The sequence below is a fragment of the Lissotriton helveticus genome, chromosome 2_1 (genome assembly GCF_964261635.1).
Source record: "Lissotriton helveticus chromosome 2_1, aLisHel1.1, whole genome shotgun sequence".
Taxonomy (NCBI): Eukaryota; Metazoa; Chordata; class Amphibia; order Caudata; family Salamandridae; genus Lissotriton; species Lissotriton helveticus.
In genome coordinates this window covers 719,818,753-719,890,841 of record NC_136059.1, presented here as the reverse complement: position 1 = coordinate 719,890,841, position 72,089 = coordinate 719,818,753, and positions in this window count along the sequence as shown.

Genomic DNA, 72,089 nt, shown 5'->3' with positions numbered 1-72,089 from the left:
ACGCCGGTAGAGTCAAGCTGCAAGTGTGATCCTCAGGCTACGCTGCGGCAGCTTTACGATATATCCAGACAGTCGTAGAAAGCCTACTGTGGGACTGTGCGCATCCACTGTGCTTATGCGCGCTCGTGGGTGAGCAGTGCTCCCGACCAGGCCGAGTTCCCACGCAAATCTCTGCCATTACGCAAGGTCCACTGCGCTACTTTCGCACTGCCCACTACAGTTACTTCTGTGCACCACAGCCTATACTGTCCTGTACCCTGTGGCGATGACTAAGTACATGGCTAATTCGACGATGTGGGAGCAGCCTGCGGCCTTAACATATTATGCATTGCAACAGGCCATAGGCCGATGTGTCCCCCTACTGCGCCCACCAATAACGAGGCCAAGTGGGCGCCGCACCTTTCATCCGGTAACTGTTATGTGTTATGTTATGTTATAAAATGTTATATAGCGCGCAGCTGCCCCAGCAAAGGGGCGTCCCGGCGCTGAACTCCAGAACAAAAAAAAAACATGAGCGAAGTAGTGAATAGGCATCTCCAAAGAAATTGTACGGGAATAAATGAGTTTTTATAGCTTTCCTAAAAACTGACAAACTTTGAATTTCTCTAATGTAAGTGGGTAGAGCGTTCCAAGCTTTAGCTGCAAGAACGCGAAAAGAACGTCCTCCCGCTCTACTACGGTTGAACTGAGGCACTTCAACCGAATTTTTGCCCGCAGAACGTAATGTTCGCGAAGGAGCATACAGGTTCAGAAGCGGGCAGAGCATCCTGGGAGCAGTCAGTCTTAAGATTTTAAATGAAATACAGAGAGTCTTAAACTGTATTCGTTGGGCTATAGGTAGCCAGTGGAGCCTTCGGATGGTCGCAGAAATTGAGCTAAATTTAGGCAGACCTACTAGAGCTCTAGCAGCCACATTTTGAATGGGTTGCATTGGGACCATTTCTGCCTGATTTGCGCCCAACAACAATGAGCATGCGTAATCAAGTCTAGACATCACTGTGGCCTGGACTATCATCTGTCTGGTGTCAGAGTCAAATAATTTTAAGACAAGTTTCAGGCTGCGCAGCATGCCGAAACAAGTAGCAGCAACTTTCTTTGTATGGGTGGAAAAGCTAAGGGTCGAGTCTAGCCAGACTCCGAGATTTTTCAATTTTATCTTTGGTTCCGGAGCTTTTCCCAAAGTAGATGGCCACCAGTGATCTCCCCATAAATAGGTGTTCCTGCCAACCAGTAGTACCTCAGTCTTAGCCGCGTTAAGCTGTAAACAGTTAGCTGTCAACCAGTCAGCCACTACAGACAGCCCGACTCTGAATCTGACATGATCCCCGGTTGCACCCTCCAATAGGGCAACCACCAGCTGCGTGTCGTCCGCGTATGAGACGATGTTAAGGTCCCACATCCCGGCGACCGCAGCGAGTGGCTGCACATAGAGGTTGAACAGGGTGGGGCTCAAGGTGGAGCCCTGAGGAACACCCTGCTCGATAGAATGTGCCCTAGAAAGAAAAGGAGGGGTAGAAACGCGAAAGGATCTTCCTGACAGGAAAGATCTAAACCATGCAAGTGCCAGGTCAGTGACCCCTGCTTCTTCGAGCCGATGGAGCAGGATCTGATGTGAAACGGTGTCAAAGGTGGCACTCAGGTCCAGCAGGACCAGTGCTGCCGTTTGACCCTGATCAAGAGTAAAGCGAAGATGCTCAGTCATAGCCAGCAACGCTGTCTCCGTACTATGACCGGCGCGGACCCCATGCTGAGTATTATCCAGAGTGTTATTGGTATGCAATAATGTGGAAAGTATTGAGTTCGCATGGGACTCTGCAATCTTCGCTGCCCATGGAAGCAAGGAAATAGGTCTAAAATTTTCCGGCTTCAGGGGGTCCAAAGTAGGTTTTTTTAATATGGGAGAGACCCATGCTTGCTTCCATTTAGCTGGAACAGTAGCCGATGAAAACGAGGCATTGTTAAGACTATGCAATGGAGCCAGGCAGCAAAGTGCGGAGTCTCTAAACTGCACCGGCTTAAGGGGATCCGCCGGTTATCCGGATTTAATTTTCCTAGTTAGAGTATCAAACTCCTTCCAAGAAATTTCTAGAATAACCGTCAGAAGGGAGGCAGGACTAGGTTTCACCAAGGGGGAGGGGTTCGGCTCCTTCACAGAGATGAACCCTTGGTAGATGCACCGAATTTTCTCAACAAAGAAGAAAGCCAGTTCCTCACAATGGGTAGCAGAAGTAGGTAAGTTTTTAGGGCTTTTTTTGGTATTGAGCTCCTTAAGAATCCTAAAGATAACTTTAGCAGGATTGGAGCTGGCTTTAATTTCAGAGGCATAGTAGCCTGCCCGGGCCCTGCAAATAGCTCTATGATAGACTTTAAGTTCCTTTAAATAGCAGGCTTTCTTCTCCGAGGAGTAATCTTTCCTCCATTCACGCTCCAATCTCTTGCAGGTCTTCTTTAGGGTCGCCAAGGTGTCGTTATAACAGGGATTAGCATCTTGGGTACGTCCTTGGACCCACATAGTAGGTATAAGCTGATCCAGCGCCCGTGTGATCCAGGCACAGAAGGAGTCATATCCTACCTCAACTTCATCAAGCGACCTAACGGTATAGTTCCCAAAAGAGCATGGAAGTCCTCTAAGCGGAGCTTACGCCAGGGCCTCTTAAGTATGGCTCTTTGGGTGTTACAAGGATTAGACAACGGGATAAAAAATATCATACCCACTAGAAAGTGGTCCGACCAGGCTATAGGTGTAGGAATAGCAGTGCTAGACGTCTCAATGTTGGTAAAATTGGGTCCAGTACATCGCCACCGATGTGAGTGGGGCTCATTACAGTCTGAAGAAGCTGAAAAGCAGCCAGATCAGCCGGCAGGGTACGAATAGTAGGGTTGTGCTCCAATTCAAAATGGAGGTTAAGATCACCCAAGATGCTAAAATTCGCTGTCCCCACAGCGAACGCCTCTACAGATTCCAAAAGGGAAGTCCCAAAACCACCCACAGCACCCGGGGGCCTATAAATCAACAGCCCCGAGAAGGTAAAGTGAGTATTAATAGAAATACTAAAAAGCGCACATTCCCCTCCGTCCATTCTGACTTTCTCAAAGCGGCAGCCATAGGCTGCTCTCGTGATCACAGCGATACCGCCTCCTCTGGTAGATCTGTTTACCAAAGATATCGAATAGTCAGGAGGTAGGGCTAGATCGGAACGGAAAGTTGATCTTCCCTCATCCATGTTTCCGTTAAGAACAGGGTGTCTGGGGATTCGTCAGCTATAAGATCTAAAACTTCTGCATGATGTTTCATTAAAGATCGTACATTCAGTTGTTGCACCTTTACCTGTTGTTGCACCTGAGGATTGCAAAAGGCTCTAATAGTGGTCGAGATGGGAAGAGAGAATTGACCACACTGATAGGTACACGGGTCACTCAAAGGATGCAAAAAAGTACAGCCGTCTCGCTGTTTTTGGGGACGTAGCTCATATAAGTCCTCTCGCAAATAAAAACCCCTGTCCGGCGGGGTTTGGCCAGCGTCTCTGGCGAGAGGCGATGTCCGGGCGCGGACGGGCGCAGACGGGCACGCCTTTGATGTGCCGCTGTTGCGCCCGTTGTGCGGACGGGAACTAGATGACATTTTATAGGGCGGGAGGAGGGAGGGAGGCAGCCAACAACTATACCGCAGCCCTCGCAGTCCCCACCAAGATGGCGGCTCTTCCTATCTCCTGCCGCGTCAGCGCCTAGCGGTTGCGATATGCCAACACCAGGTGACTCAACACCTCGAGCGAGATGCAGGTAGGAGAAACACACTCTACAATTTAAAAAACCAAGCAGATAATAATGGTAAAATTCTGTCTGGCGAGCTAGTCCCCCGGTTTCCGCCTCAGGGGAGAGTGCAATTAAAAAGATAACCGAAAGGTATTTTAAAAAGTTTATTTAGAGACCTAATCCCCCGGCTTCCGCCTCAGGGGAAAATCGAATTCTGGCCCCCCCTGATGCCATGGGTATGCCGCAAGTGATGGGGGCAAGGAGTCAAAGCCCTTGTTTATATTACTGCTGTCGCAGCAGCAAAATGGCGGCTATCGTCTCTAAAGGCAAAAGGCAGGATGCATATCACTTATAGTGTGGACTGTGCCTGAGGAGAGACCTGCACTCAGGGTATAGCCCGACAAAGAGGTCCCGCCGCACGTATCGCGGCCGAAACGGCTCTCACCGGCATTCAGTCCTGGGCTCGTGAAGTTCCGGGTCAACGTGCTCCTCCTCAGCCAGACGTCCGCAAAAGTCTTTTGTGGTGGGCCCCTCTCGTCCCGTGGGTCCGCACTGCCTACTCCGCTGTGGTCAACAGCAGATCCAACACTCTCCGCCTCCAACGCGGGTCGTGTCTCCGAGGCCGGACTGACTTGCCTCCCCCCTGCCACTTCTGCAAGTCCACGACCGGGGCTGCCCAAAATCGAGGTCCCGGCTTGGTCTGGTAGTACAGGCCACAGGCCCCGGGAAGCTCCGGATCTCATACCTCGGTAAGACAGTGTCCAGGCACTTCCCAGGGGTCGTCAAGCACACGGCAGCATCCCGGTAGGTGTACACTCTCTTGTGGGGTCTGAAGATCGCGTCTTGTGTGCGGATTAATTACGGATTTATTGCCCGGCCGGCGGAGCCGCTTTACAATGCGGCCATTCCGCTTTGCAGCCAAGCCACGCCCCACGAGTTTAGTGTTAATAGTAAAATGCAATTCTGAAATATATGGAATGCATGCTTGATGTTTTTGCAGACAAATACGTGCATGTAGTCTTGCAGTGACATTACACCCAGTATGATTTCCTACATTACGCAAACACTACTGCACTACTGTAAACCCTTAATCTACCTCCAGCATGACCACCTACAGTACCTAATCACCAATGTACTACCCTAAACCTTAAATCTACCCCAGCAGAACCTCCTATACTACCCAAACACCATTTTATTTCCTAGAACACTATCCTACCACAACCCCCTACACTACACAAACACCACTGCACTACCTTAAATCCTAAAACGATATCCCTACCATGACCCTGTACACTACATTAACACCAACGCACTACCCTACAACACTACCCCAGTATGATCTTCTACACTACCCATTTACCGATGCACTACCCTAAACTCTAAAACAGTATAACAGCACGACCCACTACAGTATCCAAACACCACTACACTACCCTAAACCCTAAATCTACCCCCAGTACAACCACGTACACTACCGAATCACCAGTGTAGTACCTGAAACTCTAAAAGACTACCCTAGCACGAACCCCTACACTAATGAAACAGTGTTACACTGATTGATTGATTGATTGTGGGTTTCTAAAGCGCTAGAATCGACTCCCGAAGGAGAATCTCTGTGCTGTAGACCGCTGGGGAACCCGTCCTGGCTTTCCCTGTGAGATGGTCCCTACTGGGTATCTCCAAGGTGAAACCAGGCATCCCCGGCGTATGTGGGGGGCCGTTGTGGAGATGAGGCAAGCTAATGGCCAGAGTTGCCGAGTGTGATCCCTAGTTAGAGTAGGCACAGAGGCGAGAATTATCGAGTCCGTTGACCCTGGTCCAAGACCCTGCCGCGTCGGGAATTGAACCCTGGTCCCGGGCCGTCCTCTGCTCCCGGGTCTGCCACCTCTAACCAGTGAGCCACACCACTCCACTACCCTAAACCTTAAGTTTACGTCAGCACAACATCCTACACTACTAAAATACCACTGCACTACCCTATAACAGTACCTCAGCATGACTCCCTACACTATAGAAACAACAGTGTACTGCTGTAAATTCTAAATCGGTACTGTTGCAAAATCATAGTGATTGTTTATGTACCATGTAGTAATCTATTTACTAAAGTAAAAGTGATCCAATTATGAATTCACTCAGTGTCTTTCCTTATAGTATTATAATCATTTAGTAAATATGCATGTAGTCATACAGTGCTTCAAGTTCTAGTGTTATGGAGTGCTTCAAGCTGCTATGCATTGTGTATGTAGTGCTCTTATCACCGCCACAGTTGTGCTTCAGGCCTACAGTTTTTAGTAAAAATTTGTATGGAATGTGTTTGTAAGAAATAAATATTTATGTTTATTTTTTACAGATACTGTTTATCATCATTAAAATAAAGTTATGCCACAGAAAGAAAGAAGACGAAAAAGTCAGAAAAGGGATATTTATTTGAAAAAAACTCAACCACAAGTATTGGAAGACCAACATAATGTGAGTAAAAAGACAACAATTTCTGGTAAGACTACAAAACACTTAATAAAAAACATTACTAAATTCGGAGAAAAAAAATGGAAATATGCAAAGCAGTGAAAATGATCCAAGCACAAAAAAAGTGCAAAGAATAAGAAAGGCAAAATAGGCAATGTAAAAACAAAGGATACAACTTATAGTAAAAGAAGAGAAAATCAATATAAAGAAATTTGCCCAAAAATATTTTTTGCAAGAGTTGGCCATAATTTAATGAAACACACAAAGAAATATAGAAAGAGAACACAGTTTTATAAAAAGAAGAAGCATATCGAATCCATTGTTGAAAAGGCTTGTGTAGTAAAGAGAAAACTCTTCATTTTAGTATTGAAGAGAATTTGATCACTAGATAAAAAGAATCCATTTAATGAAGGCCAAAAGTAAGAGAAAAAGAGTAATTAATAAAACAAATTTTTGTGATTTTTTTTAGGGCAATGGAAACATAGTTCAAGTTCTGAGGCTTTTTTTTATGAAGAGAGTTATTTACAGAGCAATAATTTGTTGCATGTGGTTGACGCCTCTGGTCGAGCTTATGAGGTTAGAGATGGGTGTGCAATTGAGAAAGAGAAAGTGGTTCCCAGAAATTCTGAAGAAATGATAGCTGATGAAGTTCTAAGCAGACGTCCTAAAGCCCCAGTGTACACTTGGGATTGTAGTAGTATTTGTAGTGTACGACAAGAATCTATTGATAAATTACGCAGTTTCTTACAAGCATATTGTAAAAAAGGTGTTAAACAAAAGATTAAGCTGTTGCAAGGACTAGACCCTTGCAGAGTGAGAAAACATACTGGTTTGCAAGTCTGGCTTGTCTTTCTAGGAAAGTATGTCAAAGTGGTTTTCACCATTTCAGGATGTTGGCAGTATATCATACTCAAATGCGGAAGTTAGTGAGAAGATTGTATTATGCAAAAAGCCCAGCACTAAAGTTAAATGAGTTGAACAGTACTTTTTTGCGAGGATCAGTATCAGATGTGAAAAAGGTTTGTGATGATATTGAGTTTTGTTACTTTGGTCCTGACAAAGAGAGTGCAGAAACTGAGACATTAATAGAAGAAAATGTTGAAGAGAATGTGGAACATACTATTACGAAAAAGTTTGATGAGCAAAGTACAAAGTTTAAGGTGATTTCAGGTGAAAGGCCACATTTTTCTTGTTTTTGTTGTCGCCAAACTCACTACAAAAATCAGACTAGGAGTGTTGATCTGTATTTAAAAAGTGAAAAAGAAAATAATGATACGTGGAAGGAATTTGCAACGTATTTGTTGGTAGTGAATTGTTTTGATTTGGGTTCTGATCAGCGTATTTGTAAATATTGTTATAACAAATTAGATGAGAATCGAATGCCTGCTAGAGCTGTGCATAATAATTTAAAGTTAGTTGCTATTCCTCCAGAACTGACATATCTCAATACCTATGAGTCTATGCTCATTCAATGTGTGCACCCGTTTCAGGCTATTGTTCGTATGGAGCCTAAAACAGGTAAATTGCTTCCTCAGATTTATAAAGAGGATTAAAAGGAAGAGTGGTGTATGTACCATTAGATTTAAAGAAAAATATTGAAACTATTGGTGTAGACAGTGTAGAAAGTGAACCACTAGTTATTCTTGTTCATGGTGTGCCAACTAAGAATAAGACAATCTGGCAGGAGTTAGTGGATGTTAGGAAAGTGCAAAAGGCAACATTGTATTTGATAAAAAAAATACATACTATAAGAATGTTTATATAGGAGAAGAAGAAATAGTTTTAGCAGATGATACTGAAAAGTCAAGTGGACAAATTGAAAAAGTGGATATGTTAAGATGTGAAGAAATCTATGAACATTACAGTGAGCATCCACTTCATTCAAAAGAAGTGATGGGAAACACTATTGATTTGTTCCAAATGAAAAAAGCTAAAGGAAGACCCATGAGTGTATGGGAAGAGAGCTTGGAAGCTCTTTGTTTTCCACAGTTGTTCCCAACTGGAAAAAGAGGACGATATGAAGAACGTCCTGTGCAGATTCCTGCATCTGAATATCGGACAACAAGAATATATGCAGAAGATCCAAGATTTCGACAATGTATCCCTTATATATTTCATCTTTTGTTTGAAAGTGACTTGTCTGGACTTTCATACGCAGTCAACCACATTCTAAAATCTGGAATACATCTGCAAAATGTATCTGCAAAAGATTTTATGGATAAAGTGCACCAGAGAGATGATCATCTAGAATCTCAGCTCATTAATTTGATGGCATGTCAGCGTGGGACTAATGAATATTGGTACCGTCATCATGGAGAACTGAAATGTATGCTACAGAACTTAGGAACTCCAACATGGTTCCTTACCCTGAGCTGTTGTGAGTACGCTTGGAATGATTTACTAGAACTTCTTCGAAAGGCAAATTTGAATATAAAAAACATTGAATACAAGACACCTGGAGAATTGTGCTCTTTGGATCCTGTTAATGTATGCAGGTATTTCAATTATAGATGTGAGGCTATGATTTCTTTTATCTGCAATAAAAAGAATCCTCCTCTTTGAGAAGCTCTGGATTTCTTTTGGAGAAAGGAGTATCAAGCAAGAGATGCTCCTCATATACATATGCTGTTATGGATTAGGGACGCTCCCAAATTTGGAACAGATGCGGATGATACTGTTTCGAGTTTTATTGAACAATATGCAACATGTGCTGTACCCAAAAGCAAAGAAGAAAACAACTTAAGACCACAAGTCTTACGATTCCAAAGCCACAGATGTGGAAAATACTGATGACCAAAGTATAAATCTAAGGACAAGTTCTACACCAAATGTCGTTTTTGATTTCCATGTCCTGTAATATCGAAATGAAGAGTGAACAGTTTTATGTCATGTTTGCGACATACTATCACAAGAAAGTCTCCAAAAAATACCTACAACTTAAGAAGAAATGAAGAGTCAAAATACATAAATGACTACAACCCAGTCATTTTGTCCATGTGGAATGCTATCATGGATATTCAATATGTTGCGGCCAATTCCATTGCTGTTTCTCGATATGTAACATCTTTTATTACAAAATCAGAAAAGACAGAATTGAAAGAAATGTGGGAAGAGATTTCTCACAAGAAGACTCTAAGTAAGAAATTATACAGTTTCAGTTTAAAGATGTTATCGCATCGAGAAATCAGAGCATATGAATGCTCAGATCGGTTATCATCTGCAAGTCTATACTGCAAATCTAGAAGAATCCTTTATGTGAGTCTAGGTCTTGCAGTAATGCGAAATCGAGTACTGAAATCTGTACAAGAAATTGAATATTTAGCAGAAAAAGATCCAGAAAGTACAGATATTTTGAAACCGAATTGGTTGGACACATATTACCCAAACAGAAGTCATCATCTTGAGAACATGTGTCTCTATGAAGTGTTGCAAAATTTCATTTTTAAACGGAATACTACAGAGAACATCAATGATGGAAAATATGGAGTCGTTGGTTCCGAAGGATGTTTGGTGAAACAAACGAAAGGACATTTGATTAATCACAGGAAGCTGAGTTGTGACACTGCTGATAATAGGGAATTTTACTACTTAGCTCTTTTACAACTATTCAAACCATGGCGTTCAGAACTGCAATTACTTGGGGATTCCAGAGCTACGAAGATTTCTCTAATGCTTGTAAAGATAGCATACAATGCAGTGCTTTTGCAAATTATGTGAAAATGTTGAACGATGAAATTGATCTCGAAGCTACAATTGCAGCTGAGATTGCTAGAGACAGTTCTCAAGACAGTCAAAATTCTGCTGCGCTGAGTCAAGATCCATTAGGACAACCAATTGTTGAAAACGAAGCAGCAATTGACATGAATGTGGTGGAAACAACAATGTATTAAGCTCAAGAAGGTGTAACAAACTTGGAATTTTGGAAGAAAAACTAAATGTTGAGCAAAAAGAAATATATGAGCAAGTGAGACAACAGATTGACCATGGATTACTTCATGAAAAGAAAGAGTGCTCATGTACGTCATTTCAACCTATCCAAATGTACCTGAGTGGACAAGCTGGAACAGGAAAACATTTTTTTATTAAAGTAATTACAATTTATCTACAGAAAACAACTGATTCACATTTGTCTTGTGTTGTCACTGCTCCAACTCGGTTGGCAGCACACAACATTAAAGGAATTACTTTACATTGTTTACTAATGCTACCAGTAGAGCATGAAAACAAATTGGAATACCATAAGCAATCTGGAGAAGCTTGTTGTGAAGTTTCAAGAGTCTTGAAGAAAACAAAACTTCTTATTATTGATGAGGTAAGCATGGTATCAAACTTTATGCTTACCTTTGTGCATTTAAGAATGCAGCAAATTCTTAAAACAGAGTATGACGTGTTATTTGGAGGAAAACACGTCATAGTTTTTGGAGATCTACTGCAACTGACTCCTGTAAAAGGACAACCAGTTTTTCACTTGCACATGAAGACACCAGAAAGACTCTGGGTAGTGTTGGAAACATGAATATTTGGTCATATTTTGAATACGAAGAACTGATTACAAATATGCGACAGGCAAATGATGTTGATTATGGAACTATTCTCCGAGATATAAGAATTGGACTACTGACAGAACATGGCAAACAAGCTTTCCAGACTTGATTACTTTGTAATTTGTTTCCAAATGAAAATATAGTTCCTGAGAAAATATACATGGAAATTGCAGAAAAGAAATCTGTAATCTGCTTAATGCCAACACTGCATGAGTGTTCTATATTCAATGAACATCTTTTGAAACTGGAAAAATGAAGAAATAATAAAAATGGTAGCCAACGGTAAAATAGAACATGAAGGAATCCCTATTATTTGGACCGAAAAATTGAAGACAAAATTGGATTCTTTAGAAAAATCAATATCTAAAACTACTGGTTTAGAAAAGAATCTATATGCATGTAGAAACTTTAAATTTTAAGGCGTAATTTGGATGTAGAAAAAGGTTTAATTTTTGGAGCAATGGGCAAATTTGTGGATTGTGTTAATTATCCGAATAAAGATGGTATTGAATTCTTAAAGATTAAATCTGATCAGATTGAAGAAGTGAAACAAGTTGGTCGTTGCTCTGTTGGTTTTTTGCTTATTATAGATATATATGTCCGTAGAAAACAGTTTCCAGTTTCTCTGGCATATGCAGTGACTATTCATAAATGTCAAGGTTTAAGTGTTGACAGTGCTTTGGTGAACATTGGAAATTCTGTGTTTAAAGAAGGTATTGCAAATGTTGCTTTGTCGCGAGTAAGAACATTATCTGGTTTGTTTTTGATTGATTTTGATGATACTAAGATTACTGCAGATGCCAACTGTGTCAAAGAGTACAATAGGTTAAGAAGAACATATGCTCCTAATTTAGGTCAATATCCTGTATTTGAAAAGAATGTGGTTGCTAGAAAAAGAAGGTATGAGAATATCTGTACTGAAGGTGTAGAGAATGGAAAAAACAAGATAATGTTGTGATTGCAAGCAAAAAGAAAAAGGACACTGTTGAAGAGATTGTTGGTTATCAGTTTGAAAATAGTTCTGGTGTCAACTGCTGTGCTAATGTAGTGGTAAACGTTGTTGTTATTTCTTGAAGGTTTGCAACAGCAAATTATGGAGAATTGGGATAAAAGATTGTATTTCTTGTTACATTCTCTTTCTGAAAAATTGAGACCAGATAAGTAAAATATAAAGTGTTTCTGATGTTCAAAATCTTTTGGATGTATATTCTGGTTCTACACAATTTACACAAAATATCCAACAAGATGCTCAGGAGTTTCTAATGTATATGTTATGTTATGTTATTTAATTTTTTTATATATATATATGCTTACAGAATTGGATAATGAAGGTGTAGATATAGAGAATATATTTGGCCTTTGTTATAAATGGGAACATCAATGTGAAAATTGTATGTATACATGTAGCACTAATGTAGACACTGAAAGATTTTTATATTTGACATTACCGGACTGTAAATCAGTGTCTTTCAGTAAATTAGTTAAATCTGCAAACCAAATCATGGAGTGTAGGCAATGCAAATCAGAAATGTTATCAACATTATTTATTCTAAGATATAGAAAATATATAATTTTAATGATGCAACGTTGTACAGCAGATGGAAGAAAATTGGACACCTTAATAAAACATTTTGTTGCTACACAACTATCAATATCTGGAAGGACTTTTGTAGCAGTAGCAATAATTTTCCACAATGGTTCTTCAATAACATCAGGACATTACACTGCATATCTCAAAAGTGAGAAAGGCTGCAGTCTTTGTAATGATGCTGAGTTGGTTTTCAAACAACGTTTGCCTTTCGAATTGCCAAATTCCTATCTAATATTTTTAAAGCCAAAGTTTTAGGAAGATAATACAGCCTCTGAGGAATTTATTGTTATCATTTCATAGGATTATCATTGGACAATTTACATAAAAATTACTGCAAAAATACAATGTGGCCTCAAGGAAATTTATTTCTTTGAATTATGAACTTTTTATTGCACATTGGCTCAGTGTATAATTTTAACTGGCATTATTTATAGTGTTTATAAATTTAAGTTATAACATTTTCTTAGCAGTGATCATTTTATATACGTGTGATTTGTATTATCTAGTATTTTACTTTGCTTTTTTTTAAACAATCTAATTGGGGGGTTTTTGCCCGCTGTTATGTGATGAGTACAATTGAAATCACTGTTTCCTGTGAAATTCAATATATTCTGAGAACAGCAATAAAGGCAAAGAAATTACTTTGTAAAATGTTAAAATTGTGCTGTTAAAAATTTATTATTATATGTTATAACTATTTTTTCTTGTTTTTTAGAGATCTTAATTTTAAAATATCAAATTGATCACCATTTAGATTATAAAAACCAAGTGAATAAAATGTGCACTGTTTTTTACGTGTATTACTGTTGATGTAAGTTTTAGTAAGTCTTAAAATGCACAATGGACTGTGTTTCCACACAGTTGAAGAAAAGGAACATGGATGGACTAGATTTCTGTCAGAAAAATGTAATGCAAAGAGGTATAAAATATGGGACAGCTTCCGAACACCTGTCTGCAAGATATATGGTATAGTACAGAATAGACTAATATGGTTGTTTTGCAGGTCTTAATAATTTCAGAATAAAAAAAAATGAAACTCTTTAACTTAAACCACATCAGTCAGTGTTTTTGCATATGTCATATTAGATGGTATCTCTTTCCTTCAGTAATATATAATAATGCCCTATCAGTTTCCTAAAACGTGAGTAGTTGTAAATGTATGTTATTTTTTGTTATTAGTACACAAATTTACTCCTATAATTACAATTGGCCTAGCCATTAACTCTCTTTCTTATTTATAAGGTGAGAAAAAGGCATTCTGTAAACTTTTTCTTTTCCATTTAAATATAATCTCATCATACACAGTAGTTTGTGAAAATGTGTTCTATAGATTTTGCTGTGCGTGTTTGCACAGAACACTCATAGAACACGATACATCTTCAGATTTATCAGAAATCATAAATCTGGACATGTTTGTGAATTCTACATCATTCTCCTATTGGTGTAGCAAAGCACAACGAGGAAAATTGTTTTCACTTCTCATTTTTTCACTTTCAATATATGCTGCAATGCACAGCATATATTGAAGGAGAAAAAGGCCTTTTCTGATTGTTTTTTGTGCAGGAAGGTGTCCCTTCCTGCGCAAAAACCATCTCCACATGACATGGCCATCCTTGGGTGCCTGTCTCACCACATGGCTGCAGTTTGTGCAGCTCTGCAGAGGGAAGCACATAGTTGCAGCATATTTATGTACATATGTTACATCCCTGTGCTTTGGAAGTACCACAGCAGGCTGTAGTTAACCAGTTTACAGTGTCATGCTACAGCACTTCCTTATAATTCTGCACTTAGGCATTCACCACACATCAGAAATCTACTTTTATAGTCAACTATGCAGTACACATACACTTATCTCAAATTTCACACACTTGCATACTAGTTTAGATCTTTCTTTAACCAGAGTAGTTAGTTCTGAAAAGTACTTCTTTTTTGCTTTTTGTTGTTTTTTTTTTTTTAAACAGGGGAAAACATGAGAACTGGGAAAAGAGAACTAAAAACTGGGAGGAGAGGTGAAAAGAAATCTAACAATGGTGATTGTCAACAGCTCGACACACCAGATCAACCGACTGCTCGTCATATGCTATCTGCCGTCCACATTTTATACAGCTCATTCTAAGTTTCCCAAATTGGGGATGAATATTAGGGTGTGTGGTAAAGGTTGATGGTAGTGCTCCATTCGTACTCGGGCCTTCTGATGCAGCAGGAGGAGCCTTTCTCAATCTCTTTAACTCCTCCCTTGCCAAGTTGACCGGATGCTTAGATTGCAAGTGCTTCCGCATACTTGCAGTTCCGCATGAGTACTTTTTGTTAGGGTCTCCCCTTGAAAGCACTACATTGCAAATTTGGCAAGTAACTTTCGTTGCATTCACCTTTTTTAAGCCTGGTGGAAAGGTGAAACATTTCCATACAATGCTGGTATATTTTTCCTTTGGTGGAGGTTCAGGAACAAATTCTTGCTCTGATGAGTTCTCTGAATCAGAGGATAATGGTGGATTAGCAGCCATAGTGTATTTAAATGAATCTCTTGTCCAAAAAAGAAAGCGCAGCAGATCTTCTCAGGAGGTCATTCCCTGAGAAAAGTTCTAACAAGAGTGATTGAAATGGGTGGGGTCATATAATAGTTTCAATAGGAAGTGTAGTGAACCAATCAAATCTCTGTTTTTAAAGTTACATGGGGTGCGCGTAGGATGTGCGCAGAATGCACACTCAGTACGCAGCCTACTTGCATCGTATTCGCGTCCAGCGCGACTTCACGAAATTGCATTAAAAAGTTATGTACTTTTTGAGAAAGTTAAAGAATATTATTTTTATAATAACCTCAGATAATCTCTTGTCTTAACATTTATATTAAATATATATAAATAAGTTTTCCAACATTAAAGAAATCATGGGAGTCGCACACCCACTGTGTCCGATATGCATATGACGTCATGCGCTACCGCGCGTCCGTCACGTCACATTATGCGTACATCTCGCGTATGCGCCAGGCGTCGTGCACAGGTTGCCTAGCAACCGCGTTGGAAAAGTCGTACCTGTCGCACACCCTACGCAGATCCTAGACAGCGGCCCTAAAATGGCAAACACGTTTTGCGCAGTAAACAAGCAGGGTGTTCGTAGGGTGGGCAACTCAAAAAAAAAAGAAAAAAAGAAATAAAAATAACTAAAGTGTATTATGAACAATATATAATAATAAAAAATGTATGTACAAAAACTTTAATTTAAAAAAATGTGTAATGTAATTCAAAAAATAACATCTAAAAATAAAAAGATTAGAAAAATGTAGTTAGAAAATATGAAAAAAACATTGTCACTGGCCATGTCATGAATGATGTAATATGGGACATTATCAGCAGTGGATTTCAGGCGCGCGAGTTATAGTTAGTGCAAGTAACTATAACGGGGGAATTTCAATAGTTTTATACAAGTGATATCTCCAGCTAACTATAACACCCCTGAAAAATATGTTTTTTCAGTGAATATATATATATATATATATATATATATATATATATAATTATATATATATATATATATATATATATATATATATGGAAGCTCGCGTGTCAAAGAACACATGCCACACTCGCGGGGCTGCTTAAACAAGGCTTTATTCCACACACAAAAAGCTTGGATAGCTTGATATATCGGGATAGTTCATTCCAATCCTGTTTCGTCAAAAGTACCCTGACGCGTTTCGAAGGCGGCTGCCTTCTTCCTCAGAGGGTGACGATATCATTAACAGGTGAGCGGCAGGACGGGCCTTGCTTAATAATGATGATGGCACGCCCCTGGATGGGGCAGTGCCTCCTGGTCCTTGTAGTCCTACTTGTATATATATATAGGTGACCAACTGGCATGGGTACAAATTCAGGTCGGTAAGTGTAAAGAATCAGGACAGAGGGTCAAACTTCAGGGCAAAAATTGAAGACAGAAGGTCAAAATTCAGGACAAAACTTCGGGACAAATGGTACGTTTTACAGTCACATCAGAGGAAGTTGTGCTATAGTATAAAAGTAGGTAAATAGACAAACACTTAAGTGCAAGTCAAAATAAATTTCATATTAGGTTGAGACAATTGTGCACTTCAAGTTTTTTTCGGTATGCATGCAGCTTTGAGCAACTGTGTAGGTCTTTTTGTGGTAGTTCATATTGTGAGAAGTTGGCCTGGTATATGATGCTCACTAGTTCTAGTGATCACCTTGTACCATGCCAAGCAACCCTTATGATGATTGGTTGTAAGTCAACCTTGATAGACCAGCTATCCTAGTAGCGTGGACAAAGCAGTCTTAGGCTAAACTCTGTAAAGGCATGTGAAGCAAGCTGTTTTACCATACACAATCCCCTTGAATACCAAATGAAAGGACACCACACAGATATATATTAAAAATATATATATATTTATTTACTACAATATCCCCTATACTCTTTATGAGCACAGAAGCAAATGCGTTAAAACAAAACACAGTTTAAATACACAAAAGTTGCACAATATGGATGAGCCCTAGGGGCCACCTAAACCATATACTAAAATAGTGGTATAAGAACCACCAATCTGAAAGGAAGTAGGCCTAGGGCCTGGGGAATCGCTGGAGCTGTTCGGGACTAACAGTGAAGAAGTCGGGAAAGGCCCGCGGGACTCGGGTGCAGCGCTTAAAGCACACGCATGCACCAATGCAATGTCAATGGTGCGTAAAAGTTACAAAGTTAGTGTTTTAGGAACCTTCCGACTGACCTAGAAGGACAAAACTTTAGTGCTAGGCACTAGAGGTGTGTATCAGTGTAAGAACACCGGCGTTGCTGAGTTACCTCACCCACAGGAAGCGGGTGCACAGGTGCCAAGTCGTGTCGGGTTTCGTCACGTAGGTCGATGGTGCCTGGAGATGAAGATGCTGCAGGCGGGTCGTTGAGGAGAGTTCCGGTGGATCCAAGGATGGATCTGAAGATGTGAAGACCTGAAAGCAGAGGGGACAATGTTCAAAGTCACTAGCCAGTGACTACCGTGGAACCAGGATGGAACCAGGCGATGTCGGGTGCAAACAGGTGAAGAGGTGTAGCTTGTCTCCGCAGCCACGTAGACACAAAGAGGTCAAGGACGTCCAGGAGTCGATCACGAGCTGTCCAACAAAGGCTCTAGCTGATGGCGGTGTTGGCAACTTGATTGGAGCAAACAGGCCTTGGCTAATGCAAGCCACGCAGGAAGTAGAAAAAGCTTGTTATTGGGACCAGCAAGGTCAGAGCAGGTGCTCCTTCTCAGGGGAGCAAGGGCCAGTCTGGAGCAATCAGGCCAGCAGTGTAAATTGTAGGTTTTGTTGCCAAGATGGCCGCTAGCCACGTGGCAAGTGGCCTGGATGGCGCATCGAGTGGCAAAGTGCAAAAGGGCCCCACGCAGATTGTGGAGATGCTGGGGGGCTAATCTTCGGTGCAGATGCTGCTCGGTGGTGGGGCTTCTCAAACCCCAAAGCACAGCATCAAGGGTGCCTCGGGTGCTGCGCAGTCAGCTTCTCGGAGGTCTTTGGAGATGGCCGGTCTTGCGTCTCTCGGTGCCTCCACGGGTCTCTTCTTTGCAGGGACTGTGGATCGGGCTCTGAGATGTCTGGGAGTCTGGGTCTCGTCGGGCTCTGGGCTCGGGCTCCGGCAGGAGGCGGCGGCAAAGCAGACGTTGAGTTGCTGGTTGGTGCCTGTATTCTGTGCAGCAGAATGTCGAAGTCCAGCCTTCTTCTTAGTTTCAAGTCGAGTTCAGGATGATCTGAAGTCTTGGGACACAGCTCCTACTCTTATTCTAAATCTAGGGGCCGGATTACCTTCTAGGTCCCTCCTCTGGGTGGGACCAGGGAAGGGGGGGTGGTTACACCCCCTTTCCTTTGTCCAGCTTCGCGCCAAGACTGGGGCTGGAGAGCCCCAGCACCGGTTTGAACTGGTATATGCACAGGGACACCTTGTGTGCCCCAGGCATGTCTGATTCTATTCAGCCCTGTCCTACCCAATACACAAAACCCTGGCTGGGGTGGTGCTAGCACCTCCGAAGGCAGGAAACCCATTGTCCAAGCCTCCCTTGCTGGAAGGACTCCCAGCAGCAGGAGGTCATACTTGTGTCTGTGGTGGCAGCATCCATTTTGTGATGCTGAGGCTCATGTTTAACTTTACCCGGGTTTCAGGTTATATACATGTCGTGTCCCTCTAGAAGGATGGAATGCTACCCCCGTCGCCAGAACTGGCCAGGGGGTAGTATTCCAATTCGTATGACACCTTACTCGACATGTTTTGATAAAGCCAAACCAAAGATAGCATTTAACCGCGAGGTTCATAATGCACTTAAGAGTATATGGTATGGTAGTATCATGGAACAGCTAAAGGACGTGGTTCCGAAAGCTGCAGACAGGCTCAGCTCATGCCAGAGCACCATCTCACATATTTCCAAGCGCACTGCCTCCAGGATTGATGAGGCCTTCTCATAGGAGTGGCTGATAGGAACATATGTGTCTATTTTAGGTTAGATATAGACATACTATACCTAAGTAAGGGGTGATTACACCGACTTACCCCAGCTGAGTCATCAGCCAGTTGTGTCAAATATGGAGGCCAGGCCAGGGGTGGCACAATACGTGCTGCAGCCCCTGGTAGGCCTTGGAAACACCTATGCCCTGGGTACCTAGGGTACACTGTTACAGGGGCCAATAAGGTGAACCAGTTCCAATTGTTTATGTACCTAGGGTACATGGAGTCGATTTTAAGGAGAGAGCAATTAGCCTGGGGCCCTGAATAGCAGGATCCCAGGCCAACTAAGTCAAAAACCAGCTAAACACTAGGCAAAAAGTTTGGGGGTAACCATAGTCTGATATCCACCTTCCTACATATATGATACAAATCTATTTATATGGATACTGCACAGGGTTGTCCAGTCTAATATTTTGTTTACAACTCATGGTCCTGAGTAGGCATGTTTGGTGAGAGAAGTGGTCAGGAAGATCTGCTGGGATAGACTTTACCAGTATCTCATACCTGAGTGCCATTGGGAAATGTAAAGAGGTACGCATCGTTGAACTAAAGGGAGGATTGCTGTGAGGAACCCACAATAGGGAACGCATTATGGGTGTTTTAGCAAGTCAAACTTAAATTATGGAATCTGTCTTTGCTTATGAGGGCTTCGTAGAGAGTTGCACAAGCTGCACAAGCTGACGGAAGTTACAAAAGTGCTTTTCCCTGCAGAATTCTTTAAGAATGCGCTTCTAACACAACATTACATAGTTTACTTTTGATGCCTTGCCTATTGCTACAAACATAATATACATCTCAAGCACAGCTCATGGCACTATGAGGCTCTCTTTAAAACCTTACACCTAAAACAAAACATGCAAACATTTACAATTACTAGTGTATCATTCAAGTAGTAGTTGAGTGTCACTCTAAATGTTATACTCATGATGTATAGATCCCACACATAAGCACATAGCAAATGCAGAATAGTAACACCTTGGCAAGGGAGTAGCCAGACAATGTACCACCCTTTCATCCAATACACCCTTTCACTCATCCATCCTCTCTTCTAACCATCCATCCATTCACTCATCCATCCCCTCTCCTACCCATCCATCCATTCACTCATCCACCCAACCATTTAACCTTTCACCCACTCCATCCTGTCACTCATCCATCCACTCTTCCACCTATCCAAATGAAATGAAATGAAATGAAAATAAAATGAGGGCATTTGTAAAGCGCACAGCTACCTCACCCGAGGTGTCTCGGCGCTGTCCTTATACCGCTTAGGAACCCTTCCTGGCTTTATCCCTGTGAAATGTCCACTCCTGGGCATCCCCAAGGTGAAGCCAGGCATCCCAGCGCTGTTGGGGCCTTTGTGGAGAGTAAGCAAGCTATTGCCCAGAGTTGCAGAGTGGGACCCATGATTAGAATAGGCACCGAGGTGAGAATGATCAGGTCCGAGGAAATTGAGCCCAGGACCCGCCGAGGCGGGTATTGAACCCTGGTCCCGGACCAGACCTCTGAAATGAAATGAAATGAAAATGTGTTTTATAGAGCGCGAATAGTTGCCCAGAGGCGTCCAAGCTCTGCATCAGGGTCTGCCGCTCTAACCATTGAGCCACACTTCTCCATTCATTCACTCATCCTCCCAACCATTTACCCTTTCACCCATCCAGCCATCCACCCAGTCACTCATCCATCCATCCAGTCACTTATCCATCTATCCCATTCACCCTTTCACTCATCTATCCATCCATCCTTCCTTCCAGCTCGCCACCCTCCCTTTTCCTCATGTATGCATTTGTTTACTGATCCATCTTTACATTCTTCTTTTCACTCATCCATGCACCCATTCGCCCATCCATTCTGTCAATCGTTCATCCATGCTTTCACTCATCCATCCATGCATCCTCCCATTTTCTCTCTCCATTCCCCTTTCACTTTTCCACCCACTCATCCTTCCATTCATCCTTCCTTCATCAACTCACCAATCCAGTTGCAGACAAAAGAGGCCCATTAAGAACCTCACCCTCACTGTAGTTCCTAAAACAAGGGGTGGGATGAGGTGGAGGTGCGGAAGGGTTCACTATGCCCCTAAACATAGGCAATCTGAAAACTTGGAAGTCATGCATGATGCACAGTGTAAGGATGTGACGTGACTGTGACATGGTGTTGTTCCCAGGGCTTTAAGTGGGATGAAAAAACTGGTGGTCTCTCCAAGGGGTGTGTCTGATGTAATTAAGGGCATGACTTAAAACACTTCAGCTAAAAATATATGCTGAGCATAATGTGATGCCCGACTGTTATTTGCAGTTTCTATCTTTGCATCCAGTAACATTAGAAATACAACAAGCCACAACTATTGGCTTTGTCAATGGATGGATGTTGCATAAACTAAAATAAAAAGCAGCAACTATGGCTTTGTTTTATGTAATAATAATAATAATTCAAAACTAAAACCTCCTCTTTTTAACTTTGTACATTTGTTTTGTACATTTCTTCCATCTAACCCTAACAGAATGCCCTGCCCTAGCCCGGGCAGCAGGAGGCCCACTACATGCTGTAACACCCCAAACTGGCCCATTGTCATTCTGTATGTGACTGACAATCAGCCTGCATATAGACTGACAATGGGCGTGGTGGGGCTGCTCTTGTGCTAAGAGGATGAGTGTGAGGTGGCCCCATCAGGGGAACACAGTTGCTCCCTGCAAGGCCCAAAATAACGGATGGTCCCTCAAATTTATGGATGGGTGGTCACCCTAATATATATATATATATATATATATATATATATATATATATATATATATATATATACATACATATATATATATTACCTACTGGCGGTCGCCAGTAGGTATATATAGTTAGGATTTTTTCTCTATGGGTTTTTTGAAAATTCTATGTCTAATAACTTTGGCGTTTGTGGACGGAATTGGCTGAAATTTTCAGGAAAATGGCACATTTTGTTTCTGAGCAGCCCCTGAAAATTTTGGGGGGTTCGTCAAGGGGGGGCCGAGAAAAAAGGGGGGTCCCAAAACGCGTTTTTCCCATGTTAATTTCCATAGGGCGGTTGGCCTCACTTTTAGCCCGAACGGCTGAATGGATTTGCACGAAACTTGGCAAAATTGTAGGGACTGGTAGCCCGATGTGCCTTTTGTAGGTCTCAATATATGTGCTCCAGTGGATTTTGAGAAATTAACGTTTAAAAAAAGATATATATCTGTAACAGCGGACCGGTTAGCGCTCTGGTTCGCGGACTTTTCGCGCAACGGAGCTTTGTGAAGCGAAGCTGATTGGTTCTCCGGCGTCTGTCAACATTCCAAACAGTCCGTAGCGGCCGCCATCTTGTCTCTCGGTAGGATCGAGAGACAAGAGGAGGCCAAAGCGAAGGGGCAAATGACCATAAGGGGGCATAGTACATTGTCGCTCACCCCCTAGGTTTGATGTGGAGGTTTTAAAAGGGCCCCGCGGGGCAAAAAAAAATAAAAATAATAATAATCGAACAGCTGAATGGATTTGCACGAAACTTGGCAAAATTGTAGGGACTGGTAGCCCGATGTGCCTTTGCTAGATCTCAATATATGTGCTCCAGTGGATTTTGAGAAATTAACGTTCAAAAAAAGGTATATATCTGTAACAGCGCACCGCTTCGCGTACTTTTCGCGTTACGGAGCTTTGCGAAGCGAAGCTGATTGGCTCTCCGGTGTCTGTAAACATTCCAAACAGTCCGTAGCGGCCGCCATCTTGTCTCTCGGTAGGATCGAACAGCTGAATGGATTTGCACGAAACTTGGAAAAATTGTAGGGACTGGTAGCCCGATGTGCCTTTGCTAGGTCTCAATATATGTGCTTCGGTGCATTTTGAGAAATTAACGTTCAGAAACAAGATATATATCTGTAACAGCGCTCCGCTTCACGGAGATAAAATTATATGTGTATTACCTAGCTGTTGCTTTTGTTGATTATTTTTTATTTTTTTTTATTTTTTAAGGATTGTTTATTGTGTTTCATAATTTATTAAACTTTCTAACGCGGCGCGTCATATGACGCATTACGCGACAACGCAGGTCCAGAATATAGTCAAAATGTCTCCACCAACCAGCGGACGGCACACAACCCCTTTCAGCAGGCTAAATAGTTCTGTTAAATGACAACAGAAGGGACAGGCAACAAGAACCATCAGTCAAAGAGGGGAGGGCAAGTTCTTCTCTACCGGGTCACGTTGGAGCGCTACCGGAACTGATCGAATTGGTAGTCTACAGTGTTTCTGGATGTTTCAGACTGAAGCTGGCGTTAGCATGAGAGCACCACCATTTCGTAGCTCCGTCGTGGCCATTCCACGAGCAATCATGCTAGGCGCTCCCCACCAGAAGCCTGCGGGAGTCGGGGGCCCCCAAGACTTTTGTAGAATCTTCAAGGATGAGGGGACGCTTTCGAGAATGGAGCCCAAGCTCTAGCAGACAAGCGTCCGAGTTCCAAGGTGTCGCAGGCCCATTTAGTGGACCACGCCCAAATCTGAAGAGATGGCCGCCATTTTGAGAGTCCTGTGGCAGCCGCCTATCGCTGCACCGCAAGAGCGGGAGCAACTCAAGTACATGGTGAGCGAGACGCTGTAGTCGAAAGAGCGGGCGGTAAACAGCTGAATAGCGGAAGAGGCACAGTGTAGCAAAAGCGGGCTGAATGGCAAATGAAACGGAAAAGGGGTGCCCCACTACAGCGTGTCTTTAGGTGAAACGGATTGTGGGACAAGGTGAAGAATGGAAGAGTCACCAAAAGGAAAAAAGTTCCGCTTGACCCCGGGAGCCGGCCACCTATGTCGGGGGCGATCTCAGGCCACACCAGGGCAACACGACTTGGGGAGGGGGCCGGAGCCAAGCGCCCCCTCCGAGTCCGCGACATGACACAGTCCCTCGGGGGCCTCCGTCAAGCGGTTCAGGGTGGCACCGCATCACAACAGCCCCCACTTACTTTAAGAATAGTGAAGATGAAGCAATTGCAAATAGGCTTCAGACAATGTTACAAGCACTCCTCAAAACTTTGAACTTTCAGAGTGCATGAGTTGGGACAGCGAGGGGTGATTTGGTTTCTCGGATTTGGTTTCTCGGACTGTTTTTCTGGTCTCTCACCACTGGCATACTTTAACGTTTTCTTGTTTCTAGGACATTAATAGGTTTTATCATTACGTTATGTTATCGTTTCTTTGTTTGTTGTTTAATAAAAGTTCATGTTCATCAGTGGCCTACTGATTTTCGTTTTCCTATTTTTTTCTTTCCAGGTTGTTTCATGGTAAAGTTTCTGTTAACAGGATACAGTGATCACTTCGTTATTATTGCATATGTCCTTTTCACTAGGGGTGCTCTCTGGTCGGGCCAGATGACGTATCTCTAGTAAATGGTCCGGGTGAAAAAGGTGCATCAATCAGTGGGGAGTAGATAGGCATGACAGATTACAACGGGGGAGAAAGGTCCGCATTACGTACCCTTTCACTACTTGCAAAGATTTTCCTACGTTTATTTGCAAACAGGGAATACCTCCAAAAAGAACTAATTCCCAAACAGTCAATGTTCGGACAATCAATCAATCAATGAGGAATGAAATAGGTACGACGTGTTAAAGGCTTGCGTTACCTACCCTTCACTATCTGCAAAGGGAGAGAGAATATTCCTATTCTTCCTCGTTTGCAGGTAGAGAAGATCCTTAAGAGAATTAACTTCGAACAATTCAATGCTCGATTGAAAAAATCAACAAGGGGTACTGTGAACACAAATGAACGCCGCTTATGTACATACGCATTGCTATTTTCAACAGGTTGTTCCTAATGTTTCTATTTTAGCGAGGTCAAAAAGAGATCCCATTAGTGGCCTACTGATTTTGCTCGATTCCTTTTGTTTTTTTACACGATTTTTCGCTATCTGCAAAGACTAAACAGAGTATTGCGACTCTGTGCTTGTTTGTAAATAGAGAATGAACCAAAGAGAACAATCAATCAAATGGAGAGAGAAGCAGGCACGACGTATTACAAAGGGGGCAAAGGGCTGCGTTAACTACCCTTCACTATCTGCAAAGAGAGAGTACTCCTAATAGAAATGAGGGGTGGGGGGCAGCATTCAAAGCAGATCAGTGTGCATAAACACAAAAATGTTTTTACTTACCACGTACTTGACATTCGACAGCTTATGATATTTGCTATTAAAAAACCATTGAAATTCACTGAAAAAACCATAGGTTATAGACCATATATAGTTAGGAATTAGCATTTACAAAACCTTGAAAATTCACTGAAAAAACCATAGGTTATAGACCATATATAGTTAGGAATTAGCATTTAAAAAACCTTATTTTACTCACACAAAACCATTGAAATTCCATATATAGTTAGTTGCACTAACTATATATCGCGCACCCGCAATCCACTGCTGATCATGTCACATATTACATCATTCATGACATGGTCAGTGACATCACTGATGACATCACTGATGACATCTCAAATGACATCACTGATGACATCTCATTTGACATCATTCTTGTGCTAATACGATAAACCTCTTCAGACTCTAATATAACCTTAGATACACTCAGTGTAAACAGACACTCACACACTGCCACTTATCCATGGAGTTACTCACACACCCAGTCAGTCATGCAAAGAAACAATCTCACCTCCATTTCTTCAACTATACAGTTAAACACACCTTACTTATTGAAACATATACTAACACATATTTACTCTCTTATACAATCCCTGATACAAGTTCACAATGATCGATACAACCACTCACTCATTCAGTGGCTCTCATGCACAGTTATTTATATATGCCAACTCTCACATGTACTGTGTTTTACATATGTACTTACTATGACATGTAGCATTGAGATATCCATTCACTCATCAATACACTCATGCACACAGTCAACTGCCCATGTAGCTGTTTCCACATGCACTCTTGAACTCATACACCTAGTGAATAAACTGCTCACACATCTATGCATAGAGTCACACACCTTCCAGCCACCCCCACACAAACTCAATCTCCCATAGAAATACTTGGGCAACCAATTAATAACACATATAGCCTCTCGTATAGCTAATGATCAACACATGCAGCAGTTTACAGAACAACAGACATAATGATGCACAAATTAAGACAGTTTAGTCACTAACCCATGCATTCAGTGAGACACATTTAATCACTCACTCATACAGTCAGTCATGCACCTACTAAATCCTTCATCCAGACACTTATACATCCACTCAAGACATATTTTAACTTTACAGAAAAGTACAGTCACTGGATGTTGTCATCAGTGATGTCATCAGTGATGTCATTTGAGATGTCATCAGTGATGTCATCAGTGATGTCACTGACCATGTCATGAATGATGTAATATGTGACATGATCAGCAGTGGATTGCGGGTGCGCGATATATAGTTAGTGCAACTAACTATATATGGAATTTCAATGGTTTTGTGTGAGTAAAATAAGGTTTTTTAAATGCTAATTCCTAACTATATATGGTCTATAACCTATGGTTTTTTCAGTGAATTTTCAAGGTTTTGTAAATGCTAATTCCTAACTATATATGGTCTATAACCTATGGTTTTTTCAGTGAATATATATATATATATATATATATATATATATTCACTGAAAAAACCATAGGTTATAGACCATATATAGTTAGGAATTTGCATTTACAAAACCTTGAAAATTCACTGAAAAAACCATAGGTTAGAGACCATATATAGTTAGCTGGACATTTATTTATTTATTTATTTATTTATTTTTGACACTTATAAAGCGCTACTTATACCCTTAGGCGTCAAGGCAATGAAATTCCATATATAGATAGTTGCACTAACTATATATCGCGCACCCGCAATCCACTGCTGATGATGTCACATATTACATCATTCATGACATGGTCAGTGACATCACTGATGACATCACTGATGACATCTCAAATGACTTCACTGATGACATCACTGATGACATCTCAAATGACATCACTGATGACATCACTGATGACATCATCTAGTGTCTGTGTGTTTTTGTAAAGTTTAAATATGTTTTACATATTGAAGAATGAGTGGATGTATGGAAGACTGAGTGTGTGTGTGTGGCTGGCTGGGAGGTGTGTGACTTTGTGCATATCAATGTGTACTTGTATCAGTGATTGTATAAGAGAGTAAGTATGTGTTAGTATATGTGTGAAAAAGTATGGTGTTCTGTGTTTAACTGTATAGATGAGGAAATCGAAGTGTGATTGATTCTTCACAGGACTGACTAGGTGTATGAGTGCATATGATAGTGTTGTAATAATGAGTGACTGTATGTATGAGTGATTGTATGGGTGAATGAATGAATGTGTGTGTAGACGTAGGAATCAGTGAGTGCGTATGTAGTAACTGGTATTGGTGTGTCATGATGTCATCAGTGATGTCATTTGAGATGTCATCAGTGATGTCATTTGAGATGTCATCAGTGATGTCATCAGTGATGTCACTGAAGTACGGTGTTCTGTGTTTAACTGTATAGATGAGGAAATGGAAGTGTGATTGATTCTTTACAGGACTGACTAGGTGTGTGAGTAACTCCATGGATGAGTGGCAGTGTGTGAGTGTCTGCATAGGTGTATGAGTGCATATGATAGTGTTGTAATAATGAGTGACTGTATGTATGAGTGATTGTATGGGTGAATGAGTGAATGTGTGTGTAGACGTAGGAATCAGTGAGTGCGTATGTAGTAACTGGTATTGGTGTGTCATGATGTCATCAGTGATGTCATTTGAGATGTCATCAGTGATGTCATCAGTGATGTCATTTGAGATGTCATCAGTGATGTCATCAGTGATGTCACTGACCATGTCATGAATGATGTAATATGTGGCATCATCAGCAGTGGATTGCGGGTGCACGATATATAGTTAGTGCAACTAACTATATATGGAATTTCATTGGTTTTATGTCAATAAAATGTCCAGCTAACTATATATGGTCTCTAACCTATGGTTTTTTCAGTGAATTTTCAAGGTTTTGTAAATGCAAATTCCTAACTATATATGGTCTATAACCTACGGTTTTTTCAGTGAATATATATATATATATCCTAAACCTCCTTCCAAAAAAGAGCGGAGGCCACACGAGGGGAAAGCTTTATGGAAGCACTTTATTTGTTGTTTGGCGAATGCATTTCGGCATAATCTCTGCCTTCTTCAGCGCCCAAGCGTTCAGGGATATTAGCAGCCAGGTAATGGTGAGTTCTGCCTCCTGCTCGTTGAAATAATTTAACCACTCTGCCCCCTGATGATTGCCTGCTCATCTGTGTAGTATCACGGGAATGGAGGTGAACTACACAGCCCAGAATCCTGTGTTGCGGCTCCAGGTAGGTGATGCAAGGAGGTGAAATGAAAACCAAATGGTAGTGCGGGGATGCAGGAGACAATGCGTGCAATTGAAATATTCCTGCTTGTAAGTCCAAACAAAGTCCCTCCTCAGGCCCCCTCACCGCTTCAGCCCTGGAAACCAGGAATTCTTGTAGTGGGGGCTATCGTGGCAGTGCACAGTGCCCAGCATGAGGTTAATAACCTCACAACCGCCATATCTCCTCCCGGTATGCAAGGCGGGCTACAGACCATTCAACACCTTGGAAAAAGAAAAAGCTGCCACGACTGTAGCAGAGCTAGTTAGGTCCGTGCCCAAAGTGAAGCGTGGGCCTCCATAACGCGCCTCTGGCTGACGCGATAAAATGTCCATAACCTCCTTCCAAAAAAAGAGCAGAGGCCACACGAGGGGAAAACCTTATGGAAGCACTTTATTTGTTGTTTGGCGAATGCATTCCGGCATAATCTCTGCCTTCTTCAGCGCCCAAGCGTCCAGGGATATTATCAGCCAAGTAATCGTGAGTTCTGCCTCCTGCTCGTTGAAATAACGTAACCGCTCCGCCCCCTGATGATTGCCTGCTCACCTGTGTAGTATCACGGGAATGGAGGTGAACTACACAGCCCAGAATCCTGTGTTGTGGCTCCAGGTAGGTGATGCAAGGGGGTGAAATGAAAACCAAATGGTAGTGCGGGGATGCAGGAGACAATGCGTGCAATTGAAATATTCCTGCTTGTAAGTCCAAACAAAGTCCCTCCTCAGGCCCCCTCACCGCTTCAGCCCCGGAAACCAGGAATTCTTGTGGCGGGGGCTATTGTGGCAGTGCACAGTGCCCAGCATGAGGTTAATAACCTCACAACCGCCATATCTCCTCCCGGTATTCAAGGCGGGCTACAGACCATCCAACACCTTGGGAAAAGAAAAAGCTGCCACGGCTGTATTAGAGCCAGTTAGGTCCATGCCCAAAGCAAAGCGGGGGCCGACATAACGCGTCTCTGGCTGACGCGATAAAATATCCAAAACCTCCTTCCAAAAAAAGAGCAGAGGCCACACAAGGGGAAAACCTTATGGAAGCACTTTATTTGTTGTTTGGGGAATGCATTTGGGCATAATCTCTGCCTTCTTCAGCGCCCAAGCGTCCAGGGATATTATCAGCCAAGTAATGGTGAGTTCTGCCTCCTGCTCGTTGAAATAACTTAACCGCTCTGCCCCCTGGTGATTGCCTGCTCACCTGTGTAGTATCACGGGAATGGAGGTGAACTGCACAGCACAGAATCCTGTGTTGCGGCTCCAGGTAGGTGATGCATAAGGGTGAAATGAAAACCAAATGGTAGTGCAGGGATGCAGGAGACAATGCGTGCAATTGAAATATTCCTGCTTGTAAGTCCAAACAAAGTCCCTCCTCAGGCCCCCTCACCGCTTCAGCCTCAGAAACCAGGAATACTTGTGGCGGGGGCTATCGTGGCAGCGCACAGCACCCAGCATGAGGTTAATAACCTCACAATCGCCATATCTCCTCCCGGTATGCAAGGCGGGCTACAGACCATCCAACACCTTGGAAAAAGAAAAAGCTGACACGGCTGTAGTAGAGCCAGTTAGGTCCGTGCCCAAAGCGAAGTGGGGCCCTCCATAACGCGTCTCTGGCTGACGTGATAAAATGTCCAAAACCTCCTTCCAAAAAAAGAGCAGAGGCCACACAAGGGGAAAACCTTATGGAAGCACTTTATTTGTTGTTTGGCGAATGCATTTCGGCATAATCTCTGCCTTCTTCAGTGCCCAAGCGTCCAGGGATATTAGCAGCCAGGTTATGGTGAGTTCTGCCTCCTGCTCGTTGTAATAACTTAACCGCTCCACCCCCTGATGATTTCCTGCTCACCTGTATAGTATAACGGGAATGGAGGTGAACTACACAGCCCAGAATCCTGTGTTGCGGCTCCAGGTAGGTGATGCAAGGGGGTAAAATGAAAACCAAATGGTAGTGCGGGGATGCAGGAGACAATGCGTGCAATTGAAATATTTCTGCTTGTTAGTCCAAACAAAGTCCCTCCTCAGGCCCCCTCACCGCTTCAGCCCCGGAAAGCAGGAACTCTTGTTGAGGGGGCTATCATGGCAGTGCACAGTGCCCAGCATGAGGTTAATAACCTCACAACCACCTTATCTCCTCCCGGTATGCAAGGCGGGCTACAGACCATCCAACACCTTGGAAAAAGAAAAGGCTGCCACGGCTGTAGCAGAGCCATTTAGGTCCGTGCCCAAAGCAAAGCGGGGGCCTCCATAACGCGTCTCTGACTAACGTGATAAAATGTCCAAATCCTCTTTCCAAAAAAAGAGCAGAGGCCACACGAGGGGAAAACCTTATGGAAGCACTTTATTTGTTGTTTGGCGAATGCATTTCGGCATAATCTCTGCCTTCTTCAGCGCCCAAGCGTCCAGGGATATTAGCAGCCAGGTAATGGTGAACTCTGCCTCCTGCTCATTGAAATAACTTAACCGCTCCGCCCCCTGAGGATTGCCTGCTCACCTGTGTAGTATCATGGGAATGGAGGTGAACTGCACAGCCCAGAATCCTGTGTTGCGGCTCCAGGTAGGTGATGCAAGGGGGTAAAATGAAAAACACATGGTAGTGCGGGGATGCAGGAGACAATGCGTGCAATTGAAATATTTCTGCTTGTAAGTCCAAACAAAGTCCCTCCTCAGGCTCCCTCACCGCTTCAGCCCCGGAAACTAGGAATTCTTGTGGCGGGGGCTATTGTGGCAGTGCACAGTGCCCAGCTTGAGGTTAATAACCTCACAACCGCCATATCTCCTCCCGGTATGCAAGGCGGGCTACAGACCATCCAACACCTTGGAAAAAGAAAAAGCTGCCACGGCTGTAGCAGAGCCAGTTAGGTCCGTGCCTAAAGCAAAGCGGGGGCCTCCATAACGCGTCTCTGGCTGACACGATAAAATGTCCAAAACCTCCGTCCAAAAAAAGAACAGAGGCCACACGAGGGGAAAACCTTATGGAAGCACTTTATTTGTTGTTTGGTGAATGCATTTCGGCATAATCTCTGCCTTCTTCAGCGCCCTGGACACTGAAAAAGTAGTATGTAGTTTTTGTTATTAAGTTTTAATAAAAGAATAACTGTAAACAAAACTTAATGATAACTGTATAATAAACAACTAGAAAAATAACTTAAAAAAACAATAGTATAAACGAATTGTGAAGTTGACTCCAAAAGATGTACGATTGGTAATCTGCAAAACAAAAAAGAAAATTAGAGTTTAGAATTATGTAGATGTGACTAAATGAGCTGAAGCATTACAAGTCAAGGTAACACTACGATTTTACGTGTGCAGTGTGCCTGGTACATTTCAGTTGCGTTATAGTGCCGCATTCAAGTGGTGTCAATATGGAAGTGCCTACTGCGTTAGTGACACACAAGTGGCAGAACGGGATTGTAAATATGCCAATTTATTTCTAATGCATTGCAATGAAAGCATCGTATATCTAGGCCTCTGTGCTTACCGTTGTATAAAGACTGTGGCCAATGACTGCGGCCAGTGGAATTCACAACTTCAGTTCAGGTGTTGTTCTACAAGTCAAAGGAGACAGCAGTGTCTATAAGTGTAAAAGAGAAAGAGAAATGATGTCACAGAGAGTGAGAGAGAGAAAGAGAGAGAAAACAACATTAAAACTGTCTCGCAGAGTGTGGAGTTGAGATTTTTTCTTATAAAGGCAGACGTAGATTTAGAAGCTGCTTGTGTCACTTTTCCCATGTTAAAAGTGATAGAAAAGTGGCGTAATAAGCTTGTAGATCTGTTTGTCAGACTGTTGTAACCTATCTGTTGTCACTGCTCGGAGGTAATTATAAATTTTACACAGTGAAGCTGCTGCACACTACCGACTGTCTCCTTTCACAAATAGGTAACACTACCGTTTTACGTGTACATTGTGCCTAGTACATTTCAGTTCCGGTATAGTGCCGCATTCAAGTGGTGTCTATATGGAAGTGCCTATTGCGTTAGTGACACAAAAGTGGCAGAACGGGATTGTAAATAGGCCGACTTATTTCTAATGCATTGTAATGAAGGCATTGTATATTTAGGCCTCTGTGCTTACCGTTGTTTAAACACTGCGGCCGAAAACACAGCGGCCAGTGGAATTCACAAATTGAAGTTAACTTTTCTTCTACAATTCAAAGCAGACAGCGTTTTCTATAAGTTTAAAAGAGAAAGAGAAATGATGTCACAGAGAGTGCGAGAGAGAGAGAAAACAACATTAAAACTGTCTCGCAGAGTCTGGAGTTGAAATTTTTTATTGAAAAGTCAGACTTAGATTTCAAAGCTACTTGTGTCACTTTTCCCATATTAAAAGTGATAGAAAAGCGACGTAATAAGCTTGTAGATCTGTTTGTCAGACTGTTGTAACCTATCTGCTGTCACTGCTTGGAGGTAAATATAAATTTTACACAGTGAAGCTGCTGCACACTACCGAATGTCTCCTTTCACAAATGAAGGTAACACTACAGTTTTACGTGTGCAGTGTGCCTAGTACATTTCAGTTCCGTTATAGTGCCGCGTTCAAGTGGTGTCTATATGGAAGTGCCTATTGCGTTAGTGACACAAAAGTGGCAGAACGGGATTGTAAATATGCCGACTTATTTCTAATGCATTGTGATGAAGGCATTGTATATTTAGGCCTCTGTGCTTACCGTTATATAAACACTGCGGCCAGTGGAATTAACAACTTGAAGACAACTTTGCTTATACACGTCAAAGCAGACAGCATTTTCAATAAGTTTAAAAGAGAAAGAGAAATTATGTCACAGAGAGTGATTGAAAAATGGTGGTCATCGTGTGGAAGAAGCCTTCACTGTAATCAAGAGAGTTAATCATTTCAATTTAGATAAGGTTGTATAGAGCAAAGTGGAGATAGCAAAGTCCAAAACTTTAAAAAAGAAAGAGAAACGATATGAGAGAGTAAGAAAGAGAAAGGGAAAAAAGGACATTAAAACATGGGAGAGACACACACAACAGGTGGGGTACATGAAGCCAAAGGCGCAATCACAGTCAAAAATATCGGGGGTGGGGGGGCTAGAAAAAATTTGGGGTGGAGGCTTAAGTTCAAGCAAGAGTGGAGCTGCAGGGGCTGTAAGCGGGGGGGATATCAAAGCCTCATTAACAAGCAAAATGTGTTTGAAAGACCTGTGACGTACTCGGGTGAGAATGTGTGTGGGCCCAGGAAGCTATGTCATCCTAGCTGAAGCCCCGTTAGCCCAATGTATTTTTTGTGCTTGCTGTGTACTACAGATTCTCTCCTTTGACAGATAACTTGTCGTTGTTTCAGAAACAAGCTTCTTTGCTCACCTTGTGCTATTGCCGTCATCTGTGTTACATAATCCATCGTGAAGCTGGACATCTAAAAGATATTAAAGGAAAGATGTTATGATTGGTAATTGTTACAATATTAATTTGTAGTTAGATAATATCGCGCTTTTATAGACGTTTGCAGGCTGGCTACCGGGCATTTTGACATTCTGCAGAGTTGGGGGCTGATTTCGTTGCTAGGGACCTGCGTGTGCAAAACGAAAGTCGTTTTGCATTGTTGATTTCGAAGCACACGCAGGTCTCCATCTACGAAATTAGCCCCCACCGCAGTGACATCAGCTCCCAGCTCAGCAGAATGTCAAAATGCCCGGTAGCCAGTCCGGCTCTGAGACGTTGATTGTCACATTTCTACGAACTGTTTGTATTGTGAATATATTCCAGCCATTTTAGCGATTAGAAAAACGTTATTGCTATTGGGGAAAAAAAATTAAACATGTACATTTATAGATTATGTAGGAGTACATTCGTCTAAAATACTAAGTCACATTTTTGTAAGTTGTCAGCTAGAACCCTTTGACTCCTTCCGATGCATACTCAAGACTCACTGCTCACCTTTTCGTGGAAAAGAGACCTTCTTCATGATGTATTCCTGATCTCCAACAAAGAAGTCTCATATATGGGTAACGACATACTCGTGCTCCCATCATTATAATCGTAGGTTCTTCTCGCTCAGTGCTTCGGGCATCACTAACTCAGTGACCAAAGAGGCCACGCATGTGGTAGTGGGTCCCTTGTTCGGTGGTTTGGGAACAACTCTAAAATGGCGTACAACACGTGCGCTCTGTGTTTTTTATACATAGGGTGACGTGTGTAGTGACGAATACGCTGAATGGGTGTGGTGTGGGTGTATACCAGCCATGAGGGAGTGTGTGTGTCGATCTGACAACTAGACCTGCAACTAAGAAATCACTACAATGGAAATTTGGGCCTTGTACTGTTGTTGTGTTTTACTGATAGCGTAGGAGTGGCTTTCTTTTTTCTATGTGATGTTACGATACAGTCACTATGTATGTAGCCTATTTTGTAACGCATTTTATTGTATAATACGTTTTAAAAACTAGTTGTGGTAGGGTGCTTTTAAAATAAACTGCGAAGTGTGCTTACGAGTTTGTTTAGTGTAGAAGTATTTTTTTTCTATTTTCTATTCTATTATAATTGTGCTGACTTTTCTCCTTTAGCGTGCAGTACTATATTATTTTATAAAATGTATAACTGTTGAAATCATCTTTGAAAGTAGAATGTAAGCATGTAAGCTGCTGTTTGTGACGAAAAGCAATGCCGGCTCCCGCAGGAAGTGGGGAGCTGGCTGGGACCGTGAAAGCCTTGGGGCTCATCCCATGGTCCACAACATTACATTTGAGCCCCGGGGGATGGGGTTCTTCGGGGATTATGAAAAATTAGTGATAAAGGCTATTTTTTTTATGTTAGATTTATCGTACGCGTACCAAGCACGTATGGACGACGTAGCATGCGAAGATTGGAAGTCGTCCCATAAGCGTACTGAAGGAAGAAAAAGAAGGATATTTTTAAGATATTTATGAAGTGTATGTGTTTAGATGTTGGATGGCTCTAAAAAGAGCCCTTGTGTTTATTGGTAGATTTTAGTACCTACAAGTAAGTACCAATGCAGAGTCTAAAGTTCAAGAGGAAGACTCTGTTTCCCTCATCTGTAAAATGTACACCGTCTATCCTATAGATGTCATGGATATTGAAACATAGATTGTTGTGGTAACCCCATTCTATAGTCTCGGAGAAAGGCAGAAACAGATTTATTCACATGTTTCCTAGTTTTTTCAATCTGTGGACCGATTCCATTTCTGCCTTTGGCATATATTAGAATATACAAAGGCAGTTTTGGGGAACAGTGTCATCAATTGTGCAAAGGTGTCCTTCATAAGCATTTCCAGACCTACCCCTGTCAAAGTGCCTAGGTCATTGCCACCACAGTGCACAATTATGAGGTCAGGGTGTTGGAGATGCAAAAAGGATTTCACCAATGGTATCAATTGGTGCCACTTTAATCCTCTCTGTCCAATCCATTTAATGTCTACATTTGGTAAACGTAGGTCTTTGTGAATTCTTTTCCATTCTGCGTACCTTAGACTCCAGAAAATATAGCTGTGTCCCACAATCCACACTATAACCATCTTGAAGAGAGGTCTGGATGCACTCTGAAGGTCTCTGTAAATGAAATGGCAGTTTGAAAAGTAAGATTTTTCCTAAAATGGTGTACACATGCAGTTTTAAAAAAAGAAAAGGAATGCTTAGTTGTTCGAGAACATTCTACACTAAACTAGGATGAATGTTTCTGTGTTTTAAAAGTCTGATTTTTATTGGTTAAGAAAAACTGATTGGAAAATACATTACATAAGATAAGCTGGTATATTCTCAAGTCAAGCACACTTGCTGTTTTAATTTTCAACAATGTATGATGAACTTTTCACCTGTGTGCTGAGTTAGGTGTTCCCTGAAGTGTTTCTATGGTAACTGGCAGATTGTGGAATGGGGGAAGGGTTGAACGTTTTGTCAGTTGGAAAGGGTGCAAAAGTTCAAGCAATATAAAAGTGTGTTTTGTTTTGATGTAATGTGGGAATAAATGTGATTTTTTATTTATTTGTATATGTGTGTAGATTGAGTGTGTAGATTGACAGGAAAAGTTTGCTATTTGCTATTGGACTTCCTGTCCCCCTAGCACTGCTTAGGGGGATTTAAAATGATCCGAAAGTCAAAATGTTTGATGGCCTTTGTTGAGCCTTTGATGGCTCTGGGGACCACCACCTCCCAGGGCGGCTCCTGTAGTGTTACGGGGTGCCTATCCTAGGGACACTGCTGTTTGCTATGGTAGGGCAAGAGTTCTCTTTCAAGTTGGAAAGCAGATTGCTTTTCATCTGAGAGAGTAGCATGGAAGCTGGTCTCTCTGACAAAAAGCAATGTCGGTTCCCGAAGGACGCAGGGAGCCGGCTGGGTCCGTGGGGGTTTTGGGGCTTCCCCCATGGTGCTGAACGTTATATTTGAGCCCCGGGGGATGGGGTCCCCGGGGATTGAAAACAATTAGTGATAGATGCTATTTTTATTTTTTTACGGTATATTTAGTGTACGCGTACTGTGTGAATTCTGAAAGTCGTTTCATAAGCGTACGTAAGCAAGAAATAATCAATAAGAAATATATATTTTACAGATATGTATCAAGTTTATGTGCTTATATGTTGGTTGCTTGTAATGAGACCTTTTCTTTTTATTGGCACTTATAAGTAAGTGATTATGCATAGTCTAAAATTGTTGAGGAGCAGTGTTTTATACAGTGCTGAACATTTGACCTCTGTTGACAGACTTTTGCATGATTTGTTGGGGGTAGGGTGGAAAGTTATGTCAGTTGAAAAGGTTTGAAATGTTAAAGCAATGGAAATGTGTGTTTTGTTTCGATTTAATGTGTGAATGATTTTAATTGGTTATTTATATGCATGTATGTGTAAAATGAGAGGGAAAATGTTCCATTTCGTGATTCTGGTGCAAACACTAAACTAGAGAGATTCTGTATAAGAATATCTACTGTGTGAGTGGGATTCTTCTTAATCTACAAATCAATTTGAAAGGTGAGTTGATAAATTGTATGGGAATGTATGTGGTGCATGTTTGTACATTAAGGAATTATGGGGCATATTATCAAGACAGGCGATAAAATTATTGCCGCTTAATCGGCAGAAAACTGCAGATAAAGCAGCGATAATGGGCTTGATAATATGCTGTATACAATTCCAATGGAAGCCCATGTTAGATGTAAGGGACATCTAACATGGGCTTTGATTGGAATTGCATAGAGCATATTATCAAGCCCATTATCGCTGCTTTGTCGGCAGTTTTCTGCCGATTAAGCGGCAATAATTTTATCGCCTGTCTTGATAATATGCCCCTATATTCGTCCCTTGTTAAACGTTTTATAGTAGTAAATGTGTTTTGCTATAATGCATGCTGTTATGTTTTATTGCTTAATATCACATTGTGCGTCTGTGTACTTTAAGGAATTATGGGGCATATTATCAAGAAAGGGCGATACATTATCGCCGTTTTTATCGGCAGGAAATTGCGGCTAAAGCGGCGTTAATAGGCTTGATAATATGCCCTTGTGAATTCCCATAGAAGCCCAGGTTATGGTGTTAACCTGGGCTTGTATGGGAATTCGCAAGGCCATATTATCAATCCCATTATCGCCGCTTTAGCGGCAGTTTCCTGACGATAAAATCGGCGATAATGTGTCACCCATTCCTCATAATATGGGCTTATATTTGTCCCTTTTTCCATAATTTCTAGCCTCTCTTTTTATACGTCCCTGTGTCTCCTCTTACTCCTTTCTCTCTCTTGGTACTACTGTCTTTTTCTTATATTGTCCTCTGTGGTGATATTGCCCTTCTTTGTCTTTATATTTTCCTATTTCTTCTCTTATTCATTCTGTCTCCTCATTTTCTTCCTATTCTCTTCATAATTAATTTTTTTCTTGATACTCCCTCTTATGTCCTCTTTCTAGTTTGTCTCCCTCTGTATATAGTCTGGGTCGATTTACAACCCCCTTGTGCGTCTTTGTTGTGTTATTCTGTTAGTTTTGTTTGATGTAATAGTGGCGGAAATAATGTAGTAAATTGCATATGTATTTGGAAAATGAGTCAGTGTTGTTCACTGAAATGTAGTAATTATATACATGGAATGTGTATAGTCACTTAAATGTTTTTCAGTAGTAAATGGTAAAATGCATGGTCTCATATTTTTTTGTCTAATATCACACTGTGCATGTGTGTACATTAAGGATTTAGGGGGCATATTATCAAGGACCGGTGTTAAAATTATCGCTGTTTTATCGGCCGGAAACTGCCGATAAAACGGCGATAATGGGCTTGATATTACGCCTTTGTTATTTCCTATAGAAGCCCATGTTAACACCAGAACATAGGTTTCTATGGGAATTAACAAGGGCGTATTATCAAGCCCATTATCGTCCATTTTATCAGCAGTTTCCGGCTGATAAAACGGCGATAATTTTAACACCGGTCCTTGATAATATGCCCCTATATTCGCTCCTTTTTAAACGTTTTACAGAAGGTAATGTGTTTTGGTAAAATGCATGGTCTTATAATTTTTTGGGGTAATATCACACTGTGCATGAGTGTACATTAAGGAATTAGGGGCATATTATCAAGGACCTGTGTTAAAATGAACGCCGTATTATCGGCCGGAAACTGCCGATAAAACGGTGATAATGGGCTTGATAATACGCCTTTGTTATTTCCTATAGAAGCCCATGTTAACACCAGAACATGGGTTTCTATGGGAATTAACAAGGGCGTATTATCAAGCCCATTATCGTCCGTTTTATCAGCCGTTTACGGCCGATAAAACGGCGATAATTTTAACACCGGTCCTTGATAATGTGCCCCTTTTTTCGCTCCTTTTTAAACATTTAACAGTAGTAAATGTGTTTTGGTAAAATGCATGGTCTTATAATTTTTTGGGGTAATATCACACTCTGTATGTGTGTACATTAAGGAATTATATTCGCACCTTTTTGCATATTTTCTACACTCTCTTGTCATACTCCCTCCTGTCTCATCTTACTCCTTCCTCTCTGATTATATTATCTTCTTTTTCCTATACTCTGCTCTCTTTTTATACTTTTTTTCATATTTGCTCCTCTTTTTGCATATTTGTCCTACTCTTCATATTCTCTCTTGTATTTATATTCACCACTGTTGTCATAGTTCTTACTGTGTTCTCATAGTACTACCTCTCTCCTTATACGGTCAGTCTTCCTTTATAATTGTCTTTTCTTCACATTTTTGTCTCTGTGTCTTTTTACATTCTTTTCTCTTTCTTCATATATACTCTTCTGTTCTTATAGTCTCTGTTTCTTCTCATTCTCGCTGTTCTTTGTAGGTACTCCCATTGTTTTCTCATACTTTTCTTTTTGTTCTAATACTCTTGTCTCTGTAGTCACATTTCTCCTCTCTTTTCTTATACTTTGCACTCTCTACTAATATTGCCGTCTTTTCTTATTGTCATATTCCTCTCATCATTTCCCCCCTGTTCCTATACTCCCCCCTGTTTTCATATTCTCCTCTCTGTTCTCTTACTTCTCCATGTCTCTTCATACTACTGAGTTTTTCTTATATTTCCTTTTGTCCTATACTCCTCTCTGTGTTCAAAGTTTCCTCTTTTTCTTCATATTTCTTTTCTGTTTTCATTTACTGTCCTCTCTGTTTATACTTCTTAAATCTGTTCATATTGTTTGCTCTCTTCTCTTATTCCTCCTTGACTCCCTGCATACACTCTGCAGCAGTTTCCTCATATTCTTCCTCTTTATATGTGTTTCTCTTGTCATACTTCTGCCTGTTTCTGTTTCGTCATATATTTTTCAATGTTTATAATCCTCCATCTGTTTATACTCCTTCTTTTCTCCTCACTCTGTATCTTCTGATCTTGTACACCTCTTTTTTCCTTATGCTCCACTTTTCCCCACATTCTTCATTCTCTCTTCTGGTACTGTTCTCTCTGTCCTTATACACACTGTCCTTTGCTAGTATTCCTTTTTTGTTCTTATAGTTGTGTGTCTTTTTTCTTTACAGTCTTTCTCTTTCTTCTTATAGTGCCCCCTCTGTCCTCTTACTCTCTTTTGTTCTTCTCATACTCTTTCTTCTCTCCTCATATTTCCATCTTTCTCTTCATACTCTCCCTTACCTATTGATACTTTCCAGTTTATTCATACTTCCTTCATCCCGTTATATTAGTGTCTGTTTATATTCCCCTTTTTGGTTATATTTTCCCTTGTTTCATACTTCTTCCTCTCTTGTCGTAAGTACTTTTTTTTCATAGTCTTACGTTTCTCGTCATAATCGAGCCTCTGTTCTTATGAGTAATATTATAGAATATTTCATATATTTATTTGTAATGTTATATATATTTTCTTTTAATAGATTCTGTCTATCAATACAGAAAAAACTGTATCATGCCTACCAAAAGTCAGAAGAGGAAACAACGAAAGAAAGGTGTTTATTTGAAGAGAAGTCATCCATAAGATTTACATGAAGAACCGTGTGTTAAGAAAAAGCAAAAAAGTCCTGGTAAGAGAAGGAACACTTTTCTGAGGAAAATATTAAAGACTAAGAGTAGTGTGGACAAAGGGAAAAATGGTATTATTGTGTCTGCAACGAAAAAGAAAAAGAAGAATAAAGAGAACAATCATGGAAAGTCAACTGCAGAAAAAATCTTGTATAGTAAAAGGAGGAAAATCAATTTATGGAAATTAGGAAAAAAAGTTTTATAAAAGAGTTGTTTCAAATTTAAGTAAAGAAAATAAGGGATGTAAAAAAAACTGCATTTTATAAGAAGAAGAAAGGTATAGAAAATGTAGTTGAGAAAGCTTTCGAATTAAAAACAAAATTGTTTATTTTAGTAATCAATTTAATTTCGGTCACTAGATAAGCCAATCCATTTAATGAAGGCCAAAAGTAAGTGGAGAAGAGTAATTGACAGAAGTAATTTTTGTGAGGTTTTTTTTGGGTGAAAGGAAACATAGTTCAAGTTCTGAGCCTTTTTTTAATGAAGAAAGTTATTTTCAGAGTAATGATTTGTTGCATGCAGTTGACACTAATGGTAATGCTTATGAGGTTAGACATGGTTGTCCTATTGAGAAAGAGAAAATTGTTTCTTGAAATGCAGAAGAGGTGTTAGCTGATGAAGTTTTAGGGAGACGTCCTAAAGCTCCAGTGTACACTTGGAATTGTAGTAGTATTTGCAGTACTACAGAAACGTTTGAGCAAGAAATTACAAAGTTAAAGGTGATTTCAGGTGAAAGGACAAATTATTGTTGAGTATGTTGTTGACGAACTCATTATAAAAATCAGAACAGGACTGTTGATCTGTATTTAAAAAGTGAAAAGGAAAATAATAATGAGTGGAAGGATTTTGCAACTTATTTGTTGGTAGAGAATTGTTTTAATTTAGGTTCTGATCAGCGTATTTGTAAATATTGTTATAACAAATTAGACGAGAACAGAATGCCTGCTAGAGCTGTGCATAATAATCTTGAGTTGGTAAATATTCCTTCTGAACTGATGGATTTAAATACCTATGAGTCTATTCTTATTCAATGTGTGCATCCATTTCAGGCTATTGTTCGTATGGAGCCTAAGACAGGAGAATTGTCTCCTTCTGATTTACAGAGAGGATTAAAGGGAAGAGTTGTATATTTGCCTCTATATTTAAAGAAAAATATTGAAACAATTGGTGTAGAAAATGTAGAGGATGAACCTTTAGTTATTCTTGTTAATGGCGTTCCTACTAAGAGTAAGAAAATCTGGCAAGAAATAGTGTATGTTAGGAAAGTGAAAAAGGCAACGTTGTATCTGGTAAAATATAATCAATATTACAGAAATGTGTATGTGAAAGAAGAAGAAATAACTGTAGAAGAAGATAGTGACTTGCCATCTGGACAAATTAAAAAAGTGGATGTGTCCAGAACTGAAGAAATCTACGAACATTACAGTGTTCATCCACGGCATTCTAAAGAAGTGATGTGGAATACTGTAGAGTTATTCCAAATGAAAGAAGCAAGGAAGTCCCATTAGTGTATGGGAAAAAAGCGTGGAAGCTCGTTGTTTCCCTCAACTATTTCCCACAGGAAAAGGAGGACGGTATGATGACGGACCTGTGCAGATTCCTGCATCTGAATACCGGACATCAAGATTATATGCAGAAGATCCAAGATTTCGACAATGTATTCCGTATTTGTTTCATCTTTTGTTTGAGAGTGATTTGTCTGGACTTTCTTATGCAGTAAACCATATATTGAAAACAGGTCTACATCTGCAAAATATTTCGGCAAAGGAATTTATGGATAAAGTACTGCAGAAAGATAATGTTTTGGAATCTCAGCTAATTAATCTCATGGAGTGTCAGCATGGTACTAATGAGTACTGGTATTGTCGTCATGGAGAACTGAAATGTATGCTAAGGAACTTAGGAACTTCTACATGGTTCCTTACGCTAAGCTGTGCTGAATATGCTTGGGATGATATACTTCAATTTCTTCGAGTGCTCTTTGGATCCAGGTAATGTATGCAGGTATTTCAATCATAGATTTGAAGCTATGATGTCTTTTATCACCAATAAAAAATCCTCCTCTTGGAGAGGTTCTGGACTTCTTTTGGAGAAAGGAGTATCAAGCAAGAGGTGCTCCTCACATACACATGCAAATATGGATCAAAGATGCTCCTAAATTTGGAACAGACTCAGATGATACTGTGTTGTCTTTTATTGAAAAATATGCTACATGTGATATACCCAAAAGTACACAAGATAAGGACTTTAGACAACAAGTCATATGATCCCAAAGCCATCGTTGTAGCAATACTGTCGGTGAAAGTACAAATCTAAGGACAAATTCTACACCAAAAGCCGTTTTGCATTTCCACGACCTGTAATATCAAAAGGAAGAGTGAACAGATTTATGTCATCTTTGCGACATACTATCACAAGAAAGTCTCCAAAAAATATCTATAACTTAAGAAGAAATGAGGATTCAAAATATATAAATGACTATAACCCAGTCATTTTGCCATGTGGAATGCTAATATGGATATTCAATATGTTGCGGACAATTCAATTGCTGTTGCTCGATATGTAACATCCTACATAACAAAATCAGAAAAGACGGAATTGAAGAAAATGTGGGAAGAGATTTCCCACGAGAAGAGTCTAAGTAAGAAATTATATACTTACAGTTTGAAGACGTTATCTCATCGAGAAATTGGAGCGTATGAATGCTCGGATCGGTTATCATCTGCAAGTCTATATTCCAAATCTAGAAGAATCATTTGGGTGAGTCTAGGTCTTGCTGCAACACGAAACCGAGTTCTTAAATCTGTACAAGAAATTGAATATTTAGTTGAAAAAGAGCCAGAAAGTACAGATATTGTGAAAACAAATATGTTGGATACATATTATCCAAATAGAAGTCATCCTCTTGAGAACATTTGTCTCTATGAAGTGCTGCAAAACTATATTTTTAAACAGAATATTACCGAAAAGATCAATAATGGTATATATGCCTTATTGGTTCTGAAGGATGTCTGGTGAAACAAAGAAAAGGACATTTGATTAATCACCGTAAACTGAGTTGCGAAACACCTGACAAAAGGGAATTTTACTATTTAGCTCTTTTGCAACTTTTCAAGACATGGCGTTCAGTATTGGAATTACTTGGAGATTTTGAGAGTTATGAAGATTCCTTCAATGCAAGTACAGATACTATAGAATGTCCCATTTTTGCTAATTATGTGAAAATGTTGAATGACGAAATTGAGCAAGAAGCTAGAATTGCAGCTGAGATTGCTAGAGACAGTTCTCAAGACAGTCAAGCGTCTGCTCCATTGAGTCAGGACCCACTAGGAGAACCAATTGTTCAAATTGAAGCAGCAATTGCTGTGGAAGAGGTGGAAACACCAATGTATAAAGGTCAAGAAGATGTAACAAACATAGGAAACTTGAAAGAACAACTAAATCTGGAGCAGAAAGAAATATATGAGCAAGTGATAGAACAGATTGACCATGGATTAATTCAGGAGAAGAAAGAGTGCTCTTGCTCATCATTTGAAACTATCCGAATGTACGTGAGTGGACAAGCTGGAACAGGCAAAAGTTTTTTAATTAAAGTAATCACAACTTTTCTACAGAAAACAACTGAGTCACATTTGTCTGCTCCAACTGGATTAGCAGCCCACAATATTAAAGGAATTACTTTACATCGTTTATTAATGATACCAGTAGAGCATGAAAATAGATTAGAATACCACAAGCTATCTGGAGAAGCTTCTTGTGAAGTTTCAAGAGTCTTGAGGAAAATGAAACTTCTCATTATTGATGAGGTAAGCATGGTATCAAACGTAATGCTTGCTTTTGTGCATTTAAGAATGCAGCAAATTCTTAAAACAGAGTATGAAGTATTATTCAGAGGAAAACACGTCATAGTTTTGGGAGATCTTCTACAACTTACTCCTGTAAAAGACAGCCAGTGTTTAAAACACAGTTGCGTGAAGATGCCAGAAAGTCTTTGGGGAGCATTGGAAATGTAAACATTTGTTCATATTTTGAGTATAAGGAACTTATTACAAATATGCGACAGGCAAATTATGCTGATTATGGAACTATTCTTCAAGATATAAGAATTGGAAAAATGACTGAACATGGCAAACAAGCTTTACAGAGACGATTACTTTCCAATGAATATATGATGATACAACGAATTCCGTTGCAACGCATGCCTTTACCATGCATGCGTTACAACGGAATTCGTTTACCACGGATAAACTTTTCCTCGAATAATTGCGTGGTGACGTCATACGTCGTTAAGAGAAAACGGCATTTTTTCCGATTTCTCTTTAACGACGCTGACGCCGACGTGACTTATGGTGAGTTGTTTTATTTGGGGGGGAGACCCCCCCCAAGCCCCCCTTTTTTTCTTTTTACCTTTACCACATATGCCTTTACTACAAACATCGTAGTAAAGGTATGCGTGGTAAAGGCATTAGTGGTAACCACGCATGCGTTGTACTGCATGCGTGGTTAAAGATTTCGGGGAAACGGCTTCGTTGTAAAGGCCGTTTCCCCTTTCCAATTTGTTTCCAAATGAATATATTGTCCCGGAGAAAATATACATGAGAATTGCAGAAAGCAAATCTGTAATCTGCTTAATGCCAACACTACGTGAATGTTCTATATTCAATGAAGAAATGTTAAAGTTGGAAAATGAAGAAATTATAAAATTGGAAGCTATTGATAAAATAGAACATGAAGGAATCACTATTATTTTGACTGAAAAGTTGAAGAGGAAATTGGATTCTTTAGTGAAATCGATAAGTAAAACTGCTGGTTTAGAAAAGAATTTGTATGCATGTGTAAACTGTAGGGTAATTTTACGACGTAATTTGAATGTGGAAAAAGGTTTAGTAAATGGAGCAATGGGTAAAATTGTTGATTTTATTAATTATATAAATAGAGATGAGATTAAATTTTTGAAAATCAAATTTGATGAAATTGCTAAAGTACAACAATTTAGTTCTTGTTCATCTCGGTTTTTGCTTGTAAAAGATTTGTATGTATGCAGAAAATAGTTTCCTGGTTGTTTGGCATATGCTGTGACCATTCATAAATCTCAAGGTTTAAGTGTAGATAGTGCTTTAGTGAATATTGGAAGTACCATGTTCAAAGAGGGTATGGCATATGTTGCTTTGTCTCGAGTCAGAACTTTATCTGGATTGTACTTGATTGATTTTGATGAGACAAAGGTTAGTGCAGATGCAAATTGTGTGAAATAGTATAATAGGTTAAGAAGAGAATATGCACCCAATTTAGGTCAATATCCAGTATTTGAAAAGCATGTGGTAGGTAGAAAAAGAATATTTGAGAATAGCTGTAGTGAAACTGTAGAGAAAGAAAAAAAACAAGATGAAGTTGCGCCTGCAAGCAAAAAAAAAGGACAGTGTTGAAGAGAATGTTGATTTATTGGTTTGAAAATAGTTGTGGTGTCAACTGCTATACTACTGTAGTTGTTAATGTTGTTTTTGTTCTTGAAAGTTTGCCACAGCAAATTGTTGAAAATCGGGACGAAATATTCTGTTCATTGTTGTATTCTGTTTATGAGAAATGCAGTAGTGATAAAAGTAAAATACAAAGGTGCATATTATCAAGAACGGGCGTTACATTATCGCCGCTTTTATCGGCAGGTAACTGCCGGTAAAGCGGCGATAATGTGCTTGATAATATGCTCTATGAATTCCAATCGAAGCCCATGTTAGATGTGAAGACATCTAACATGGGCTTCGATTGGAATTCATAGAGCATATTATCAAGTACATTATTGCCTCTTCATCGGCAGTTTCCTGCCGATAAAAGCGGCGATAATGTAACGCCCGTTCTTGATAATATGCCCCAAAGTGTTTCTGATATTCGAAATGTTTTGGACATATGTTCTGGTTCTAGTCAATTTACGCAGAATATTCAGCAAGATTGTCAGGAATTTTTAATGTTTATGCTTGGTGTACTGGAAGATGAAGGTATAGACATTGAAAACCTTTTTGGCCTTTCTTATAAATGGCAACAGGACTGTCAAAATTGTTTGTTTACATGTAGCACTAACATAGACACTGAAAGATTCATATATTTGACTTTACCTGACTGTGAATCAGTGTCTTTTAACAATCTAATTAGAGGAGCAAGTCAAAACATGGAGTGTAGCCAATGTAAATCAATCATTGTTTATACAAAGATATGGACAGTATGTAATTTTAATGCTGCAACGTTGTAGAGCTGGTGAAAGAAAATTGGAAACTTTATTTAAAAATGCTGTAGCTGGTCAAGTTTCAATATCAGGAAGAACTTTTGTAGCTGTTGCAATTATTTTTCATGATGGACCTTCTACAACCTCTGGACATTACATTGTTTATTTAAAATGTCTGAAAGGTTGGATACATTGTAATGATAGTCAATTTGTTTTTAAGCAACATTTGCCTAAAGAGTTACCAAATTCTTACCTAATATTTTTAAAGCCAAAATTTTAAGTTCAAAATTTGGACTTTTAGGATTACTGCTGTTAAGGTACATTAGTCTGGTGTTGTAGAGTATTTTGTAAGTGAGGGTGAGGAGGTTGAAGGTTATCCTCTTGTTGATATTGAGGCAGTGTAGGTGTATTAGGCGGTGAGTGATGTGGCTGCAGCAGGGAACATTCATAATCAGTCAGGTGGTGGTCTTTTGGATTTGTTGTAGTTGTTGTAGGTGTTTGGCTGGAATTCATGTGAAAAGTGTTTTGCCATAGTGTAGTCTGCTGCTGATGAGGGACTGTGTCACTGTTCTTCTTCTTTTGGTAAGGATCCACTTGTAAATGTTGCAGAGCATGTGGAGGGTGTTATGGCAGTACGAGGAGATGGTGTAGACTTGCTTACATATGGAGAGGGAGGAGTTTAGGATGAATCCTAGGTTGTGGACATATTTGGTAGGTGTTGGTACTGTCCACAGTGTAGTGAGCTAGCAGGAGTCGGCCGAGGGTGAGGGGGTGGGTCTGAGGATAAGTACTTTCCTTTTGTGCGACTTCATGTTTAGAGAGCTGCTCTTTATGTAGTTGGTGATGTCCTTCATTGTGTCGTGGAGGTTGCTTTTGGTGGTATCTGGATTCTTGGTGAGGAAGAGGATGAGCTTGGTGTCGTCGATGTAGGAGATGATGTTGAGGTTGTGATGGTGGGCTACTTGTGTGAGGGTGGCCATGTAGATGTTGAATAGCGTCGGGCTGAGGGATGAGCACTGGGAGACAGAGCAAATGGTGTCTGTGGTTTTGGATCAGAAGGCTGGGTGGCAGACGCTCAGGATTACTATTGAACAATTACCAATCTAAGAATTTGACGCATACTATTTGGCCGCGTGGAAAAGTAAATGAAACGTAAAGGACTTGTTGTTATATATATATTTTGTCAGCATATATTTGTAAGTAATCATTTTTGCAGTGTATGAAAACTAATCATAAAGTTTTGTTATGTTATGATTGTTTGAGATGTGTCATATTTACGTAAGAAATTGCTCTTAGAAAAAAACATTTAAGATATGTTTTATTTCTATTTTTTAGATTGTTATTGAGAATGTTGAATGTTTTTTTAAGATAATCGCATTGATTGTCTTTTTTTTGCCCGCTGTTATGTGATGAGTACTATTGAACTCACTGTTTCTAGTGAAATTCAATATATTCTGACAACAGCAAAAAAATGCAAATGTAATAGTTTACAAATTATTTTGTGTTGTAAAAGATATATTGTAACTGTATTTTTTTGTGTCTTCCACAGATGGTAATTTTATAATATATAATTTTTTTATTATTTAATATGCTTAAGGTAAGTACAAGTAACTGTTAAAAATGGTCGATGGAATGTGCTTCAACCGAGCTGAAGTAACAAAACGGACGGAGAAGATAAGTGTGTAAAGATGGTTTGTATCTTTTAAAGATATTTCAAAAATTATATACAGAGAGTACCTGTCAGAACCCCTCATCAATCAGTGGATACGATAATGACTTATCTAAACCCTAGCTGCTGCAGGAGAGATGAAGAATCTGCAAGGAAACATATTTGGAGTGGTTTAGTACAACTGAGGAATTCTAAGATGGCCGCCTCGAGGAAAGATATGGTGGTGGTCTAGTCATTTACCACACACCTGTGGGGAATCCTTGGTGAGGCGCATGCTCCCTAACGAGTGATGTCATCAGTGATGTCATTTGAGATGTCATCAGTGATGTCATCAGTGATGTCACTGACCATGTCATGAGTGGTGTAATACGTGACGTCATCAGCAGTGCATGGCGGGGGCACGAGTACTAGTTAGCTGAACTAACTATAACGGGGGAATTTCAATGGTTTTGTATGAGTGAAATGTCCAGCTAACTATAACATGTGTGAAACCTATGGTTTTTTCAGTGAATATATATATATACATATATATATATATATATATATTCACTGAAAAAACCATAGGTTATACACCATATATAGTTAGGAATTAGCATTTTTAAAACCTTATTTTACTCACACAAAACCATTGAAATTCCATATATAGTTAGTTGCACTAACTATATATCGCGCACCCGCAATCCACTGCTGATGATGTCACATAGTACATCATTCATGACATGGTCAGTGACATCACTGATGACATCACTGATGACATCTCAAATGACATCACTGATGACATCACTGATGACATCTCATTTGACATCAATGACCACATCACTGATGATATCATTCATGTGACAATACAATGCATCTCCTCACATTTTAATATAACCTCTGTTTCACCCAGTGTTAAATACAGAGTATAATTTTTGAAACCATTGACACACCAATACTAGTTACTACATATGTACTCACTGATTCCTACATCTACACACACATTCACTCATTCACCCATACAATCATTCATACATACAATCACTCATCTTTACAACACTATCATATGCACTCATACACCTATACAGACACTCACACTCTGCCACTCATCCATGGAGTTACTCACACACCTAGTCAGTCCTGTAAAGAATCAATCACACTTCCATTTTCTTGTCTATACAGTTAAACATAGAGCACCTTACATTTTCAAACATATACTAACACATACTTACCTTGTTATACAATCATTGATATAAGTACACATTGATCTGCACAGAGTCACACACCTCCCAGCCAGCCACACACACACTCAGTCTCCCATACAAATACTTGGACAATCAATCAATAACCCATATAGTTACTCATATAGCTACTGATCAACACATGCAGCAGTTTACAGAACAACAGACATAATGATGCACAAATTAAGACAGTTTAGTCACTAACCCATGCACTCAGTGAGACATATTTAATCACTCACTCATACAGTCAGTCATGCACCTACTAAATCCTTCGTCCAGACACTTATACATCCACTCATTCTTCAATATGTAAGACATATTTAAACTTTACAGAAACATAAAATCACTGGATGTTGTTATCAGTGATGTCATCAGTGATGTCATTTGAGATGTCATCAGTGATGTCATCAGTGATGTCACTGACCATGTCATGAATGATGTAATATGTGACATCATCAGCAGTGGATTGCGGGTGCGCGATATATAGTTAGTGCAACTAACTATATATGGAATTTCAATGGTTTTGTGTGAGTAAAATAAGGTTTTAAAAATGCTAATTCCTAACTATATATGGTGTATAACCTATGGTTTTTTCAGTGAATTTTCAAGGTTTTGTAAATGCTAATTTCTAACTATATATGGTTTATAACCTATGGTTTTTTCAGTGAATTTCAATGGTTTTTTAATAGCAAATATCTATAGCTGTAAAATGTATTCTTATTTAAATCCCAAAATATATTTTATATGTTTATTAATAATTTTTTTTAAATATTTTTTTTGTTTCGCTCCCGGTCCGCGCACCGGGAAGCTTCCCGTTAGCTCAATTTGATGCCGCGACCCGGTCCGCGAACCGGTAAAAAATCAACATAGTGACGGTATCGCGTTGCCGCGTAATGCGTCTTATGACGTACTGCGTTAGCGCACCCGGAAGTGCCCCGGGGCGCGGACCGAGGCGCGAAACGCAGCTCCCCGGAAGCGGTCCGCGGAGGGTCACGAAAACGCGACGTATCGCGTTGCCGCGTAATGCGTCTTGTGACGTACCGCGTTAGCGCACCCGGAAGTGTCCCGGGGCGCGGACCGGGGCCGAAGCTTAGCGACCCGGAAGCTAACCGGGGCGCGTTCCGCAGCGCGTAACATGAGCGTGAGAGGTCATGTGACTTGTTAATAAAACTTTTCATTGGTTCATTTCACTTTTGGTTTCATAATGATGTAAGGCTAGGTCAGGTGACCTAAAAATAACACTTTTCATTGGTTGAGAAGTATTGTTTTTCCCAAATGATGAAAACCCCTCCTTCTTTCCTCACTCTGACTTTCATCATTGTGAGAGGAAGACCTATTTTGCTTGTTGGAAAATGGCTTCATTGGTAGCTTCAGCTGGTGGACCCCCACCACCACCTCCACCTCCTCATGGGAAGAGAGGACCACCTCCCCAGGTCATTACCAACACTGAGGAGGAAGATGAAGAAATGGATGAGGAGGGAGAAGAACCACAGTTCTTAGAAGAGGTGCCCCGGGTTTCCAGAAAGAAAGCCAGTTTCATCTGGCAGTTTTATTCGATCCCTCGTGGCCAAAAAAAAGTCAATGCGAGGTATGTCACCTGCCTCATATGCAAAGAACAATTGTCCAGAGGGACGGACAAAAAATATAGCTATGGAAATCACACAATGCACAGGCACATGACAAGGAAGCATCCACTAAATTACAGCCGGGAGGAAATAAGGGATATGCAGGACAATCCAAGACCAACTCCTGTGGCCAGACCAACAATACCGATTTCTCTAACACCAGAAGAGGCACGGGAAACTGTGCCAAATATTCAAGAACATTTTGGGCACATGATTCACTTATGTATGCACTGTCGTGCATTATTAGCTTGTGGCAACATGAGCATCAATGCACTCAACCTGGTGTATGAACACCATGATTGCCCTAACCGCCCCCAGTAATTTTTTTTTGCTCCTGTTGAGCCCTTTTCAACGCCTGTTTTTTGTTGTTTCCCCCCCCCAAAAAAACCCAAAAAATATATAAAATCGTTCACAAAATACAAAAAAAACAAAAAAATGTCCAAAAATAAAAAAAATATAAAACAACAAAAATATATAAAAAAAAGTTCTTTTCAGAACTACCTTCCCTTTCAAAAAAAATTGCTAGAATGTTTAGCACTCTGGCAAGCTCTATTTCTTTTGGTTCGCTCCCGGGTTAGCTTCCCGGTACGCGGACCGGGAGCTAACCAAAAAAATGTTTTTTTTTAAAAAGTGTAAGTATAAGGAAAGTAAACAGAGAGTGATGTTAAAAGAAAGACAGCTATAGGGAGTAAAGAAGAGATACTGTTTAATAGATCTATTTACCGAAGAAAAGACAGAAGAGGGTATAATTGTGAAAAACAAAATAGATAACGAAGTGAAAGAAAAAAAAAGAGAGTATAACATTAACAAAGAAGAGTTTCTTGGAGAATGTGAGTGAATGTTCAAAATAAGATTAAAACATGAGGAATAACAGAGAGAAAAAATAGAAAACAGAAAACAAAAAATAACAGAAAAAGATTAATTGAAACAGCAAAGAAATGTAAGTAACATAGAGCCATATCATCAACATAGGCAATAAAAGTTTTGCAGCTTTTATTGGCAGAAATGTGTCGCTAAAGCTGCTTTTGTGGCAGAAAACTGCCGCTAAAACCACTTTTGCACCAGTTTTCTGCCAATAAAAAGAGCAATAATTTTATTGGCTGTGTTCATAATATTCCCCTTAGTGTGCTTCAACTACACAGAGAAAGCATTATGAACAAGTAGTGATAGAGTGATCAGTCAAAGACACTAAGAGTAATAGAGACGGAGTGAGTGAACAAGAGTGAGGAACTATGAGAAGAGAGGGACTGAGAAAAAGAGTGGAAGGAGTTGAGTAAGTAGGTAATAGAGAAAGGAATGAGGGAAGTAGCAAAGGCAGGAAACTGAGGGTTAAAGAAATGAAGCAGTGGAACTAATAGTAGTTAAATGTGATAGAAATGTAACGAAAAGAGTACAAAATATTTACCTTATAATTGTCGTTAAATTACTCACTTTTTGTTTTTATACTTTCAATCTGTGAAAGAGAGAACAAACATTTGAAAAATATTAAAACATGTATTTAAAAATTAGAAAAGACAAGGGAAAAGATTGAAGGACAAACAGTTTTTCAACAACTTTGACACTTACAGAAGCTTCTGCTTCTCCAGGCCCCCTACACAGTCCTAAAGATATACATTTTAAACTAACAGTATCTTGATGCAGATGAAGTGAGGCCTATCTTAAAACATGGTGCATCTTTTGCATTGCTGTTGTTTCAGAAAAGTGTCGCAAGACACTAAAATTTTAAATAATTGCTTCAGGATGCCAATAAGATGTCTACTATCCAGAGGTTTGTTTGAGGTGAGGCCTACTCAGGGTTGCAGATGAGATTTACACTTGTTGAAGAGTACAGAGGAGATAATACATGTGAAGGTCTACCAATGAAGTGAGTCATGTCCACTGCACTCTTCAACAAAGTCCAAACCTCCTATGTTTCCCTGGACAGACCTAAACTTGATCTGCACAATGTGATTCGTAATGATAGGAAACACAGGTGATGTAATTGAAATACATGCAATTTATTTTGCTCATTTCACAATCACATCACTTGTGTTTCCTTTGCTTAGGTATCTCATTGTGCAGATGTAGTCTAGCATATGAAAGAATACGCAGAAGTGCAGCACTGCATGCAACAACTTTGACACTTACAGAAGCCTCACCTTCTCCATGCCTCCTACACAGTTCTACATATACATCATAAATGCAAACAGTACAGAATTAATTATACATGTTAAATGGTTTATTTTTGCTGTTCTCAGAATGTATCAAAATTCACTAAAAACAGTGACTTGAAGGTATTCATCATATAACAGCGGGGAAAAAAAAACACAATCAAAATGAATGTGTTTAAAAAACCCATACAGCATAAGAAATCAAAATTCAGAACTCCTTAAAGTTAACTTACTTTCCATGACGTCCAAGGATGTCCTATGAACAGCTTACACTCTTTTGTGCTGTTATTACTTTCAGCCCGCTACTTTCTGAAAGAAAATCTCCATCGTTTTTAAAAACACGTTACATGCAATAAATGACTTCTTGCTCTCTACCACAAGTTTCCACAAGGCCAAATCTGGTCAGAGCCATTTATAACTCTTGTATTTCTTGTAAGCCAATCCCGTCATTTGGCATTTCCGCAACTTTCAGAATTAAAATGTTGAAGATCATTTTCACAATCCTGGAATAGTAATATCTTCCCCTTCTTGCTCAGTCATGTTCTACATTTCCTATGACACTGATACTGCTTACTATGAAGCAGACTTACACTACCTCTATGACTACTACAATTATTTAATTCTCTACATCACTTTTAATCACAAAGCAATGTAAAACAGTAGACAGCGTTGCAGACTTACATTCCCTCTACTCCATGTTTTGATTGGCTGCTTCAATTAGCTTATAAAAAGAAACAGTTTTTCTGAACTCATTCAAAGTGCACGTATTTCTCCATGACGTCCAGTCCTATGGTTAGAAGTTATGTCTCTGAACTACACTTATCCTCAAGGCCAAATTGTGTAGGAGCCATTAGAACTTCTTGAAATTCCACAGAGCACATCCCGAGATTATTTCCCTAAAATTTTGGTTTTAAAAACACCAGGTAAGAGTTTTTAAGGTCATACGGCAATTTTTTTTTGAAAATTAAAACAGAATCATTGCAGAATGACCAGCCATTTCTAGACTTTAAATAAGCTGTGTAATGTCCTGATGTTATTGAAGGGCCGTCATGATATATAATTGCTGCAGTTACAAAAGTCCTTCCTGATATTGACAACTACGAAGCTACAAAATTTTTAATTAAAGTTGTCAATTTTGTTCCATCAGGCCTACATCGTTGGAACATTAAAATGACATACTGGCCATATGTTCGTATAAATAATGTGGACATCATTTCAGATTTACATTGGCTACACTCCATGTTGTGATCAGCTGCTTTTACTAGCTTATTAAAGGAGACTGATTTACTGTCTGGCAAAGTTAAATATATAAATCTTTCTGAGTCTACACTAGTAGTACTTGATACCATACAGTTCTCGCAGTCATGCTGCCATTGATAAGAAAGCCCAAACAGCTGATCTACATCTACACCTTCAGCATGCAATACATCAAGCATATACATTAAAAACTCCTGACAATCTTGCTGAATATTTTGAGAGAATTGTGTTTGGCCTGAACATCTGTCTAACAGATTTCGAATTTCAGACACACTTTCTATGTTTCTTCTATCAGTGCTACATTTCTCTAACACAGAATTTAACAAACTGCAAAATCTTTGATCAGAATTGACCACAATCTCTTCTTTTACATTTTCTAGAGAAAACAAAACATTAACCACTACATTAGCATAGCAGTTGACACCAGAACTGTTTTCAAATTGAAAACCAACAACATCTTCAACAGAATCCTTTTTGTTTCTGCTTGTAATTTTAGGTTCATCGACTTTTCGTCTTTTTGCTACAACCTCCCCAGTATTGGTCACATTTCTTCGTTTCCGGCCTACCACACGTTTCTCAAACAAAGGATACTGAGGCAAATGTGACGCATACTCTCTTCTTAACCTATTGTATTCCTTAACACAATCTAGATCCGCACAAATGTTTGTGACATCACACTCAATCAAGTACAATCCCGATAAAGTTCTAACTCGTGACAATGCCACGTATGCCATACCCTCCTTGAACACAGAACTGCCAATATTCACCAATGCACAGTCTACACTTAAACCTTGCGATTTATGGATTGTCACCGCATATGCCAAGCAAACAGGAAACTGCTTACGGCGAACATATAAGTCTTTTACAAGCAAAAATCTAGCAGAGCAACGACCAATTAGCTGTACTTCCTCAATGCCATCAAATTTAATTTTTAAAAATTCAATTCCATCTCTATTTCTGTATTTTACAAAATCAACAACATTACCCATTGATCCATTTACCAGACCTCTTTCAACATGTAAATTCCTTCTTAAAATTATACGGCAGTTCAAGCACACATTCAGAGTCTTTTCAAAACCTGCAGTTTTAGATATACTCTTCTCTAATGAATCCAATTTTGTTTTCAGATTCTCAGACAAAATAATTGTTGATCCCATATGCTCTACTCTGTCAATAGCTTCCAGTTTCACAATCTCTTGCTTTTCTAAATGCAACATTTTGTTGTTGAATTTGGCACATTCTGCAAGAGTTGGCATCAAACATATTCCAGATTTCTTATCAGTAATTTTCTGAAAAATATTCTCAGGCACAACATCTTGTTCTGGATATAAATTTGACAGTAATCGTGCATGTAAAGCTTCTTTCCCATGCTCGGTCACTTTTCCAATTCTAACATCTTGTAGAATAGTCTTGTAAACTTCATCCTTCGCCTGACGCATATTTTCATGCAGTTCAGCATAATTGAAGTTTAACCATATATTGACGTTGCCAATGCTGCCTAGGCACTTCCTGGTATCTTCATGCGTGAGCATTTTGAACACAGGTTGCCCTTTCACTGGTGTCAGCTGCAGAAGATCTCCGAAAACAATGATGTGTTTGCCACCAAATAACACATCATACTCTGTTTTGAGAACTTCTTGCATTCTCAAATGCACAAAGGCAAGCATGACATTGGAAACCATGCTTACTTCGTCAATGATAAGAAGTTTCATTTTCCTCAAGATTCTTGAAACTTCAAAACAAGCATCTCCAGATAGCTTGTGATATTGTAATTTGTTGTCATGCTCCACTGGCAGCATCAGTAAACGATGTAAAGTAATCCCTTTAATGTTATGTGCTGCCAGTCCAGTTGGAGCGGTGACAACACAAGACAGCGATGACTCTGTCCTTTCCTGCAAATAGCATGAAATTGCTTTAATGAGGAAACTTTTTCCAGTTCCCGCTTCTCCACTCACGTACAGTCGGACAGGCTTCAACGACGTACATGAGCACTCTTTCTTGTCATGACTTAATCCATGATCAATTTGCATGGTAACTTCGTCATATATTTTCCTCTGCTCAACGTTGAGTTGTCTTTCCAACTCTTCTAAGTTAACCGCATCCTCCTGAGCATGTGCCATGGCTCTTTCCACTTCATTCATGGCAGTGGCAGCTTCATTTTCGATAACAGGTCCTCCTAGTGGATCCTGACTCAATGAAGCAGAACTCTGACTGTCCTGAGAACTGTCTCTGGCAATCTCGGCTGCAATCGTTGCTTCCTGCTCAATTTCCGCATTCAACATTTCTACATATTTGGGAAAAGCAGGACATTCTATGGTCTCCTTGGCGGCATTGAAAGAGTCTTCGTAACAGAGGAAATCTCCAAGCAGTTCCTCTTCTGCACGCCAAGGCTTGAAAAGTTGCAAAAGTGCTAAATAGAAAAACTCCTTTTTTTCAGGAGATTCGCCACTCAATTTTCGATGGTTTACCAAGTGGCATTTTCTTTGCTTGACCAGACATCCCTCACTTCCTATTACAGCATACACTCCTTTCTCAGTATCTTCTTTGATGTTCCTCTTGAATATGTAATTTTGAAGAACCTCATACAGACAAACATTGTCGAGGTGACTGCTTCTATTTGGATAATATGTATCCAACATGTTGGTCTTCAAAATGTCGGTACTGTTTGGCTCCTTTTCCGCCAAATACTCAATTTCCCGCACAGGTTTCAGAACTCGATTACGCGTTGCAGCAAGACCAAGACTCGCCCAAACGATACTCCTGGACTTGGCATAGAGACTTGCTGAAGACAACCGGTCAGAACATTCGTACGCTCCGATTTCTCGATGCGACAACATCTTCAGACTGAAACTGTACAACTTCTTGCTGAGGCTCTTTTCATGGGAAATGTCCTCCCACATATCCTTCAATTCTGTCTTCTCTTTTTTGGTGATGTAAGACGTCACATACCGAGCCACAGCCATACAATTATCAGCCACAAACTGTATATCCATGTTAGCATTCCACATGGACAAAATCACCGGGTTGTAGTCGTTGATGTACTTGGACTCTTCGTTCCTCTTCAAATTGTATGTGTTTTTAGGTGATTTCTTCATGACATTATGTCGCAGCGAAGACATCAAACTGTTTACTCTTCCTTTAGAAATCACCGGTCGTGGAAAACCGAAACGACATTTGGTGTAGAACTTGTCCTTGTTTCGGAATTTACGACGGCAGTACTTTCCACATCGATGGCTTTGGAAACGCAGAACTTTTTCTCTTAGGCTTTTCTTCTCCTTTGCGTTTGGAACAGCACACGTAGAATACTGTTGGATGAAACTCATCACTGAGTCTTCTGGATCCGTTCCAAATTTAGGTGCATCCTTGATCCACAGCAACATATGTATATGAGGAGCACCTCTTGCTTGGTACTCCTTTCTCCAGAAGAAATCCAACACCTCTCCAAGAGGTGGATTCTTCTTATTCATGATGAAAGACATCATAGCTTCAAATCTATGATTGAAGTACCTACATACATTGACTGGATCCAAAGAGCACAGTTCTCCGGGTGTCTTGAATTCGATGTTATCTACGTTAGCATTTGCCTCTCGTAGAAATTCAAGTAAGTCTTCCCAGCCATACTCGGCACAGCTCAGAGTGAGGAACCATGTGGGAGTACCTAAGTTCCTCAGCATACATTTTAAATCACCATGACGACGGTACCAGTACTCATTAGTACCACGCTGACACGCCATGAGATTAATCAGGTGAGAATCCAAAATACTGTCTTGGACATTGACTTTATCCATAAAGTCACTTGCCGAGATGTTTTGCATGTGTATACCACTTTTCAAGATGTGGTTCACTGCATATGACAGTCCAGACAGATCGCTTTCAAACAGGAGATGAAACAAATAGGGAATGCATTGTCGAAACCTAGCATCTCCTGCATACAATCGCAAAGTCCGGTATTCAGAAGCAGGAATTTGATGAGGTCGCTCATCATATCTTCCTCCCTGACCTGTTGGAAAAAGCTGTGGGAAACACCGAGCTTCCAAACTTTCCTCCCAAACACTAATGGGACTCCCTTTGGCTTGTTTCATTTGAAACAACTCAATAGCATTCTCCATGACTTCCTTGGAATGCAAAGGATGAACACTATAATGTTCATATATTTCTTCACTAGTAGAGGGTTCTACTTTCTCAATTTGACCAGCACACAAATCGCTATCCTCTTCCTCACTTACTTCCTCTTCTGCAACATATACATTCTTATAGTATTTATTATTTTTTTTCAAATACAATGTTGCCTTTTTAACTTTCCTAACATCTACTAAATCTTGCCATATTTTCTTATTCTTTGTCGGAACCCCATTAACTAAGATAACCAGAGGTTCCTCTTCAACTTTTTCTACTCCAATTGTGTTAATGTTTTTCTTCAAATCTAGAGGCAAATAAACAACTCTTCCCTTTAATCCTCTCTGTATATCTGATGGAGGCAATTTCCCTGTCTTTGGCTCCATTCTTACAATAGCCTGAAAGGGATGGATACTTTGAATCAAAATAGATTCATAAGTATTTAAATCCTTCAATTCAGAAGGAATCTCAACCAATTCCAGATTATTATTAACTGCTCTAGCAGGCATCTGGTTTTGATTTAATTTGCAACAACAATAAGTACACACACGTTGATCAAATCCCAAATCAAAACAATTTTCTACCATCAAGTATGTTGCAAAATCCTTCCATTCACTATTATTTTCCCTTTCACTTTTTGCATAGAAATCCACTAACTTAGTCTGATTCTTATAATAAGTGCGTCGACAACACACACAAGTGAAATTAGGCCTCTCACTTGATTTCACCTGAAACGTCGCAATTTCCCTCTGGAAATTATCTGTACTGGAAACCTGTACACTATCTTCCACATTACCCTCTTCTTCTGGGTCAATTTCAACATTCTCCTCTTTACTTCCAAAGTAACAAAACTCAATTTCTTCACATATGTTCTTCACATCTATTTCAGAACCATGCAAAAGAGCAGCGCATAATTGTTTAAGCATAATTGCTGGACTCTTAGCATAATACAACATTCTAACTAATTTCCTCACTTTATTATGATGCACTGCTAGCATCCTGAAATGATGAAAAACACTCTGGCATACTCTCCTGGAAAGACAAGCCAGTGAATGACCATGCAAACCTGTCACTTCTCTCACTCTGCAAGGATCTAATTCTTGCAACAACTTCATTTTCTGCTTCAAACTTTTCTTATTAAATGACCGTACAAAATCACAAAGCAAATTGATGGAATCCTGTCGCACACTGCAAATACTACTACACTTCCAGGTGTACACAGGACCCTTAGCACGTCTTCCTAAAACCTCATTACCTAACACCTCTTCTGCCTCTGTTGTCACAAGTTTTTCTTTTTCAACTGGACAACCATGTTTCACTTCATAAGCACGACCACTGGTGTCAACTGCATGCACCAAATCATTATCCTGGAAATAACTCTCCTCATTAAAAAATGCCTCACAGCTTGAACTATGCATCCATTCTCCAGAAAAAACTTCACAAAAATTACTACGATTAACTATTCTCTTCCATCTACTATTTCTTTTGAAATCATAAATTGCCTTGTTTAGCTTCCTAATTCTATTGATTATCAAAATAAATAACTTACGTTTAATTTCAAATGCCTGATCAATAACTTTCTCAACTTTTTTTTTCTCTTATAAAAAACCAGTTTCTGTTGACCTTTCTTAATATTTTTTAACAAATTGCCAATTATCCTGTTGCGGAACATTCGTTTACGAATGTCCCTAAACTGTTGTTTCCTTCTACTATCATGCACAGAGTTATCTCTTGCTCTAGCAGTAACATTTTTGATTGGCCTTTCCTTTCCATTTGATTTGCTTATCTTTTTATGGACTGAAACATTTTCTGTAGTAATATTTTTTTTACTACACATATTTCTTATGAAATATTTTGTGCTCTTACCCGGTGCTTTCTTCGTGACTTGACAAATCTTTTTGTTAGAGGACTGCTGCTTATTTTGTTTCACCTGCTGTCTTTGACGTTTTGCAGCCTTTCTCTGTCTTTCTATTGTTGGCATGGTGAAATCTTGAAATGATCTGCAGTTGAATCTGTGGTAAAATATAATAAAAAATGTTATTAACCACTATTACCAAACAGTAAATCAATAACAATGATCAAAAACTTAACACACTACTTGACATTTTAAATAGAAGATTTTTTAGTCCTTGGCAAATTTACAATACAGAAATAGCAGAAAAGAAATGACATTTATATTTATGTTACCTGTGCTATTTTATATGTGAATCTGATCTAATTTTATGAGCATATTTTAATATTTTATTGAAGACACTACACATAACCTGTTTTTGAAGGTGTCTTTATTTTTAAATTAAACGGTTTACATGTTTACTTTTTATTAATTATACATTTTAAAAATAAATGTTTATATTTCCATAGGCTCAAGCAGGTCAGCTTCCCACCCTATGTCATATAATTCAGACAAATCTGCATCCTCATCACGCTCTTCTTCATCCTCAGGATTTAAATCATCCAATGGATCAACATCCACTGATGTTTCAATTACAAGTTCAATGATGAGGTCAAAATCAACTGATTGCAGATTGTCACTCATGTTGATGTTGTCTTTATCTTTAAAGAAAGATAACAACAATGAGATGTTGCAGAGTAAGAGACAAATCTCAGAGATTATAATAGTAAAATTGTTTAACAAGAGTAATATTTTGCAGCTATTATTTAGCCATGTCCAGCAATGCTGATCAGGTGAAGACTATGTCTAATTTTTCAGTGAACAGGACTCATCTCTTCTTAACCTTGGATAAGCCTCACCGACTCTGTGTGTCCTGCACATACTTAAATGTAAAGGGGCAGATTTATGTTAAATGGCACATCCCCAGGCATGCACCAGTTAACGTGCACCGCTGCTCTGCCACCCATGGTGTGCCGTATTTACAATCAGATAGGAGAAAACTGCGTCAAAACCCTGCGCCTGCTTTAAGCAGGCATAGGTCTTGACGCAACATTGTGGAGATGGGGCACCCCTGAGCCTTGCTTGAGCTGCATCGCACTTGCGATACAACTCCAGCAATCACTACCTTTACATCACAGATACATCACGCATCTGTGCCATTTTTGCCCCATGATGCCCCGCATTGTAAATGCAGCACACCATGGGTGGCGGAACAGCGGCACAGGATGACTGACACATCCCTGGTGATGCACCAGTCATCATAAATCTATCCCTAATCTTCTTATCGTGTTACAGATGAACCGCCATATGTACCATCAAACTATTTAGCATTTCCTAAATAGCGAATTTTAAGGAATAAATAGCAATTCTTTACCATTCCTAATTTGCAATGAGCAATTTGCTAATTGCAAATTACCCATTCATTTCCATGGGCTAGGAGGCACATAGGAATGAAGGTGCAATTTGCGATTAGCAATTAGCTCATCACAAAATAGGAATTTTTCCAAGGGTGCAGGGGTGTCTCAAGAACACCCTGCTGCACCCCCTGAAAAAGAAATTTGGGGGCATATGGCGCACATACATGCCCTAAGGGCATGTATGGGCGTCATATGGCACCTTTTGTTTTTTGGAAAAAAAGCTTTTTGAAAAGAATTCACAAATTACCACCAACTAGAAGTTGGTGGTAGTTTCCAAATCCTTAATGTCATTTTTTTACATATTTTTTGTTTGATACATTGCATTTAAGTAATCGCAAAATTTGCAAATCCTTCAGTGCAATCGCAAAATAAGGAATAGCAAATTTTGCTATTCCTTATTTTGCATCAAACTTGTTTGATACATACCATTTGTCTAATTAGCATTCGCAAAGGCCGAAATTCGCAGAATTTTGATCTTTGCGAATGCTAATTAGCTTGATACATATGGCCCCAAGTGAGGCCTGTCTTGCAACATGGTGCATCTTTTGCATCACTGCTGCATCGGTTTCATGTGGTACGTTTTTTTTACACCATGACATATCTGCCTAAAAGCATCAATTTGTAATTTTGTCGCCTCATAGCAAATCTTTTGCACCGCCGCTGCATCATAAAAGTGACGCACAGTGGCGCAAAAGAGGCATACACCTATCATAAATCTGTCCCTAGCATTTTAAATGATTAATCCAGGATGACGATAAGGTGTGGCCTATCCAGAGGTTTGTTTAAGGTGAGCCCTACTCAGGATTGCAGATTAAAGTTACGCTTGATGAAGAATACAGAAGAGATAATACATGTAAAGGCCTACCAATGAAGTAAGTGATTTGCACTTTATTTCGCCAGTCATCATAAATGTATCCCTAAGCTTCTTATCTTGTTACAGATGAACCACCATATGTACCATCAAACTATTTTGCATTTCCTAAATAGCGAATTTTAAGGAATAAATAGCAATTCTTTACCATTCCTAATTTGCAATGAGCAATTTGCTAATTGCAAATTACCCATTCATTTCCATGGGCTAGGAGGCTCATAGGAATGAAGGTGCAATTTGCGATTAGCAATTAGCTCATCACAAAATAGGAATTTTTTCAAGGGTGCAGGGGTATCTCAAGAACACCCTGCTGCACCCCTGAAAAAGAAATTTGGGGGCATATGGCGCACATACATGCCCTAAGGGCATGTATGGGCGTCATATGGCACCTTTTGTTTTTTGGAAAAAAATGCTTTTTGAAAAGAATTCGCAAATTACCACCAACTAGAAGTTGGTGGTAGTTTCCAAATCCTTAATGTCATTTTTTACATATTTTTTGTTTGATACATTGCATTTAAGGAATCGCAAAATTTGCAAATCCTTCAGTGCAATCGCAAAATAAGGAATAGCAAATTTTGAATTAAGGACATTTTAAGTCATTTCCACATGTGCAGTGTTTTCAAATTATGATTTGAAAATCGTTTTTGGGGAAAAGTAATGGTTTGCAAATTTATGACAAGGACATAATGGTGTATGCTTCTCTATAAGGCATTTCAGTGTCTCTGATGTCATTTTTCCCATATTACATTATAAGACCTTTCCCCATGGAGCACATTCCTTGTAAATATGCTCCCACCTGTGCATGGTGAATTTAGATTTTGACTGTTTGAGTCACATAGCCATGTTAAAAGTGACCCCAAAAAATTGCAAACGCTTTAAAAAAACACATTCATGTGTCTTAAGGACATTTTAAGTCATTTCCCCATGGACAGTGTTTTGTAAGTGGCGCAAAAGAGGCATACACCTATCATAAATATGTCCCTAGCATTTTAAATGATTAATTCAGGATGACGATAAGATGTGGCCTATCCAGAGGTTTGTTTAAGGTGAGGCCTACTCAGGATTGCAGATTAAAGTTACGCTTGATGAAGAATACAGAGGACATAATACATGTAAAGCTCTACCAATGAAGTAAGTGATGTCCACTTCATTGCGCCAGTCATCATAAATCTATCCCTAAGCTTCTTATCTTGTTAGACATCAACCGCCATATGTATCATATAACTATTTTGCATTTCCAAAATAGCGAATTTTAAGGAATAAATAGCGATTCTTTACCATTCCAAATTTGCGATGAGCAAATTGCTAATTGCAAATTACCCATTCATTTCCATGCGCCAGGATGCCCATATGAAAGAAGGTGCAATTTGCAATTAGCAATTAGCTCATCGCAAATTAGGAATTTTTCCAAAGGTGTAGGGGTGTCTCAATAACACCCTGCCGCACCCCTGAAAAAGAAATTTGGGGGCATATGGCGCACATAAATTTTAACAACATTCCTTTACCTCAAAAACGATTTTCAATTCATAATTTGAAAACACTGCCCACAGGGAAATTACTTAAAATGTCCTTAAGACACATGAAAGTGTTTTTTTATTGCCTTTCCAGCATGGTTGGGTCACTTTTAACATGGCTATGTAACACAAACATTTAAAATCTAAATTTGCCATGCACAGGTGGGAGCATATTTACAAGCAATTTGCGCCACAGAGAAAGGTCTTACATTAAAATGGGAAAAATAACATCAGGGACAGTCAATTGCCTTATAAAGAAGCATACACCATTATGTCCTTGTCATAAATTTAAAAACAATTCCTTTTCCCCAAAAACGATTTTCAAATCATAATTTCAAAACACTGCACATGGGAAAATTACTTAAAATGTCCTTAAGACACATAAAAGCGTTTTTTAATTGCCTTTGCAGCATGTTTGTATCACTTTTAACATGGCTATGTAACACAAACATTAAAAATCTAAATTTTCCTTGCACAGGTGGGAGCATATTTACAAGCAATTTGCGCCACATAATTCATAATTTTCTCCTTAAAGCACACTATTCTCTATCTAAATTAAAGAAATATTTTCTCACCTTAGCAAATACTTTGAGTTTGAAAACAGTCTCAGAAACACACCAATTTGTCTTCAGCAGAGCAAAAGGTATGCACTCCAGAGTCTGCAGCTATCAAAAGCACAGAAATGCTGTAATTCTTCACACATATCTCTCATGTCACCCAATCAAAACTCTTCCCTCACTTTTTTTCAAATGAAAACCCTTCCCCCTCTTCCATTTCATGCCTTTTCTGCATAGCAACCACCTCTTGGAAGACTTCTGGTGTTTGCAAGTTCACACAACAATGTTGCAATTGAACTCTGAACTCTCAGTGCACCTGCATATCCAGTGCATTCTTTCATTTAATGATTTTTTATTGACCATTCAAAATACATCTTTCAAATAACTCATCCGTGCACCCTAACTTTCTGTTTTCAGCAATCAAAATCCACCAATCACTGTTACTGCTTCATGAACACAGAAACTCCACAGTTTTTTTCATTTTAAACTCTCATTTTTTCAACTGCCATTTCATTGCCACACTTCATCTGACTGCAGGAGAACCTTCTCTCACCATGTTTTCTGTCTGGATTGTTGGACATAGTTATATTCACTGGGCTCAAAGGTACACTGAAAACAGGAATTTACCTAACCTCAATTTACAAGATGTGGAAATTAAGTGGTTTGGCCACAGAGGATTAAAATGTCACCAATTGATACCATTGGTGAAAACCTTTATGCATTTGCCCAAACCTGACCTGTTAATTGTGCACTGTGGAGGTAATGACTTGGGCACTTTGACTGGTGTAGGTCTGGAAATGCTTTTAAAGGACACCTTTGAGCAATTAATGGCACTTTTTCCTCAGACTGCCTTGGTATATTCAAATATATGCCAAAGACAGAAATGGAGGTGGTCAAACCAATTTTGTCCACAAATTGAGAAGTCGAGGAAGCATGTAAACAAATCTGTTTCAGCTTACATGAGAGACCATGGAATGGGCTCCCTGTACAACAATAACTTGCGTTACTACATGCAAGATATCTACAGAGGAGATGGAGTTCACTTCTCAGATGAGGGCAACAGAATTTTCACTCTGAATTTAAGAATGTGCATTGGTACCTACTTATAAGTACCTAAATGTACCATAAACCCAAAAGCTCTTCTCAGAGCTACCCTACATCTGATCACTCACAATTATTATTTTACTCTAACATTTTTCACTAATTTTCAACAAAGTACGCTCCCTGGGGCGCTACCCGGTACGCGAACCGGGAGCTAACCTCGCGAAATTTTAAAAAAAAATGTGTTTTTTTCGCACATATGGGCCTCCTCAGCCACCCTCACAAAACCTAGGGGGTCAAGATAAGTCTACCGTGCCCCTTTCTACCCATTCTGAACATTATTTGCCCTCCATCTTGTATCTTAATTCGACCGAAACACAAAATGGTGGACTCCCGTTACGCTTAAGGTTCGCGAACCGGGGCGCTCAACGGTTCGCGTACCGGGTCGCTCCCTGGGAAGCGCACCATCAAAAAAGGTGGGAAAGTAGTTCACAGAAAAGCCACTGGAGACAATTTCACCAAATATAGACTAGCTCATACTACATACCAATCCCTACCATTTTCACAAATTTGATTGGAATTCCATTTAGCCATTTAGCCTGTAGACCTCTCTAAATACCGTGAGGTAAATTACTTCACAAAACACATCTGAAGTGTTGGAATTGACAACCAATTAAAATGTTACTTTCATTTTCTACTTTTTTTACCTGACATTTGATTGGTTATATACCTGAATATATATAAAGGAAGAGAAGAAAACACAGCCATTTTGACTACTACTTCTTGGTGTACATTTCAATAGGATTTTCACTAATTCCTTCAACTTCTATCTAAAGGTAAGTTTTTATTTTTAAAACTGAAGTATATTGTGCACTATAAGATAATATGGTAAACTTTTTCTGATAGTTATATACTATCCCTCTGTAGTAGTTATAGATTTAGATAGACTTCTCTGTTATAGTTATGGATGGAGTTAGGCTTCTCTTGTATAATTATGAATTTACTTACGTTAAATCACATACACTTTTTTATATTCCTACTTCCACTCTGATACTATACACTGCCCAAAATTAATCCCAACAGTGCCCTATCTCTACTAATATATATTTTTTTAATCTAAATTTCAGGCAAAATGGAAGGCGAACAGAAAGTTGAATTTCAAATTGTCCTGCAAGAGAGCAGCCAAGAAATCAATGATGAAAATGATATTGAATTTTTCGATGAAACTTTAGACAAAGAACTACTGCAATGTGTACAAGCAGTAGATAACCTCCTTGAAAATGAGGACATTTTACACCCTCAGATTCTACAATGTATATTCAATGATAATTATGAAATTTCTGACAATGAAATGTTAGAAAGTTTAATAAATTATGAAACACAATCACAATAAAAAAAAATGCTTAAAAAATAAAGAAAATAAAAAATAATCAACAAAAACAACAATCAATTAACATACAGCATTTGAAAAGTCTATCATTCATTTTTCATTGCAGTACGCTGCCCAGAACGCTTCCCGGTTCGCGGACCGGGCGCTCCCCACGCAAAAAAAAACAAAAAAATGTTTTTGTTTTTTTTGCCCCGCGGGGCCCTTTTAAAACCTCCACATTAAACCTAGGGGGTCAGGGAGGATCTAGTATGCCCCCTTATGGTCATTTTCGCCTTTGTTTTGGCCTCCTCTTGTCTCTCAATCCTACCGAGAGACAAGATGGCGGCCGCTCCGGACTGTTTAGAATGTTGACAGACACCGGAGAGCCAATCAGCTTAGCTACGCGAAGTTCCGGTACGCTTAAGGTCCGCGGACAGGAGCGCTGCCCAGAGCGCGCTTACAGATATATATCTTTTTTTAAACGTTAATTTCTCAAAATCCACTGGAGCACATATATTGAGACCTAGAAAAGGCACATCGGGCTACCAGTCCCTACAATTTTGCCAAGTTTCATGCAAATCCATTCAGCCGTTCGGGCTAAAAGTGAGGCCAACCGCCCTATGGAAAACTCAATGTTAAAAACACGTTTTGGGACCCCCCTTTTTTCTCGGCCCCCCCTTGACGAAACCCCCCCAAATTTCCAAGGGCTGCTCAGAAACAAAAATTTCAGCCAATTCCGTCCACAAACGCCAAAGTTATTAGACATAGAATTTTCAAAAATCCCATAGGGAAAAAATCCTAACTATATATACCTACTGGCGACCGCCAGTAGGTAATATATATATATATATATATATACATATATATTCACACAAGCAAATAATAATGAAACACTCACAAGTAATCAAATGTATGAGATAAAAAACAAGCAGATAATAATGGACCATTCATAGTCAAATGCAAGGAAGCAAAACATAAGAAAATAATAATGGATGTCCAATGCAAGAAACAAGCCCTGTAAAATGCCAAGAATAAGCACTGTCAAAAGAAAGACTCCAATATAAAGAGCATATATACAAAACATGAACACATCACAAAACAATGAAACCCATAGCTCATACATCACCATTTGAGTACACCTCATTCTTATCAGCTTGACTGGGAAGACCTCTCAGTCGTCCAGAAGTCTCAATGGGACAGCAACTCTTGCCCCGTGAGAGGGAGCCCACTCCACAAGTGAGCTTTCATATGAGTGCCAACACTTCCTTTCTTTAATACATTTTACTAACATGGAGAGAGACTGCTAGAAATACCCCCTCCCTTCATCTATTGTAAAACCAAGGCTGACCGTACAAGTCTGTTTCAAGGTCAAGAGGTAAGCTGGCCAGCCCTCCTTGTTTTAACTCTGAGACAGAGAAGTACATTTCTCTCTCACGCTTTCAAGCGTGCATCCCACAAGTTCTGCTCCAGCAAGGCTGTTTTGCTCTGTGCTGAGAAGAAAGAAAACATCCCACTCTGAAGCTGCAAGAAAGCATGAAATGAAATAATGCATAAGCACAAAACTTATGTTGTACATTCAAAACGGAGTCAGTTAAAACACATTGAGATAAAGGTCACGACAATCTCACAATGCATATAAATGTCTATACCATTACACATCGATGCCCTGTCCCTTTCATGCAGTACACTGCTTCAGATAGCAGTTTGGTTTATGTGTAAAAGATAGATGGAATAATGGTGGTCAACAGGTCTGATGACATGATAGTTACATTTTGAGGCCTACTTCAACGCGATGTGGTTAGGTGACGTTTACTGTGACTGTGACATACATGCCAACACAAATAATAGATGCAAGCTTTTATTTCCATGTTGAACCTTTCTATTATGTTTGGACATTGTGTCTGTCAAGTGCATGTAATTCAAGAGAAGAAATGTTGCATAATGTGAATGTGAATGTGTCGCCTCTTCCCAACCATTGTATTTTGGATCTCTCCTCCATCCTCATCCTCCCTTGGGTCCTGGTCATCATAGTCCATGTCCCATGGGACATTTTTGTATACATATATGTGTAGAGGATGGTACATACTATGATGATCTTGCAGACCCTAGGGGGAGAGTATAACAATCTTATACCTGACATGTCCAGGCATGTCCAGGCATCTGAACCGGGACTTCAGCACACCAAGGTTCTTTCCACGATGTTGCAGGTCTGGATCCAGTGACTGGTTGTACTGTCATTCCTGCTCAGTGTTGGGATGTGCTACTGTGCTCATGACGCATGGCTGGAGACAATATCACTGGTCAGATGAAAGTTTAACAGAAATTACAACTGTCAATGCTTTTGCTCTCTGTTACAACTACATTCCTGTCCATGTGTGCTATGTGTACTGAAAGATTCATACACATTTCTTATGGTATTTCAGTATATGTGATGCTTATATAGTTAGCCCCGGGTTTACACATGTCTGTTCCAGTTCTCTATGTAATATCAAATAATGTGTATGGCCTAATAAGCTGTACATTTCTACATCCGGACGTTCATGTGTATATAGTAACTTACAGTGATGTGTATTTCGAAATGGCCCTGATCACTCTATGTTATGTGCAGTCACTACATGTGAGAAGTGACAGATTATTGGTCAGAAATATGGATAGTTCTTTTTCCCTAGGTAGGTTATGATATTGCCTACATGTTTAATACTCACACATACACATGTCTATGGTAGACCACACATTTTGTTGGTGGCCTACATGACATTGGCAAAGCCATTTCATAGTTCACTAACTTTGCCATGTAATTTAGATGCATCATTTAGGTACGTTTCAAACATGTCACATGCATTGTTATGCTATTTATCATCAGACTTCAACTATTGCTTTTTGTCAGAGATGTTACCATGGTGCACTTTCATCCACACATATGTATTTGGGTCATCTTTGTGTGGGACACACTCATGTTTTTACAAGGAGGGGTGTACTCCACATTTAGACAAATTACATTGTTTTTTCACGTGTATGTGTATGACTTTGACTGGTGGGGGATTGCGTAGTTCTACGATTTCATTTGTACCTCATTGCTGTGTAATTGTAGCAGGCAGGCGGGGCGGGAATCGAACACTGCCCCGGTTCTTGACTGGTGGAACCATAACTCTCGTCCTGCCTCTCTTTCACCGTCTCAGGAACCGTGGGAGACGGAGTCTGTCAGCTGGTGGGAGCAGCGCTGGAACTCCACGAGAGACGACGACCGCGCCGCCAGGGAACCAGAGCGCAGGCGTGAAAGTCCAGGAAGGTCCAACACCCTAGCTGACACCTTGGATCCGGCAGTCCTAGCCCGAGAAAGACTCACACAGAGAAGAAAAAAGACCTTTATAAAAATAAAGCCTTCTTTACCACGCTCCCGACTCAGTGTCCCTCCTTCTGAAGTGCCACAGTAATGTATGTTCATATTGGTATCCTGAGTACACTGGAGTGTTCACGTTGGAATTTATTATAAGGTGGTGACCGATGTGTGACATGTTTGGCAGCATTGTGTCTGAGTTAGTGAGTTTCACATTGCTGGATGTATGTGCTTTACATGAGGGTACTTACTCCATGGAACAGGTGAGCGTTCACATTGGTTACAAAAGTCAATGCAGCTGTCAACCTGCATGTGTGTGTGTGTACGTAGACTGTCAGTATTGCTGAGACATAAGTGTGTTTTGTACTGTTGGTGTCACAATGTTATCCAGTATTGACTTTTACACATGACTGGAGCCTACACTGATATGGCATGCCACACATGGCCTTTCCACATACTTCTTCTTGTGTTGCTCCTGACACTTTGGGCACCATGCAAGTTTACTGTATGTCACATTTTAAAGGTTACCTGGTGTAGGATACATGACATGGCTCATGAACCATGGGATATGCATGGAGACACCCCCACAACGTACCTCTCCCTTGCACACAGTGATGCTAAACTTTGTTTTGGCCAGCAGTGCATTGCTCTGTACCGTTACGCCATTCAAAGGTACAGAAAGTGGCTTTGCGTGACTTAACATGACATTACCGAAGATGTGTGACTTCAGGGTTTGCATTGCATGTGTACCATGATGCATGGTGTATGTATGAGGCACACCCCTCAGACATATGTCCTACCTTTGTCAACAGACACAGAGATGGCTATTATGTTATACATTTGTTACTAGTTAATAGGTCTATAATGTACTTGAGTTTTGCTTACCAACAAGTAGTCCGTTCTCATATCGGTCATTATTGCAGCTTTCATTGATGATGAAGTGCCTGAAGGTGTAGGCATCATGTGCAATTCTTCGGTATTTTGGAAGCACATTTGCAAACATCCCCTGATGGTCCAAGATGGCCTGGACATTGATAGAGTATGTGTGCTTTGGGTTCCTGTACAGATGGGAGGTTGCTGCTGTTGTGTCTTAGGGAAGAGGAGATATTGGGGTGTGAGACTGATGATGGCATCCAAGACAGAGGGT